This window comes from Pipistrellus hanaki, assembly GCF_964339955.1.
Source record: "Pipistrellus hanaki genome assembly, chromosome: 9".
Taxonomy (NCBI): domain Eukaryota; kingdom Metazoa; phylum Chordata; class Mammalia; order Chiroptera; family Vespertilionidae; genus Pipistrellus; species Pipistrellus hanaki.
In genome coordinates, this window is record NC_140511.1 from 79429824 (window position 1) to 79490771 (window position 60948).

The 60948-nt window shown below is 58.3% G+C and overlaps 7 protein-coding genes and 1 long non-coding RNA gene across 15 annotated transcripts in view; 3 read left to right on the forward strand and 5 right to left on the reverse strand.

The window, feature by feature from the left end:
• LOC311627387 overlaps window positions 1–3262 on the reverse strand; it is a 20087-nt gene extending 16825 nt beyond the window's left edge. The window contains exon 1 of the long non-coding RNA XR_014795902.1: window positions 1794–3262. This is a non-coding gene — a long non-coding RNA (uncharacterized lncRNA). The remainder of the gene's footprint in view (window positions 1–1793) is intronic.
• A 7356-nt stretch (window positions 3263–10618) lies between these two features.
• On the reverse strand, window positions 10619–14491 carry CFL1 (cofilin 1). The gene is made up of 4 exons (XM_084893848.1): window positions 14087–14491; window positions 11737–12044; window positions 11419–11495; window positions 10619–11291 (listed from the first exon to the last, which is right to left on the reverse strand). Exons 1-4 carry the CDS (start codon window positions 14087–14089, stop codon window positions 11179–11181), a joined length of 501 nt encoding a protein of 166 aa, XP_084749974.1. The 5' UTR covers window positions 14090–14491; the 3' UTR covers window positions 10619–11178.
• A 1688-nt stretch (window positions 14492–16179) lies between these two features.
• On the forward strand, window positions 16180–22419 carry MUS81 (MUS81 structure-specific endonuclease subunit). 4 transcript variants are annotated; one of them, XR_014795901.1, is made up of 16 exons: window positions 16208–16613; window positions 16704–16833; window positions 17074–17156; window positions 17934–18032; window positions 18123–18191; window positions 18330–18415; window positions 19183–19329; window positions 19515–19610; window positions 19710–19831; window positions 19937–20034; window positions 20546–20662; window positions 20747–20850; window positions 20985–21113; window positions 21189–21292; window positions 21754–21837; window positions 22029–22419. XR_014795901.1 is itself a non-coding variant. In XM_084893829.1 (16 exons), the coding sequence occupies exons 1-16, from the start codon at window positions 16479–16481 to the stop codon at window positions 22093–22095; spliced, it is 1662 nt and encodes a 553-aa protein (XP_084749955.1). In that variant the 5' UTR covers window positions 16212–16478; the 3' UTR covers window positions 22096–22419. The 4 variants fall into 4 exon arrangements, 3 of the variants coding, with proteins under 3 accessions (XP_084749956.1, XP_084749954.1, XP_084749955.1); XM_084893829.1 differs by having other exon boundaries at window positions 16212–16613; window positions 20747–20842; XM_084893828.1 differs by having other exon boundaries at window positions 16211–16613; window positions 19710–20034; window positions 20747–20842.
• EFEMP2 (EGF containing fibulin extracellular matrix protein 2) lies at window positions 22314–28406 on the reverse strand. Its single transcript, XM_084893842.1, has 11 exons — window positions 28288–28406; window positions 27970–28081; window positions 27716–27764; window positions 26929–27135; window positions 26247–26369; window positions 25866–25982; window positions 25610–25729; window positions 24348–24467; window positions 24134–24260; window positions 23733–23928; window positions 22314–23061 (listed from the first exon to the last, which is right to left on the reverse strand). The coding sequence occupies exons 2-11, from the start codon at window positions 28078–28080 to the stop codon at window positions 22900–22902; spliced, it is 1332 nt and encodes a 443-aa protein (XP_084749968.1). The 5' UTR covers window position 28081; window positions 28288–28406; the 3' UTR covers window positions 22314–22899.
• Window positions 28407–32801: 4395 nt separating this feature from the next.
• Window positions 32802–36295, forward strand: CTSW (cathepsin W). 2 transcript variants are annotated; one of them, XM_084893865.1, is made up of 10 exons: window positions 32808–33008; window positions 33324–33408; window positions 34204–34317; window positions 34686–34837; window positions 34949–35045; window positions 35154–35234; window positions 35327–35449; window positions 35647–35711; window positions 35792–35992; window positions 36064–36295. In XM_084893865.1, the coding sequence occupies exons 1-10, from the start codon at window positions 32922–32924 to the stop codon at window positions 36175–36177; spliced, it is 1119 nt and encodes a 372-aa protein (XP_084749991.1). In that variant the 5' UTR covers window positions 32808–32921; the 3' UTR covers window positions 36178–36295. The 2 variants fall into 2 exon arrangements, with proteins under 2 accessions (XP_084749990.1, XP_084749991.1); XM_084893864.1 differs by having other exon boundaries at window positions 32802–33008; window positions 34949–35234.
• Window positions 36296–36477: 182 nt separating this feature from the next.
• FIBP (FGF1 intracellular binding protein) lies at window positions 36478–40823 on the reverse strand. 2 transcript variants are annotated; one of them, XM_084893867.1, is made up of 10 exons: window positions 40522–40823; window positions 40174–40372; window positions 39863–39989; window positions 38653–38753; window positions 38011–38144; window positions 37562–37670; window positions 37410–37473; window positions 37072–37158; window positions 36890–36987; window positions 36478–36598 (listed from the first exon to the last, which is right to left on the reverse strand). In XM_084893867.1, exons 1-10 carry the CDS (start codon window positions 40604–40606, stop codon window positions 36529–36531), a joined length of 1074 nt encoding a protein of 357 aa, XP_084749993.1. In that variant the 5' UTR covers window positions 40607–40823; the 3' UTR covers window positions 36478–36528. The 2 variants fall into 2 exon arrangements, with proteins under 2 accessions (XP_084749993.1, XP_084749992.1); XM_084893866.1 differs by having other exon boundaries at window positions 37990–38144; window positions 40522–40706.
• Window positions 40824–43881: 3058 nt separating this feature from the next.
• CCDC85B (coiled-coil domain containing 85B) lies at window positions 43882–44873 on the forward strand. 2 transcript variants are annotated; one of them, XM_084894620.1, is made up of 2 exons: window positions 43882–44079; window positions 44235–44873. In XM_084894620.1, exons 1-2 carry the CDS (start codon window positions 44022–44024, stop codon window positions 44594–44596), a joined length of 420 nt encoding a protein of 139 aa, XP_084750746.1. In that variant the 5' UTR covers window positions 43882–44021; the 3' UTR covers window positions 44597–44873. The 2 variants fall into 2 exon arrangements, with proteins under 2 accessions (XP_084750746.1, XP_084750745.1); XM_084894619.1 differs by having other exon boundaries at window positions 43882–44873.
• Window positions 44874–45488: 615 nt separating this feature from the next.
• FOSL1 (FOS like 1, AP-1 transcription factor subunit) lies at window positions 45489–56272 on the reverse strand. 2 transcript variants are annotated; one of them, XM_084894618.1, is made up of 4 exons: window positions 55919–56272; window positions 49394–49591; window positions 46911–47018; window positions 45489–46538 (listed from the first exon to the last, which is right to left on the reverse strand). In XM_084894618.1, exons 2-4 carry the CDS (start codon window positions 49532–49534, stop codon window positions 46128–46130), a joined length of 660 nt encoding a protein of 219 aa, XP_084750744.1. In that variant the 5' UTR covers window positions 49535–49591; window positions 55919–56272; the 3' UTR covers window positions 45489–46127. The 2 variants fall into 2 exon arrangements, with proteins under 2 accessions (XP_084750744.1, XP_084750743.1); XM_084894617.1 differs by lacking the exon at window positions 55919–56272 and adding an exon at window positions 55014–55206.
• Window positions 56273–60948: the final 4676 nt, after the last annotated feature.

A 60948-nucleotide genomic window follows, 5' to 3' on the forward strand; every position in this document is an offset into this window, starting at 1 on the left:
TATTTAAAAAAATAGCTTTTATTTATTCTTATTTTTTATTACTATTTTTTAATCCTCATCTGAGGATATTTTTCCATTTATTTATTTATTTTTTTAGAGAGAGGGTAAGGGAAAGACAGAGAAATATTGATGTGAGAGAAACACATTGATTGGTTACCTCCAGCGTGAGCCCAAACCAGGGCCCAGGCCCAGGAGGAACCTGCAACCTGAATCTAACATCGAACCCTTCAGTCTGTAGGCCAATACTCCAACCACTGAGCCAAACCGGCGAGGGTGATTTTTTTTTAATTATTTTTAAATTTCATTTTTTTCACCATTTATCCCCACTGTACCCTCTTCCACCTCCCCCCTCCCTCTCCCCTGTCCTCCCAAAGTCTTAAGAAGCCCAGGAAAGCAGCTATGCTTGTTTCCAGAACACAACCACCCTACATTACACCCAAAGGACAAAGCACTCCAAAAAAGAAAATTCCAGTGGACAAAACTGAATTGATATATTATCTGTTAGGTTTGACTATATAAATAAAAATATTGCATGGGGTTTACATATCTTTTGGAGACTTTGGGGAAAATTAATAAAGGGTATGTAGAAAACTTAATTAAAAATCATGAGGCTTGGGGGGCAATGGTAAGATATGTACACAGATAATAATTTAATAAAAAATAATTTAAAAAATCATGAAGCTATTATAAATTTGTATTATGATACTTGTGTTATATTATGATATGAAGTTTCTACTCCTTAGATATTTTACAGACTTTTAAAAGTACACAAAGAGCCGAAACCAGTTTGGCTCAGCGGTAGAGAGTCGGTCTGCTGACTGAAAGGTCCCAGGTTCCATTCTGGTCAAGGACACATGCCCCAGTTGTGGGCTCAATCCAGTGGGGGACTTGCAGGAGGCAGCCGATCCATTATTCTCTCTCATCGTGGATGTTTCTGTCTCTCTCACTCTTCCTTCCTTTCTGAAATCAATAAAAATATATATTTTTTAAAAAGCACATGAGAAAAGTGGGTTAAGTATTCCTTTCATCCTAACTATCCCTGATCGTTGTCCTATCCAAGAGACAGGATGTAAGAGCCTAAATTCTGACATTGATGTCTTGACAGTGGGCACTCAGGGAGTCTTCTCTCTTCCCTGGAATGAGGGTAGACAGTGGGTGGCATGTGGAAGACATTTTTAAAAAGTCCCAAACCAGCATGGCTCAGTGGTTGAGTCTTGACCTATGAACCAGGAAGTCATGATTTGATTCCCATTTTGGGGTGTGCAGGAGGCAGCCAATCAATAGTCATCTCTCATCATTGTCGTTTCTATCTTCCTTTCCCTCTCCCTTCCTCTCTGATATCAATTAAAATATATATGTATTTTTAAAAAGTCCCAAAGGACACAAACATAAAGGGAAAAGTCCATGTGATTATGTGAATAATTAAAAATCAAAGATGAACAATACAAAGAGTTGAGACAACTTCAAATCAATATGAGCAATTCAGATTTGCTGTGGAGGTGAGGGAAACCTGTGGAAATGGCGGTCATGGTGAAGCGATTAAAATAGTGGAGCCCAGCAATTATTCAAAACTGGGTTTATAAGAGCAACAACTTGGAAATTACAGGATAGTGGGGAATAATTAGAGGGAAGACCCATGAGGATGGGCTTGGTCCAGATATACAGGCCCTGTGAGAGGCCTGTTCCATTAGATTATTAAATAGGCTACACGGGAGAGGAGGGTACAGAAACAGTGAATGAAATGACTTTAAAACCCAAACACGTAATCACTATTATGAGATTTGGCTTCTTACTTTTTTTCATTTGTTTATTTTCTTATCTCTTTCTTTTCTTGCTTTTGTCTCTGTGGAGTCCCTCATCCATCTTTTAGGATCCTCGTTCAGATGTTTTCTCTGCTTGCTCTGACAAACTTCATTATTTATCCTGTATCTTTCTCCACAGCCTTCATTATTTATCCTTTATAGTGCTGCAATTTTCCATTTTTCTCACTGCATTCTTCCTATGCAAACCAAATCCCACAGCCCACCCCAAATCCATTTCTCAAGTATTTCTCTACAAGCTCCTGGGTTACAGCTCTTCTCCGAGAAACGATCACCCAATGTTTCTTTACGCATTAACACATTATCAAATATTTTCTCTCTCCTCAAAATGTTCCCATCTCCTTCAGCACTCTTCCTGTTTCCTTTGGTCTTGGTCTCTGCCTTCACCCCAGTAGCTCTTCACTCCCACTGTCTCAGGCTTTGATGCTTCCTTTCCTCTCAGATTTACTCTTCCGGGGTCAGTGATGTTCTGCTGGGCTCTGATTCCTCCTCCTTGACTTGCAATGCTTTCTCTGCTTCTCTTTCCCTCTTTGGCTTCAACCCTTCATCTGTCTCGTTCGCCTGGAGCTTCATCTCTAGCCTCTTTCTTTCCCATGGAAGCGGATGCGTCTGTGCCACCGTTACTCCACCAAGACATCCTCCTCGACTTCCGCCCCTTCCGCAGTCTCCCAGTTCATCATTCCTTCCCGCCCTTTCCAAAGGAGTTTCTATCTCAGCGTCCGGAGCTCTCTCCCTGCCTCATTTGCAATTTTATCTTCACTTACGCTCTCCATTCTCGAAACCTTCAAGTCCTCTCTGCTAGATCACGGCTTCTCTCTGGATCGCTGCCTCTCTTCACTCAACTTCACCTTCCCTCCGCTTATGCTCAGCTCCTCATTCTGCCTGGGTCTGTATCCTCTGGACCACACGTCCTCTCTGCTGATCCCCGCCCTAGGAGCCCGGGGCGCCTCTTTCAGCCCCATCTGCCTCCTCGTCCCTGCACTCCCAACTTCGGCCTTCGTCCTGCGCCTGGCTTCCTCCGGCTTCCCCCACACTTCCCTGGAGATCCTTTTCGCCAGGCCGACCGAGGACCCTAACACGCTGACGAGCCGGTGCAGGAGCCGCACGTTCCTCTCCTGGCTCAGGCCCGGCCTGGTTTTCCAGACCGTTTCCTCAAACTTCCGCTTTTTCTTGTTTCTACCCAGCAGCTCCATTTTCCTCCCAATCACGACGAGCGCGCCAAAGGGGATCCACATTTTCTCTCGCACCGGGGACGCTCTGCGCTCCAGCTCCGGGTAGAAGCACTCGCGGACCCGGACCGGGCCTTGGACGCGGGCCTTGCCGCGCGCCCCTTGGCCTCCCAGGGTGGCTGGACCCGCCGCTCCCTCGGGTCCCAGAGCGGCAGTCCAAACGGAAGCCCCTTCTCCACAAACATCAGTCCTCGGCCTCGTCCGCAGCCCACAGCCCCCTCCCCAGCTCCCCATTGCCTCCCCCACCCCCACCCCACCCCCCCGCCTCCCCGCCTCCCCGCCCGCCCGCCGCCCGCCGCCCGCCCACCGACTGGGTGGGGGGCGCGATGGGCTAGTGCGCACGCGCAGACCACGCGAGACCCTCGCAAGGCGCGTCCCGAACGGCGGGCTGGGGGCGGGGCTTCCGGCTGGGGGCGGGGCGGCGGGCTGGGGGCGCGGCTGCCGTGGCGCGAGGCCTCAGCGTCCCGCGCCCCGCGCCCCGGCGCCCCCGCCGGCGCTGGTTCCGGGCCCTCTCAGTTCCGCGATCCCCCTGAAAAGCTGAGGCCTAGACACAGGAAACGACAGGCGTTGCAGCCAATGGCGTCGCGCACGATAAACCTGCTACCCAATCAAAGACAAGGCTGCGGGGCGGGGGCGGGAGGAATGGGTGGGAACCACGCCGGACTCCAGGTGACGCCTCCTGGGCGGCGAGGGAAGGGCGTCTCCATCAGCTGGTGGGGTCTCTCTTCGCTTGGCCCGTTCCTAGGGGCGAGCAGCGCGGGCCCAGGCTGCGGGAGCGCGCGGGCAGCGGCCAGCCGCGGGGTCGTTGTGTGGGGCAGCGGAGGAGAGTGATGGAGGAGCACCAAGAGGCGGGGAGGTGTAGCTCGGCGGGTGAGCGTCGACCCAGGGACCATGGAGGCGCTGGTTTGATTCCGTCATTGCGGGCTCAATCCCCAGTAGGGATATGTGCAGGAGGCAACCGATGCTTCTATCTCTCTATCCCTTTCCATTCCTCGTTCAAAAAAAAAAAAATCAATAAAAAGAGGCTGGGAAGGAGAGCAAGGCAAAGAAAGAATGCAAACCTTACTCCATGATACCCAGTCAGGGTCAGGGAGGTGTGTGCGCGCGCATGCATGAGCAAGAGGTTGGGGCGCCCCTGGCCCCTGCAAGGGGACTGGTGAGGATGCCAAAGGAAGCAGGGTTTACTTTGTCCTTACAGATGGAAAGGGACCTGTCATCGTCCCTCACACTCCTTATTTCCCCCGGAGGGACTCATGCTGGTTTGGTGAAGAGGAGAGAGGGATGTTAGGGATGGAAAAGGAGCTAGAGTACCCGTCCCTCCCTCCCATGGTGGGGGGGAATCCTGTTCAGCGCTCACAGCTTCACTTTTGTATCCCCGTTTATATAATCATAAGATCATTGCATCTTTCTTTCCGCTTCACTTCATTCAACAAAAAGCTGTTGAGCATCTACACTTGTTGAGGTGCACACTTCTGAAGGTTGGAGGCACGTACATAGTGAGCTGTGGCTGAGGGGTAAGGATGGAGAGCTGTGGTGTACGAGAAACCGCTCCACCAACCTAGCCATACTGGCGAGGGCAGCACAGTGTTTTATAAAAAAAAAAAAGTGTTAAAATAGCCGAAACCGGTTTGGCTCAATGGATAGAACGTCCGCTTGGGGACTGAAAGGTCCCTGGTTTGATTCCTGTCAAGGGCATGTACCTTGGTTGCGGGCATATCCCCAGTAGGGGGTGTGCAAGAGGCAGCTGATCAATGACTCTCTCGTCGATGTTTCTAACTTTCTGACTCCCTTCCTCTCTGTACAAAATCAATAAAATATATTTTTTTAAAAAGTGTTAAAATAACTGGTTGTTTATATGTTAGAAATGAATCAAAACCTAAATTACATAGAAAATGAATTGAAAACGAATCATAGGCGTAAATATAAAAGCTAAAATTATTAATTTCTAGAAGAAAAAATAGAATATCTACATGACCTTGCAGTAAGCAAAAGTTTCTTCAAGAGTACACAAAAATCCTAAATCATAAAAGGAAAATCTGACATATTGAGCCTGTAAATTATAAGTCATTAAAAGAGTAAAAAGGGCCGAAGCCGGTTTGGCTCAGTGGTAGAGCATCAGTCTGGGGACTGAAAGGTCCCAGGTTCGATTCCAGGTAAGGGCATGTACATTGGTTGCGGGCACATTCCCGGTAGAGGGTGTGCAAGAGGCAGCTGGTCAATGTTTCTCTCTCATCGACGTTTCTAGCTCTCTATCTCTCTCCCTTCCTCTCTGTAAAAAATCAATAAAATATATATATTTTTTTTAAAAGAGTAAAAAGGCAACCCATTGAGTAGGAAATAATGGCAACAAATATACCTGACAAAGGGCTTGTCTTTAGTGCATATAAAGAGTTCCTACAAATCAATAAGAATAGCATTTTATTTATTTATTTATTTATTTATTAAAAAATTTATATTTTATTGATTTTACACAGAGAGGAATTGAGAGGGACAGAGAGTTAGAAACGTCGATGAGAGAGAAACACCGACCAGCTGCCTCTTGCATACCCCCCACTGGGGATGTGCTCGCAACCAAGGTACATGCCCTTGACCGGAATCAAACCCGGGACCTTTCAGTCCGCAGGCCGACGCTCTATCCACTGAGCCAAACAAGTTCCGGCAAGAATAGCATTTTAAAAAGGTTGGGGGAGTAGCAAAAGGTTCGAATAGGCACTTTACCAATAGAAGATATCCAGCCGAAACCGGTTTGGCTCAGTGGTAGAGAGTCGGCCTGCGGACTGAAAGGTCCCAGGTTCGATTCTGGTCAAGGGCATGTACATTGGTTGTGGGCACATCCCCGGTAGGGGGTGTGCAGGAGGCAGCTGGTCGATGTTTCTCTCTCATCGTTTCTAGCTCTCTATTTCTCTCCCTTCCTCTCTGTAAAAAATCAATAAAATATATTTAAAAAAAAAGATATCCAAATGGCGTTCAAGGTCATTCCTCTCCAGGGATGACTTGTGCTATTATCTTACCACCCAAGTTTGGCTAAAATAAAAGGGACTAACAGTTCTCTGTGTATTGGCAAGGATGTGGTGCAACTAGAACTTCCATACAATGCTGACAGAAGTATAAATTAGTACAGTTATGTTGGAAAATTATCTATGAAAGCCATTTTACACATGGCTTCCTTATGGCCAAGCCATTCTCATACCCAAAGAAATTAGTACTTAGGTCCCTCAAAAGACATACAAGAATGTTCATGGTAGCTTTATTCATAATAACCACAAACTTGAGCAAATGTAGAATGGAAATATTCATATAATGGAATACTACATAGCAATGAAAAAGAGCCACTGCACTCAACATGTGTATGTCTCACAAAGAACATGAACACAAAGAAGGATATACCGGACAATTGCATGTTTACGAAGTTCAAGATCTATGGTGACAGAAGTCAGAATAGTGGTCCCCAGAGTGCCAAAGCCCGAGACAGTTGTGATGCTGGAAGTGCTTACAGCGCCTGGAGGCCCACCCCGCCCTGCAGCAAAACCACTTCTTTGACTTTGGGAATACAGCCAGGATACGAGCTGGGCTAGAGCACAAGGGTCACCCCTGGGGTGGGAGACAGGCCTCTAGGCAGGCTCAAGCCGCTCATCAGCTCTGCCAGTGGCATGTGCCTGGGGTGGGAGGTCAAATACCCACCCCAACATCATACCCTCCCCGCTTGTGGGAGGAAAGCCACTGTGGGGCCTGGTTGTCTGTGTGGTGCCATGCTCTCAGTCACAGTGGCTTTCATCTTACTCCCTTAGGTGGATCACTTCTTTGACCAAGAGGACCTTCCTGCTGGAGTACCACACCCACATCCAGGATGCCTGCCTGTGAGAAGACTGAGTCATGCACCCCCACAAGTGTACACGGGGCCCAAGGGGCCCTGGATTCCCTGCCCCCTCTTCCTGGTGGTTTTGTTCCCCAGGAGAGAAGAGAGCAGGAATGCCCTGTGTCTCTGTCCATGGCCACACACCATGGGTGAGGCTTGACATGCAGACCCATGGGTTCTGATGGAGGCCTGGCAGACAATTCTGTCCCTTCTCGGCTTCACTAAGTTGTCTGGAAACACAGGAAGTCAACCAGCTAAAAAGGTGAGACATGCCCAGCAGGCGTGGCTCAGTGGTTGAGTGTTGACCTATGAACCGGGAGGTCACAGTTCAATTCCCCCTCAGGGCACATGCCCTGGTTGTGGGATTGACCCCAAGTAGGGGGCATGCAAGAGAAAGCCGATGAATGATTCCCTCATTGATGTTTCTATCCCTTCCTCTCTGAAATCAACAAAAATCTATTTAAATTAACGTGAGGATTCCCTCTCGCCCCCCTGCTGCCCTTTCTCTGCAGGTTCCTCTGTGGCAGCCGCTGTGTATCTGCTGGAGGGGGGTGGGGGATTGCAGAGTGCTTCCTGGGATTTGGGAAACAGGAGAGGGAGTTTCCCCAAGGGTGGGCAAGGACAGGGAAGCTTTAAGCATCCATGTAAGGCCCTGCCCTAAGTCCTCCCCATGCCTCTTAGGAGCTGCCTCCCATTGGCAGAGTTCTTTGGAAGACTGAGTCCTGCTCCTGCATCTGAAGGCCACACAAAGATCCCGTGCAGGGAAGAATCCTGGGAATGGGAGAAGTCCAGGATCATTTTGGAATCTTCACGACTTCTTGACTTCTCCTCCTGACTAGTTTAATAAAGAGGTGAGTGGAGACAGGGATCCAGCCTGTGTGTGTGTGTGTGTGTGTGTGTGTGTGTGTGTGTGTTGAGGAAGGCCTGGCAGACTGCACTGTGCTGCCAACCTCCTGCCCCAGATCTACTCTTTCTGCTCTTCTCCGAGTCACGGGAGTGGGCCAGTCTTTCTACAATGAGTTGGACCACGTGTCTTCCCAGCTCAAGACCCTTCAGTGACCCTGTCCCTTCCAGGAACTGCCCAAGACATAAAGCAAACTGGCCACTGCCATCCAAGGGTTCCCACTGAGCTTCTGGCTACCCAAGCACATACCAGATTTGCACACCAGCAAATCCTTTGGCTGTCATCGCATTCCTACTCAACACCCACGATCCAGATCAGGTCCCACCTTGTGTGAAGCCTTCCCTGAGCATCAGGGTTTCACCTAATAGTTATCACGTGATGATGGGCATTTATATGAGTAGCCCCCAACCCTCAGCAAGCTCCCTCCTCAGCCACCTTCCTGATTCACAAGAGGCCTCAGGCAAGAACCTAAGCTGTCAGACATGGTAGACACTGGGAGACTCACAGGCAGCCATAGTGAGATGTCCCAGAGCAGACCTCAGGGCTAGAGGCCAGTGGGACTAGAGCAGCCAAGGAGGGAAGGTCAGTGAGCTAGTGATCCTGTGTGCCTGCTGGCCCCAGGACTTGCTGTCAATTATGAGAATGCCAAGGCACGCACCAGGAACCAGGGAAGGGGACTGAAAGCCACATTCCTCTCCCCACTCCTTTCCAGACTCATGAACTTCGAGTCCCTCTGTGTCTCCTCTTGCCACAAAGTTGGGGGGGGGGGGGGGGAGGCTGGAGCTCAAGCAGCCAAGGTGAGCGCTCTAGCCTCGCTGAGCCTTCTTGTTACCTCAGCTCCCAACCCCCTAGGCTCTCTTCCAGGTGTCTGAGAGCAGCCTTGAGCAGTTCCAGATGCGGTTCAGGGCCGTGTTTTCCAATCTTTAGCCAGGACCCTGCCCTTAACAAAGCCCTCAGTAAATGGCAACTGTTACTGTTGAGGACAGGGATGGGGGAAAGCTATCTGAGGTACATGAAGAGCAACACCCTGTCTCAGGGCGCCTGGTGGTGGCACAGGCCAGGGCCATCCAGGACCTTGCTCCTCTGCAGGGTCACCCTGTTCTCTGGAACACTCTTGTCACCCTCAAGGGAAGCCTTAGAGCAGCCAGATCCTGATCTGAGACATTTAATGACAAATCTCCCAGACCTCCAGTCCCAGCAAGATGCCTCCTTCCCCACCCACAGCAGCCACTGGCCAATGCCCACAACCCCCAGGGCAGACAAGCCCACGCCCCACCCATGCCAGCTGCTAGGTCCTGCCAATAGAGGAGCATGGGTACCATACTTGTCCACAAACAAGCAGAGCAGCCTGTTCAGAGGCTGGTTTTGTAACAAAGAGGCCTGCTTTCCCTTCCCAGTTTCAGGGCCCACCAGGCACACCCTGTACCAGGGGAGACCAGATCCTGGGGAACACAGGGAGCACCCCACAGCACGCATCCTCAGCCATTTCCCAGAGCACCAGTGGATTCCATGGGAAGGTGCAAGACCCAGGACTTAGAATCCAGGGCCAGTCAAGGAATGGACCACGTATGACAAATCCTCCATACCCATTTCTAAGTAGTAAAATGGAACTACCCCTTCCTGCCTCCCTCAGATACAAGGAAGTTCCAAGGAATCAGGCCCAACTCTAGGCTCTCAGACTGGAATGGAGGGTATAAATCCCACATTACCACTCTTAGGACTTCTCAGATACCTTTCCCTGCTGGGCAGGGTAAAGCCTAAAGTACAGGCTGGAGAGCCGGAGCACTGCTGGCAAAAGGACCCAATCGCAAGCCAACACCTCCCTTGATTAAACACGGAAGGAGCCCAAGACACCCGGGTCAGAAGTTCTGGCTCCACCTGGTTAGCCCCACCCTGGCCTCCAGCAGGCCAAAGGCTCAGGCTCAACTTGGCTTCTGACTCAGCAGCCACTGGACCCAGCCCTCGTAAGTCAGCCATCCAGGGAAGGTAGCGAAAACAGCAAAAATAACCCTGGAGGAGAAAGTCACTCACGGGGTAACCTGACTTGCCATCTCACAGCCCCCGTCCGGGAAGGACTGAGCACAGGATTGAGGAGCCTCACTGCCCAGCCACCCACCAGGGTCAAGGCTACAGAAGAAAGCAGTTCAGACATAAAGCACCTTCTGCTGGAGGCCCCCTGCAGATATATCCTGGCTCAGGTGCCTCCTAAATAGCCAGTCTGGTACCAGCGGGGACACCACCTGTGGTGAGTGGAAACTGTCAGGAGACTTGGCCAGGTATGGAGGCCAGGTGAGGGTGTGGGGCTGGTTGGAGGTAAGGTTTATTTTTATTTTTGTATATTTTGTTTTTTTTACAGAGAAGGGAGAGGGATAGTTAGAAACATCCATCAGCTGCCCTGCACACCCCCTACTGGTACATGCCCTTGACCAAAATCCAACCTGGGACCCTTCAGTTTGCAGGCTGATGCTCTATCCACTGAGCCAAACCAGTCAGGGTGATGTTTATTTTAAAAAAAATTGTTAATCCTCACCAAGGATGGTCCCCATTGATGTCCAGAGCGGAAGGAAGGGGGAAGGTCAGGCAAACATTGATGCAAGAGACACAGAGATTGTTGCCTCCCACAGGCACCCCAACCAGGGCAAGGAACCAAGCCTGCAACCAAGTACCTGCCCGTGTCCAGAACCAATCCCGGAACCCTTCAGTCTGAGCCAAACCCGCCAGCGCAGAGGTACAGAGAGAAGATTCTGCTCACTCTCCTTGCCAATGGCCCCCACAAGATCCCTGGACCCCAATCCGGAAACAAACATGCTTTAATCAAGTGAGGCTTTTTATTGTTGTTTTTCTTCCTTTTTTTTTTTTTTTTTTTAATTAAGGGTCCCTTATGGTCCTGCTTCCATGAGTGGCCAAGACCACGTGGAAAGGGGGAGGGAACCAGGCAGCATGGGGAAGGGTTGTTCACAACATTCCATTTATACACAGAACTACACAGACGAGCACAGAGTCACTATTGCGGTTAGAAGTTGGCAGCATGGGGAAGGGGGGGAGGAACAGGTTGCAAGTAGGGGTGTCGTTAAAAAAAATACAGGCCCTCTCCAAAACTGGGGTGCCTGGGGTGGGGAGGACTTGGTCTGTTTCAACCCAAGAGGAATCAGAAGATGAAAAGCTGTTTGGGAAGGCCAGAACCGTCAGGGGTGGAGGGAGAAGGAAGGTCCAGGGGGTGGGGGGCTGTTTGGCAACTGGGTGAAGGGACTGCCCTCCCCCTGCTGGGATCCCTCCAGCCCCTCCGGTCTGGCAGAAGGGGGGCAGCCTGCAACCCCCCCCAGGCAGGTGTGGGGCTGCCAGATGCTCCAGGCAGGGGCTGGAGGGGGCTCACAAAGGCTTGCCCTCCAGGGAGATGACAGCACTGCCCCCCAGCTTCTCCGCCAGAGTGCAGCGGTCCTTCACCTCCTCGTAGCAGTTTGCTTGTAGCTCATGCTTGATCCCTGTGGGGGAGACGGAAGGGACAAGGTTACCTTCCAAACAGGCGGGAAAGAGGGGCCAGAGCCGCCTCTGCTATGCCCAGGCACCCGCCCTGCAACCAGGATGAGCGGAAGCCCATGTGGCCCTTACCCGTAAGCTTCTTCTTGATGGCATCCTTGGAGCTGGCGTAGATCATTTTGCTCTTGAGAGGCGCAGACTCAGGGGCCCTGGAGGGAAATAAAAACTTGCAGCAAAGCCCCCTCCGAGCCTAGGAAGAGTCCTCAAGCTCTAGGTGACTTCGGGAAACACTTGGGCTTGTCCCTAGCATTCAAGCTTTTACCAAGTTCCTCAGCCACAATTGTTCTCCCTCCCCCAAGACTCACACCTCTGGTTAACCAGGAGCCACAGATTCCAATCCTGAGAAAGAAGGCAGAGCTAGGACAGGGGAGCTAGCACTGAGGAGCTCACCAGAAGATAAACACCAGGTCCTCCTTCTTGCTCTCCTTGGTCTCGTAGGTGGCGTCATACAGAGCGTAGCGGCAGTCTTTGTCCGGCAGCATCTTGACGAAGGTGGCGTAGGGGTCATCCACCGTCTGGCCCACATCCCCAACCAGGATCTCCTTGCCCTCCTCCAGGATGATGTTCTTCTTGTCTTCGCTCAGGCAGAAGAGCACCGCCTTCTTGCGCTTCTTCACCTCCTCTGGTGTGGAGGACTTACGGACCTTCATGTCGTTGAACACTTTGATGACTCCGTCAGAGACAGCCACGCCAGAGGCCTGGGGTGGGGGAGACAAGCCACACACACCTCATAAGGAGTATTTCTGGGACTCCCCCTGAAGTCCCTCCTTTGCTTCCTTAGGACTTCCGCCTGGATGCCAGGATAGTCCTCAGCACCAAGAAGTCATTAATCCCCTTCCCAAAACAAGTGACCCTGTTTTCCCACGCAAGCCAGATGGGTCACAACTCCAGGATGGCCGCCATGGAAGACTTCTGATCACCTGATTCAGCACCATCCTCCCCGGACACCTTCCGGGCTAACCCTTAAAGACCCGTGGGAGGCAGAGCCCTGGCTGAGACATTAGCACAGAATTAAGACTCCACAGCTGACTCGTTTCCATTCACAGTACACAATCTCCACTATTTTTTTTAAAAGTATATTTTATTGATTTTTAACAGAGAGGAAGGGAGAGAGATAGAGAGCTAGAAACGTCGATGAGAGAGAAACATTGGACAGCTGCCTCTTGCACACCCCCTACTGGGGATGTGCCCGCAACCAATGTAAATGCCCTTAACCGGAATTGAACCCGGGACCTTTCAATCCTCAGACAGACCCTCTACCACTGAGCCAAACCGGCTTCGGCTCAAGCTCAGCTTTTGGATAAAAGTGCTGATTCAGATGGACGGAGGGGACACAGACACTGAACAATGCTAGATGGGACACCAAATGTGCTCAACAGTTCTGCAGAGTTCACCAGAACTGCTCAATACAGTTATTGCGCAAGTCACCCTCTTCTCTGCTGGGGTCTTCCTCAACCAGAGCAAAAATTACAACCCCTAATTCCGGCCCTACCGGCAACTCCCTGTCCTCTGGGAAGACATACAGGCTCAAAGGTCGGTGATCAAAGTAAACAGGCCAAGCTAAGCGCCCCCAAACGTCCAAGCCCTCCAAACTCCTAAGAGGGGTCGCGGTGGGGGGCACCCGGAAAGGGCTGTCCGCGGAGACAACGGCCTCGCCCCCTCCCGGAACTGCAGAGGAAGTGGACCACGTGACCGGCCGCTTCCGGAGTGGGCGGAGAAAAGACATCAGCCAGGCTCGGCCTCCTTCGAGAAACCCCAAACCCAAAGGCAGCAGCACTTACAGGGTCTCCGCCCCAAAGACTCGCCCTTGCCGACCGGCATTTCAGCCCCGTAGGCAAGTTACAAGACCTTCTGTTCTCGCAGCCTGGGGCCGAGCACCGGGGGCGGGAGGTTTCCGGGCGGCGCCCGCCTGGGTCACTTCCCTAAACCAGGCTCCACCCTCCGGGCCCATCCGGGAAAGCCGACGGCCCCGCTCGTCCAGGGTTCTGGGCCGAGCGGCCAGCCCGAGCCTGTGCGCACGCGCCAACCGCCAGCGCCGCTCCAGCCTCTGCGGGTGGATCCGGCGGCGAACCCGGCTCGCTGTGGGCTCGCTCGCCCGGAGCAGGGCCGCGGCTGTGCGGGGTGCGCTCAGGGGAGCTCGGGCCAGCAGCCCCCTCATCGCAGGCGCCCGCGCCCGGCCCCCGCGGCCCCGGCCCCTCCTGGGCGTAGGCATCCCCACCACCTGCTCTCCGCAGACCCGCCGGCCTCGGGAGGGTGACGCGGAGACAGGAACAGCCCTAGGGTGGGGCGCGCGCGCCAAGACCGCTCGCGCGCTTTTCCTCCGCCGCCCCCGGGGGGGGCTTTGGGCGCCGCGTGCTCCCGTCGAGCGCGCGTCCCCGTGAGCCGACTCCCTCGGGCCCCGCCGCGGCGCGCGACACAGGCTGCTCCACGAGGGGCGGGCACGCGCGCCCGGACCCCTCCCCCACGGCCGGTGCCCGCGCGGGCGCACAGCGGGGTGGGGGAGGGGAAGGGAGCCCAGGGGGCGCGCGAGCGGCGCCGAAGCCGGCCCTCCCCTGCGCCCACGGGCGCGCACGCGCACCCCAACGCCGCCCGCCCCTCAGCGAGACCCTCATCCCGCTGGAGGAGTTGGGGGAGGGGGTGCCGATGTCCGCGCCCCTCACCCTACCCCCCGCTACCCCCCGCGCGCGCAGATGACCGATTCGCAGCCGCCTCCCCTTAAGCATCGTAGCCTGGCGCTCACCATGTTTCCGGAAGCTAAAGGAGATAGCAAGTAGAGCCTGGAAGGACGAGAGCCGCTGCAGCTGCTGCCGGGATCGGACTGAACGCGGCCTCTCCCGGCCCCTTCCGTTTAGTATGAACCGCACAATGAGGGGCGGGGCTGGCTTCCGGTGCTCCCTCTGCGGGCCGACGGGAAATGAAGTCCGAGGGTCCCGCGCCGTCCTCTGGCTCGCTGGGTAGCAGTCTTTTTCGTCTGCAAACCGCGTTGCATCCTGGGAAATGTAGTCCGACGGAGGCGGGGCTATGGCACGGAGCGCACGCCTATTGGTCGAGTTTACCAGGAAACACTATGAACGGAGAAAGATGTCGGCGCTTCTTAATAGACCCGAAAAAGAGCCCAGACTTTCCGGCTTTTGCGAAACGGTTTTTCTTAAGAACTATGTTGGCACTTTTAGGGTCCCTTGGTCCGAAAACTTTGAGTTAGCATTTTCTTTTCTGAATTGAAATAACTATTCATTGGCCTAGAATCCAGCCCTCGAGCAAGGAGTATCGCAAGTATAAGGCGCCTTCAATCTAATAAACATTCATCGGGCACTCTCCATATGGTGCAAAGACAGTCTTGTCTCCTGAGAAGACACCATATACAACTTAAACAAAATAAGAGGGAAAAATAAGGGAAAGGCTACAAGGAAAATGTCATAAATAGCTTTGTTCTTTTAAATGTGTGGCAAGTTCACGAGGCAATAAAGGGAGAAGGGCGGGGGTTTGTGCATTAAATTCAAGGATTATGCGCCTTTTGCTAGACAGCCAAAAGTGGAAATAAATATTAATAAATCTTGTTTTCGAGTTAATAACCAGGAATTTTATTAAACCTACAAAACTTGAGACAAGCTCTGCAGGAACATAAGCTTCACAAAAAAGGAAAGATTTTGTTGGCCTCGAACCATGTCCCCGACCTCAGTGTGCAGGCAGAGAAAACAGGGTCGCGAACAGGCGAACCAGGACTACAAAACTCACAAGTGGAAGCCGGGTTTTCATTATCTGGGGATCAGTGCCCCGAGTGGGGTTTATCGCAGAGCATGCCGGGGGTTGTAGTCAGGAACTTTGAGCCGCACCGCCCACTACCCGCTGGTGAAGGCCACAGCTCGACCCCAGACTCTCGCTAGCGACCCAGCCTGAAGAAGCTGGCTCCGCCTTTTTTAAGCCTTGGGAGTTTCCAAGAGCAACGGGGAGGGGAAGGGCGATATCGCAGTTACCCAGGAGACGCTCCCGCCCGCCCCAGCCGCGGGATGCCCTAGATGTCCTTATTAGGACAAGAGCCTGGAGGGGGCGGGACCAGCCCTAACGCTGCCTGGAGGCTCCTTATAAGGCAGCGTCGGGAGGGAGGCGGGAATTCTGAGTGGGCTGGAGGAGTAGGGTCGCGGCTGGGCGGAGTCTGGAGGGGAGGCCGACCGGAGCCAGTATCTCGTGACTTCCGGTGCTGCTGCTGGGGGCTGCTCCACCTCCCCGGCGCGGACCCTGGTGCTCCCACTCGTGAATTTGCTAAACAGTTAACACAAGAACATGGGGCCTCTTTGTGTAGATGCCATCTTAAACCCCACTGAGGGTCCAATGAATCGCTAAGACGTCAAAGTGTTTCCTTCCACCCACGTCTTGCTTCGTACCTGCTCCTCCAAATCCAACCACCTGCTGATCCCGGATGCCCAGCACCCCTGCCAGGATGCCCAGCACCCCTCACTTGTTCCCCTTCTGCTTGCCCTCGCCCTGTCCCCCTCCCACCGTCCTCTGGCCTCCCCTGCGCGTCCTCGACGTCGCACCCCTCCCCCATGGCCCTGGGGCGTTTCCTCGGCCCCGGCTCGGGACCACCCTTCCCTCAGAGGGCCCTTCAGCTCCTCCTGCCTTGCTTGTGCGTCCTTGTGCCCTGTACACCTTCCTAGACATCCCTATTGGAAAGGTGCCTGCACCTGTTTGCCCCCCACCCCCACCTGCCCTGCCTTCCCGAGCCCCGTTTCCTTCTCCGGCCTCCTCGCTGCGGAGAGGCCCAAACTGACAGCCTCGGGTTACCCGGCTAAGCGCTGCCCAGCCAGCCCTCCGGGCCACAGGGGGGCGCTGTCTCCCCCCCCCCCCGCCTGCACACAGGCCGCTCTAGGACCGGTAGTGGGACAAGGGCCGGGTTCAGGCTCCGGCCCCGGGTGGGGCGCGTCCAAAAGGCTGAATGGGCTGGGGGGGTGGGGGGCGGCTGGAGAAGCTTCGGGAGTGCGGGCCGCTGGAGGCTCTTCTCTCGTTAGTGACCCTCGTCGGACAGCGAGGCCCCGCCCTCGCCCATCTCAGCCAGGCGTTCGAATCCCGCCTCTGCAAGTGGCGGCGCCCCAGCCCCACCGGCTTGAGGCGCCAAAGGACCCGTCTGGGGGCTCATGGCGGCGCCGGTCCGCTTGGGCCGGAAGCGCCCGCTGCCGGTTTGCCCCAACCCGCTCTTCGTCCGCTGGCTGACCGAGTGGCGGGACGAGGCGGCCAGCAGGGGGCGCCGCACACAATTCGTATTTCAAAAGGTGGGTTTCGGCCGGGCCTGATGGGGCAGGAGCTGGCCGAGCCTGACGCTCAGGCCCGCCCCGACCCGGTACCGTCCCCGTGCCCGCCAGGCGCTGCGCTCGCTCCGGCGTTACCCGCTCCCCCTGCGCAGCGGCAAAGAAGCGAAGATCCTGCGGCATTTCGGGGACGGGCTGTGCCGGATGCTGGACCAGCGGCTGCAGCAGCACCGGTCTTCGGGCGGTGAGCGCGGGACGCAGCGGGCGGCGGGCCCTGAGCCTCCCCCGGCGCAGCCTTGCAGCCACCTGGCATCCCTAACCCCCACTCCTGTCCAGGTCACTGCTGGTCGTTGGACAGTGGCCGGCTCTCTCGGAACCGCATCGCTCTCAGCTACCATCCGAGCTGGCGGTGTCCCAAACCCTCCCACCTGCTGGGTTTCTGGATTCTGTGGGGCCTGGGGGTGACTCCCTTCTGCTCCCGCAGGTGATCATGCCCCAGATTCACCTGGAGCTGAGAATCCAGCCCCGGAATGGCCACCTGCCGAAGTCCCGGAGGCCTCCGTGCCAGTGAGGATGGGGAAGGGGAGAGGGCAGCACTAGGACGGACGTAAGAGGGGCAGATCTCCGCACCAGTGGTGCCCAGCCTCGGGCACATGAGTATCTTCCTGGTGCTTAGTTTTCTCAGCTGCCGATGAGTGTGTGGATTGATAGTGGAGTCAGTTGGGAGAGTTCCATGATCAGGCTGTTGAGGAGGCCACGCCCAGTGAATTGTGGGGGTTGGTGTTCCTGAGGTTTCTTTTTTTTCCCTTTTTTTAAATATATTTAATCGATTTTGTATAGAGAGGAAGGGAGAGAGATAGAGAGCCAGAAACATCGATGAGAGAGAGTCATCGATCAGCTGCCTCTTGCACACCCCCTACTGGGGATATGCCCACAACCAAGGTACATGCCCTTGACCGGAATCGAACCCGGATCCCTTCAGTTCCCAAGCCGACGCTCTATCCACTGAGCCACACCGGTTTCGGCCCTGAGTTTTCTTGTGCGACCACCTCTGTCCTGCAGTGGGTGGTGGGACCGAGGCTGGACCAGGTCCACTACCATCTCCCCACAGCCCTCCCCTGCCTCCCCCGGCTTTGCAGGGTCCTCCCCTCCTCTGGCCTATTTGACAGATGTGGGACCCGAGGGGCAGCTGAGGGACCTGGCGAGCACTGGGACCCGAGGGGCAGCTGAGGGACCTGGCCAGGGCCGTGCTGAGAGGACCCCGGAACCTCGGCCCAGCCAGGCGTTCCGTCTACAGGGCATGGCTCTCTGGCTTTGTGTTCAGAGCCCCTCTGTGCCTTTCAGGGTCCGTCCCAGCCCAAAGCGGGGCGCTCGGGCAGCTACTGGCCAGCCCGGCACTCGGGAGCACGAGCAGTGCTGCTGCTGCTCCATCGAGAGCACCTGGTGAGGCCCTGCACCGGAGGGAACCGAGGAGCTGTGGGAGGCCTGGGAGACACTGAGCCTCCTCTGGTTACTTTTCTGCCTTGGTTACAGAATCCCAGCGGCCACAGCTTCCTAACCAAGGAGGAGCTGCTGCAGAGGTGTGCCCGGGAGTTTCCTGGGGTGAGCACTGAGGGGGGGGGGATGGGCCCAGTGGCTCTGGATCTGACCCTGGGCTGGCAGAGGCTGCCCTTCCTGGGAGAAGTGGCCTCGGACCCCCGGCAGCACCAGGGCCCTCTAAGGTCTCCCTTCTGTGGACAGGTGGCCCCTGGGAGCCCTGGACCCTGGCCAGCCCTCCGCTCCCTCCTCCACAGGAACCTGGTCTGCAGGACACACCAGCCCGCCAGGTGGGTCAGCGCCAGGCGGCGCGGCCCGCGCGGTGGGAGGGGATCGTGTGTGGTGTTCGGAGTGGGGCCTGCAGTCGCCTAGCAGTCCCCGGGTCTCTTAATGTTGGAGTTGGGGGCGGCCTTGCCTCCAGAAGCCCCGCTGGGGGGAGGGGTACCAGCAGGGTCTGAGAGACCAGCAGGGGGGGGGCGTGCCAGGGTTACTGGACCTGCAGGAAGGCTCTGCTGAGAACACAGCATCTGACAGGTCTTAGGATCCAGAGGGTAGAGATGCAGGAAGGGCAATCCAGGGAGGAGGGGACAATATAGACAAAGTTGGGAGGAGGGAAGTCTGTCTGAGACGCACTTATTGTAGACGTGACTTGGGAAATGGCCCTGGGCCTGGACCGGTGTGGCTTAGTGGATAGAACGTCAGCCTGAGGACTGAAGGGTCCCAGGTTCGATTCCGGTCAAAGGCACATACATTGGTTGCGGGCATTTCCTCAGTAGGGAGTGAGGCAGCTGATCGGTTTCTCTCTCATTATGTTTCTAGCTCTATCCCTCTCACTTCCTCTCTGTAAAAAGTCAATAAAATATATTTAAGAAAAAGAAAACCGCCCTGGGCTGGTCCAGAGGAAGCTGGTCTGAGAACAGAGCCTGGGGTGTGGGGTGGCAGCCACTGGCCTCGTTTGTGCGGCTGCCAAGGGGTGGGGAGGGCAGCTAGCGGGCCGCGGCCGGAGAGCCTGCCAGGTGTGAGTGAAGGAGGTCTGTGTTTTCTCCTCCGCCCACAGGTACTCACTGACCCCGCAGGGCCTGGAGCTGGCCCGGAAGCTGGCGGCGGCAGAGGGCCTGGGCTCACTGAGTGTGCGCGCTGGGCCGGAGCAGCCCCCTGGGGAGGAGCCGGAGGCGCCAGGACCGGCCTCGGCCTCGGCTGAGCTGTGAGGAAGGGGGCGGTGTGTGTGGGTGGGGGGGAGAAAAGGGAAGCAGGAGGAGTCTCCGAAATGAGGCCCACACCCCACCCTGTCTCCATCACCTACAGCTGAGCTGTGGCTGCACCACGTGCCCGGGGTTGGAGGGAAACTGCCTGGCACTGAGCTCTGCCTCACCCCCCTCCTCCCTGCAGTGGCGCCAGGGAAGGCAGTGCCCAGCAGCCGCCGCTGGAGCTGAGGCCTGGGGAGTACAGGGTGCTGCTGTGTGTGGATGTTGGCGAGGCCAAGGGGTGAGCGAGGTGGGGGAGGGAGGGAGGGAGGGAGGGAGGGAGGGGGAGCTGGGGATTACTGGCCTGCCCTGACCCAAGCCTCCCACCTTCCCCTTCCAGGGTGGGGCACCGGCCGGAGCTGCTGCACCAGCTGCAGCGGCTGCGCGTGGCCCACGTGGTGCGCAAGCTGCATGTCGGGGACTTCGTGTGGGTGGCACAGGAGACCCGGCCCAGGGACCCGTGTAAGGGGTGGGCAGCGGGCGGCTGTCAGGCGGCGGGGCGGCTGTCAGGCAGGGCCTGCTGGGCGGGGGGCCTGAGCCAACGGGACCTTCTTGGCCTCTCGGCAGCAAGACCCGGGGAACTCGTCCTGGACCACATCGTGGAGCGCAAGCGGCTGGACGACCTGTGCGGCAGCATCATCGACGGCCGCTTCCGGGAGCAGAAGGTTCTTACCAGCCTCAGAGCCCACTCCTTCCTGCCTGCCCCGGGGTTTCCTCAGCCACGGGGAAACCCAGGTTCCACAACTCCGGCCGTACCCCCTAGAGCCGCCCCGGGCCCTCCAGGGGCACAGCAGGGGCACGGGGTGTCTGGCTGGGCGGAGGAGCACATTAAAGGCCCCTGGAGCGTCCAGTCCCTTCAGTCTGGCATCACAAGGCCCAAAGTTCCAGAAGCCCAGGAGCCAGAACCGCTGTTTCTCGGTACTGGCTCCTGGGCTGATCCCACAGGGGACCACGGGGGGGGGCGAAGGGGCTTGAAGAACGGGCACCATTAACGATGGCGGACAGGCTTTCCGTGCCAGAGTAGCAGCAGGAACAAAGGTGTGAGGTCACTCAGACAAGTGGACTAGGGAGGACAAGAAGATGATTGGGGATGCTGAGTGACATGATGGGGGCCCAGCATAGGGCATCCAGGCCTTACACCCCCTCCCTCCCCCCTCCCCCCCTCGGCTTCCCCAGTTCCGGCTGAAGCGCTGCGGCCTGGGGCGCCGGGTGTACCTGGTGGAGGAGCACGGCTCGGCGCACGGCCTCAGCCTTCCCGAGAGCACGCTGCTGCAGGCCGTCACCAACACGCAGGTGAGCGGGCGGCAGGGCCGGGGGTTGGGGGGGGCCCTGTGGGCTGTGGCCCGGCCCGGAGCCGCCTCCGTGTCCTCTCCCCAGGTCATCGACGGCTTCTTCGTGAAGCGCACAGCAGACATCAGGGAGTCGGCTGCCTACCTGGCCCTCCTGACGCGGGGCCTGGAGCGGCTGTACCAGGTGAGCGGGTGTGTGTGCCCTAGGACGGCTGGGCGAGTGAGATCCCCTTTCTCCGGCGGCCCCTGGGGCCCAGGACCCCGCAAGGACTGGCCGGGGGGTTTCCCCAGAGCTCTGGCCTGGCCTCAGTCCCCTCTCCCCTCAGGGCCACACCCTATGCAGTCGCCCCTGGGGAACCTCAGGGGACCCCGAGTCAGGATCTGGGCCCACCGCGAATCCTCTCTGCTCACTCCTCACCTTCAGTGACTTCAACGCGGGAGCCATCAAAAACAAGGTACTGCCCCGCCCACATCGTCCCTGACGTGGTGCGGCTCGGCTGGCCCCTCACACAGCCCCCTGACCCCGCCAGGCCCAGTCTGTGAGGGAGGTTTTCGCCCGGCAGCTGATGCAGGTGCGAGGCGTGAGCGGGGAGAAGGCGGCAGCCCTGGTGGACCGGTACAGCACCCCCGCCAGGTGGGCCTCCCAGGGCCCCTGGGCCCCCGCCCTGCCCCCCAGCATGGGTTCGCTCAGCCGATGCTTTGTGGGGGGGTTGGTTGTGAGGGCTGCACAGGCCCCGAATGGACAGTTTCGGCTGAGCCTGGGGGAGGCCGGGTAGTGAGGAAGACCGTGCCGGCCAGGACCAGACAGTATCTCAGGGGTCGGGGGAGCCCCCAAGAGGGAGGTCTCATTGCACCTGGTGCGGCAGAGAAGGCATCCTGGGGGGGCCGGGGGTGGGACAGGGGCTGGGCCAAGAACTTGGGGCAGGAGGGGAGGGTGAGTGGGAGGGAGCGGAGCCCCGAACGCCAGGCGCAGGAAGTATGGAGGGTCCTGATGCCTAAACCAGTGCAGCCCTTCTACCTGTCTCCCATGGCTTGGGCCCAGGCTGCTCAGTGGGCCAGCAGTCAGTCACTGTCAAACGCTCCCCCCATCTCTAGCCTGCTGGCCGCCTACGATGCCTGTGCCACCCCCAAGGAGCAGGAGATGCTGCTGAGCACCGTCAAGTGTGGGCAGCTGCAGAGGTGAGGGGCAGCCCCGAGGGGATGGGGGAGGAGGGGCAGCCCCGGAGGGGATGGGGGAGGAGGGGCAGCCCCGGAGGGGATGGGGGAGGAGGGGCAGCCCCGGAGGGGATGGGGGAGGAGGGGCAGACCCGGAGGGGATGGCTGGGGCGGGAGTCGCTGTGGTCCAGGACCTGACCTCTCTCTCCATGCAGGAATCTGGGACCCGCTCTGAGCAGGACCTTGTCCCAGCTCTACTGCAGCTACAGCCCCCTGACCTGAGCGGGGCCACGGGACGGACCCTGCACCCATATCGAGGCTGGCCAGCCTTTAACCAGCATCTCCGGGCTTCCACAGAGCCCGAGTGTGTGCAGCTGTGTGCTGTGCGGAGGGCAGGCCCAGGCCCCTGTCAGATACGCGGGAGGTCCTATCGAGCGGCTGAGGATGGAGCTTATGGGAGAGCACGGAGCCTGGCAGGGAGTGGAGTCGGTGAGACGCGGCAGCTTTGAATCTAGTTTATGTCATCAGACGATCCCCGATCAAACAAAACTCCCTCCGATAAAAGTTTCTGTTGCTTGGAAAAGAAACGTTTAAAAAGCACTAACAGTCAAAGCGCCTCATTTTATGGAATGGAAAGCTGAGTCCCAGGGAGCTACGAGGGTTTGTCCAATGGACAGTTTGAGGCCCAGGTAGGACTGAATCAGGGTCCCTGCACACCAGCCGCGGCCTGGAGCCTGCACCTCGGTCCTCCCTTTTCAGGGTGACTCTGATACCCGTGGTATAGAGACCAATCCCAGTCTTGGGGACACAGTTCCCAACTCCTGCCAAAGGGGTCCCCTCAGCCTGAGCCAACCCCCACTTTAGGCGGACTTGACCCGCCCCCCACAAGCCTGGCCCCTTCCCCAGCCTGGGGTTCACTGCAGCACTGCCCGCCCCCCTCAGCCACCAGGACTCCTTCTTTCTCCCTTTATTGCCTTTCTCTCTCTGCCCTTCACAACAGCATCTTCCCTTTTAGCAGAACGCGGTCCTCCCTGAGCCTCAGGCTCCTCGGCCACAGGGACTCCCCCTCCGAGAGCTGTCCCCGCCTCAGAAGGCGTAGGCCCCCACGAAGACGGTGAGCCTCAGCACCGAGCTGGCCCGGTAGCTCATGAGGGAGTTCATGGTTACCATCTCGAGGTCCAGCACATACTCCCGGGGGCCCGTCACGGGCCGGGCGAGGACCAGCATGGCGCTGACGTTGTTGATTTGCTGCAGGCACAGTGGGTGGGGGGCATGGAGGTTGTATCAGCCTTCGTGCCAGGACCCTCGGCCAGCATCCCCGCCCTGCCCCGGGTTCTGCACCCACAACCAGCTGTCTGAGGCAGCGGGAGCCCCGGCCAGGCTGTGGTCCCAGGCTGTCCTCCGGCGCCATGACACCCTGACGTGTCATCCCCTGCACCCTGGCTCCTGCCCTCAGAACTCTGTCACATGCTCTTCCCGTTTCAGAAAGAACAAGGGCTGAAAGCAGACAAACCTGTGCGCCCTCACTACTCACACCTGGAACCCCCTCCTAACCGCTCCCCCAGCAGAGCTGATTCTCTGACCCGAGGCCACTGCCCCCCGCCCCCATCTCTCAGGCCCAGCTCCCTGCTGTCCTTCCTGGGCTCTGCCTGGAACCCGGAGGTCCTCTCCTGTCCGTCACTTGTTCTGAGGGCGGAGAAACGCAAGCCCAGTGTGTCCTTGAAGTACATTTAACAATCTATGGTTTGTCCCAAGGGAGTTTCCACACCCCTACCTTTCTACAGAAGGCCCGCCTCCCGGGGTGGGGCCTTGAGAAGGGGCGGGGCCTGGTGCCATAACCCAATCTCCCATTTAAGGTTTCCCGGAATTTGATTTTGGATGCTGCCTGTCACTGGAGGGAGGGGAGGGGGAAGGCTTACCCTGATGTAGAAGTCCCCCTGCGAGTTCCCAGCGCGGATCTGGAAGGCGTTGTAGGCGCCGGGGTAGACGGAGGTCGCCTGGATCTGGAACACGTCGGCGGGCACGCTCCGCTCCGAGGTGATGCTCATGTAGCGGTGCACGATGGAGGACGGCTGCTCGCGGCACAGCGGGTTGGAGGCCGGGCAGAGGCAGCGACTGGAGCCCAGGGGAGGGGGACACGAATGAGGTCCTAGCCCATTCCCCAAATTTGGCCCACCCCCAAAATGAGTGCGCATGGTGGGCATGAAGGACTACAACTCCCATCAGCCCCCGGGGCACCGGCCAGCCCTGATAGAGGCCAGCCAGCTGCAGAGCCCGATGGGGGCTGTACTGGGTGGAGGAGTGGCCTGAGGTGACTCACTTGTCGGACACCTGCACGTAGGGCTCCACGCAGCGGTTGGTGTCCACGCAGCGGTAGCCCCCATAGAAGTTGACACAGGTTTGGGCCTCAGAGCACTGGTGTGCACCGGACTCACACTCGTCAACGTCTGTGCCAGGGGAGAGGGGCTGGAACCTGGACATCAGGCCACTAACCCCTGACACCACCCAGCCCACTCCGCCCGGGCAGCCCGTACCTTGGCAGAGGCGCGTGGCCAGCAGCTGGTAGCCCTGCGGGCAGTGGCAGGAGAAGCGGCCCGGCTCGTTGACGCAGCGGTGCTGGCAGAGGTAGCTGGAGTAGCTGCACTCGTCGATATCTGCGGAGAGGGGTGAGCTCTGGGTCAAGGGCAGTTCTCTCACTCCGTCCCACAAACGTTCAGCGAGAGCCCAGCCCACGTTAGGTCCCGTGTGGGAAGACGGAGGGGGTGAGACAGCCATGCAAGCACCGCAGGGGCACGGAGAATTCAAAGGAAGGTCTGCCGGACTGCCCAGCTCACGGACCAAAAGAAGAAACGAAATGAAAGCACTAGGCTTCGTTTTATTCCTACTGAGTTTTGGAAACCTCGATTTCCCTGTCAACAAAATGAGTAAGTTAGACCAGCTGAGCCTTGAGGCCCAGGCGGCTCTGGTTCTCAGTAACTTGCCCAATTCCTGCAATCCACGACCAGCCCAGGCACCTGCCACTGCGCCTGCACAGCAGGAGCCGGGCTTTCCACGCGGGATTCCCCCTCGCTGCCTTGCCCGAGCCAGTACCCATGGGGCCCCGGGCAGCAAAGCATTCTATAAACGGTATGTGGCCAGCTGACATGGAAGGAGAAGTCTGGGTGCAGACCTGGCCCTAGTTGTATGATCTTGTATGACCACTTAACCCCTCTTTGTGGAAGGACTTCATGCTTACTCTCTTCTCGTAGGCCTCTCAACAAGCCTTGGGGGAGATAGTGTCTTCATTTTGCAGAGAAAGGAAACAAATTATACGCACACCTCATAGGATTGCTAGCAGGATTAAATAAAGTCAAGTGTATGAGGGAAGTGCCTGCCCAGGGAAAGTTCTGGATAAATGGCATTCACTTTGCAGTGCTGCTGCTGGGGACTGGACGAAGCCTGAGTTGGTCATTTCCCCACTTAGTTCTGAGACCACCCATCTTACAGCTGCATGACTGGGTGGAGAGAGAAGAGTGACTTGTCATAATCCTGGGTTCAAATGAAGTCCGCCTGCTTACCACCTACACCCTTGCTCAGTCTGCCCACTGGCCTGACTGCGCCCTCTGTGCCTTCCCTACCAGCTGGGGGCCGCGGCGGGCAGGTCTGAGGAGCCCTGCAATGCAACCAGCTGGGGGTGTGTGTAGTGGGTACGTGGGTGCGGCATGAGCGGGACAGGGAGGCACCAGACGGAGGACCGGGTGGCAGGAGGCAGGATGGCGCAGGGGGCAGGGGAGGGACACGAGGGCGGAGCTCTCACCGCTGCAGGAGAAGCCATCCCGGTGCAGCTCGTAGCCCTGGTGGCAGCGGCACAGGAAGGTCCCGTAGGAGTTGAAACAGCGCTGCTCACACGGAGCCCCCATGTCACACTCATTCACGTCTGGGGGTGCCAGGAAGAAGGGGGTGAAAACCAAGGAGCGGCCCAGAGCCCCCATTTCACCCGCTCCCCTGGGCCGGTCAGGAAGGGGCCCCCACACCACCCGCCCGGGCCCGGAGCCTGGCCGGCCCAGCCTCACCCACACAGGAGCGGTTGTTGGGCCCCAGCTGGAAGCCGGGCTCGCACTGGCAGCGGAAGGAGCCCGGCAGGTTCACGCAGCGGTGCTGGCAGTAGCGGTAGCGGCACTCGTCTATGTCTGGGGCGGAGGGCGGGGGGCGGAGGGCGGGGGGCAGAGGTCAGGTGGCGCTCCAGCTGGCAGGGAGGATAAGCCTCGCCACCCACAGTCTTGTGTGTGCGGGCTGGGCTGGGCCAGATCAGGCAGGACTCACACATACACCTGCGCTGTGTCTGGTGACAGAGGTGGCAGGGGCCTGGGGTGAAGCCTGGAGGTGGGCTGGGCTGGGGAGAGAGCCGGGCCAGGGGCACAGAGCAGAGACTAGCAAGGCCGCCCCAGACTCACCCACACATTCAACCCCAATCTTGCGGTAGCCGTCGGGGCAGGTGCACTGGTAGGAGCCGGGCAGGTTGTGGCAGTCCTGGCTGGGGCGGCAGTCGTGCAGGGCCTGGGCGCACTCGTCCACGTCTGCGGGAGACACCACTCAGCCCCTGCACCCGCCTCAGGACAGACGCCTCAATGTTGGAGGACACACAGGCCAGGAGCCGCTCACACGGCACATGGGTGATGCACCCCGAAACAGGAGCACGTGGACTAGACCCTCCCAACAGCACAGAACACAGCCCCCCAGCCTGGGAGCCAGCGGGAAGGGCACAGGGCCTGGGGGAGCCCACGCCAGGGAACGGGCCCTGTGCCTGCTCCTCCGAGCACTGATTCCGCCTTCCTCCGGGCCATGGTGCCGGGGGGCCGGATCGGAAAGGGGTGAGGGGACAGCGGCTGCGGGGCAGAGCTCTGGCCGGTGTCTGCAGCAGTGCGGGGGAGGTCCCGCAGGCTGGCCAGGGCAGTGGGACCGGAGCTGGGGCGTCTGGGGCGGACCGCACATGAAGTGAGGGTCTGGGGGAGGCCCAGGTGTGGTTCCAGTGACGGAGGAGGCTTCTGAGCAGGGAGGAACAGGTCTGAGTCTGTACGACGAGTGGCAGACACCTGGTAGGAGGCCTGGCAGCCTCCGCGCCAGGGCGACTCTTACCCACACAGCTCTCCTGCTCGTCGGGCTCGTAGCCCGGGGGGCAGGGGTTGGGGTGCTGGGTGGGGGGCACTGGCGGCGGCGGCCCCTCGCCGTGCAGGTCGTTGATGACGGCGGCGGAGCGGGGCAGGCACAAGTAGCCCCCGTAGTGGTTGATGCACTTCATCTCCCCCTTGCAGGCCTCGGGGATGGTCAGGCACTCGTTGACGTCTGCGGAGAGGGGCCTGCTGGGCACGGCGTCTCCCGGGCTGCCCGTGGGGGGGGGGGGGGCAACAGCCCCGCGTGGCCTTCTCTGAGCTGTGACCCCAGCTGGGCTTCCCTCTCTGCTCAACACGCTAAGCTGCCTGCCCAGGACCCTCCCGGGCCGGCCAGGGCTGCTGCTGGGGTGGCTGTGCCCAGTCACCTCCACTCTCTTGTCCCTGAGAGTCTCTATCCCTCCCGGAAGCTCTGGCCCTGGCTCAGCCCGAGAGAGATGAGCAGGCCTGCTGGCCCCCGCAGACACTGCCCACCCCCGCAGACACTGCCCTGCCCTCGGGTGTGGTGTGCCCCTGAGGAGGAGTGCTCCCAGGAGGTGCCCCCAGGGCAGTGCCTGTGGCTCTCCGGGAGAGGTGGGGGCAGGGTGCCCCGGTTTCCCCGAGGAGGAGGGGCCTGGATGGCTTCCCCGCCCCTGGCTGAGCTGGCCCCGCAGGGCAGAGCCCGCACAGGACTGGCCACTGGCCTCCTGGGCAGCTCCTGGAGCTGCGGCTGCGAACCCCTTCCCGGCTCCTGGGGGTCCCCCAGGCACACTCACCCCGGCAGTGCTGGCTGTCCGGGTCCCACTCATAGCCGTCTGTGCATTCCTACAAGGGACCAGCGGTGGCCAGTGTTCACGCTCCGCTGCCCAGGCCAAGGTCAGGGTCCTGAGCCTCCCTCCCGGGGCTGCTCCACACAATGGCTCCGGCTGCTCCCCCAAAGGGAGGGGAGGACCTTCCCCACAGCAGCCCCCGGGCCCTGACCCGAGGCCCTGCCCCTCCCATCCCAGGCCAGCGGCCCCGCGGTCCCCACCGTGTAGCTGTCGGGCTCCTCCGAGTCCTGGGGAGACGCTGCCCCCAGGAGCAGCAGCAGCAGCGCCCAGAGCAGCAGCGAGCCGGGGAGGCAGGAGGCGAAGGGCAGCATCCTGGGCGGAGGGGGCCGGGGTCAGCGCCTCCCGCTCGGCCGGCCCTGAGGACCCGGCTCCCGGGAGGAGGGACTCCTCCCGCCGCGGCCCCTCCGCCGGCCGCCCCGCCCCCGCCGGCCCCCGGGCCGCGGGCGGAGGAGCGGGCCTGGCGCTCCGGGGCCGCGGGCCCGGACTGGGCTCCGGCCTCCCCCGCCCGCGCCACTCACTTGGCCCGCGACGCCCCCGCGGCCCGGCTGCGGCGGCTGCGGCGGCTCCGGCGGCTGCGGGCGGACGGACGGGCCGACGCGCAGCTCCCTGGACGCGCGGCCCCAGGAAGCGCCCCCCGCCCGCCCGCCCGCCGCCGCCGGCGCGGCCCACCCCGCGCTCCGCCCGCCGCCCGCCCGGATTCCTGAGCCCGCGCCAGGGGGAGGGGACCGACCCCCGCTCCCGCCCTGGGCGGCGCGCCCCCGCCCGGTCCCCGCGGCGCCGCCCGAGCCGCCCCGGGCTCGGGGCCAGGCGTGCTCCCCGGGGAGGCCCGGGCCCTGATCCCGCCCCCGGCCCCCGGCCCCGGCCCCAGTGTTTGGGATTGAAGTCCCGGGGCCTCAGTGTGTGCACCCCGAATGGCACCCTGCGCACCCACCTCCCCAACCCGCCCCCGAATGGCACCCTGCGCACCCACCTCCCCAACCCGCCCCCGAATGGCACCCTGGGCACCCACCTCCCTAACCCGCCCCGGAATCCCACCCTGGGCACCCACCTCCCTAGCCCGCCCCGGAATCCCACCCGGGGCACCCCACCCCCCTAACCCGCCCCGGAATCCCACCCGGGGCACCCACCCAAGCCTTCAGGCCGGGTCCCCAGACTCCGCGCCTCCCAGGGGGCCATCCTGGGCACCTAACCTAACCCACACTGGGACCACCGGGGCCTCCATCTGGACGCTCCCAGGTTTCACTCTGCGCCCGGGAAACACCAGACTTCCTCCGGGCCCCGAACTCGGGCCGGAGCTGTTCCCCCGGGGCTCCCCGCCAGCCGGGGCTGTCGGGCGGGGGCGCAGCTCCTCTGGCCCGGAATGAATGGAAGCCCCCGGGAAGCGGGCAGGACTGACGGGCGAGCCCGACGCCAGGGTCCGGCTTTCCGCCCCCTCCGCCCCCCCAGCGGAGGGAGCGCCCCGGGGGCGGGGCCTGGGCGGGGCCGGCTCCCAGGAAGGGGCGGGGCCTCCGGCCCACGTCCCAGGGCGGAGCCAGACGGGAAAGGCCGCGTGTCCCGGAGCCCCCGCCTCGCGGCGCACCACGTGCGGGACCGCGGCGCCCTCCCTTCCCTTCCGCCTCCCCGGTCCTCACGATCTCCACGCACACAGCCCGGCCCCGAGGGCATGCCCGGGAGGGGCGGTGCCCGGAGGGTCCCGAGGTGAGCCCTGGCTTCAGGGCGAACTGGAGTGTCTCCCCACCCCACATCCTTCCCAGCTGCTTGGGTGTGGAGGCTAAAAATAATAGCCGTTCAAAACCAAAAGACAGGCACTAACAAGTGCTGATGAGCACATGGGGAAATTGGAGCCCTCAGACAGTGTGGGCGGGAATGTCAGTTGCGGCGCCCCTTTGGTAAAATTATGGCAGATCCTCAAAATGTTACATGACCCAGCAATTTCACTCCTAGGAAATATACCCCGGGGGACGGAAACGTGTCCACACAAAAAAACCCGTACACCTTGAATAGCAACATTGTTCATAAGAACTAAAACGTAGAAACAGTTTAATTTCTGTCGACTTACAAATGGATAAGCAAAATGTATATGAATGGATTAAAAAAAAATGGTAGAATATTACTCAGCCATAAAAAGGAATAAAAAAACTAATATGTGCTACTGCATGGACGAACCCTGAAAGTATTATACTAGGAGAAAGAAGCCAGACACAGAAGGCCTCATGTTCTGTAGGTAAGGTGACCAGACGGCCGGATTTTTAACAATTTGTCCCGCGTCCTGCAGTGTTTTAAAAAAGTCCCAATTTTTGGAAAGAATCAGGACTTTTTTAAAACGACGCGGGACAAATTGTTAAGAATCTGGACTGTCCTGCCAAAAGCGGACGTCTGGTCACCTTATCTCTAGATGTGACAGCCAGAATAGGCAGTCGGAGAGACAAACTAGATCAGTGTTTGCCAGGGGAGCACGTAGCAGGGAGCGACTGCTAACAGTTATGGGGTTTCTTTCAGGATGATGAGAATGCTCTGAAATGACATAGTGGTGTTGACCACAATTATATAGAGACACTAAAAGCCACTGAATTGTATAATTTACAAGGGTAAATGTTATGGTATGTGAATTACATATTTCAATAGGACCATTATTTAAAAAATAGTAAAAGTTACAGCTGGATTATCAAGATCTAACCATTCCAAGTGTCAGCATGTACCCTCCTGCCAAGCCAGGGAAGGGGTGCTGAGAGGCGAAGGTTTGTCCAGGCACAGCCAGAGCCAAGGACGGGATTTGAACACAAGTCCTTCTGACTCCTCGACTCTGAGCTCAAATAGGACATAAAAACAACAACAAACCCAGAGAGAGAACAAACACGGCTCTGGCCTGTGCCCCACAGCACAGCATTCGGGACCCACCGTCAGAACAGCCAGCGGGTGGGAGGTGCCCAGTGTCAGTCCAGTCAAAGGAGCTGTCACTGCCACTAGAGATGAGGAACGGAGGTCCGGAGGGGAATGGCTGGCTGCACAGTTGACCTCTCGAACTTGGACCCACGCCTCCAGCTGCACTATCAGGCCTGAGTGCACTTGCCGCTCACAGCTGTCTCCTGACCTCTGTGACCTCAGCAACTTCCCTGCCTTCAGCCCTTCTGCGCTGGGGCACAAGCCTCCTCTGGGTTGATGTCAGGAGTTCCTGCCCGGTGGTGAGTCCTTGAGACCCGGGGCCCCTGGGCCGGCCCCCCCTGGGTGCCAGCCAGGAGCTGCAGGATGAGTGCAAGTGAGTGAGCAGGGACGTTCATTCATCCATCCATTCATTCAACAAATGTGCCCTGTGCGGCCACCATTGACCAGGCTCTGTGTCAGGTGCCAGGGGCACAGCACCAATCAAAAACGACTAAAATCTCCTGGCATCGTGGGACTCACAATCAATGGAGGGAAGAAGCGGGTCAATGAGGAAGGTCACCCAGCTCCACTCCCCCAGTCTCTCCTCCCCCAAGTTTCCACAACCCCCGCCACCACAGAGACAGATTTTATGACACCCCCTTTTATGCCCACACTGGGACCCCTAGCTCTGAGGCTGACACATGGGGCCTTAGTCATAGGTCACACACAATCCAAGACTAGCGTGGGGCGTATGACTGGGGTCTACAGCCACGCGGCCAGGGGCCCCTCTGCGGAGGGGCTGTCTCCTGGATTTGGATAAAGACAGCATGGCTTTTCCCCATAGGGCAGTGCCGTGGCTGGCTGCCGGGGTGGGAGTGAGGGTGGTGCAGCAAAGGGGGCAGCCTCCTCACGAATGAAAAACTGAGGAATGCCAAGGCCAGACCCAGCCCCCTCCCCCATCATTATAAATCCCCAGAAAACCGGCTCTCCCCCCTCTCTGGTTTGGGCACTGGTTTCCATTCTGGGGGCCTGGTTTCCTGCCTGGAGGCTCAGAGGGCGAGCCCCCATCTAACACCCCTTCGAACGGAGGCCGCAGTGACAGGTGTCAACACCCTCCCCCGCACCCGACTTCACCGGCCTTGGCCTCGCCGTCTGAGGTGCCAGCCTCTCTCTGCTCCCACATCCCCACGCAGACTGACAGGAATGAGGACTAGAGGAGGCAGGAGCTGCTACTTGCTGTCCCTGCATGCTCCTGCCACTGGCATTTCCTGTTTAAAACCCATGGGAACAACATGACAACAAATTGTTCGGTCAGCAACACCCGCCAAGCCTGCTCCGTGGCCAGCCGCATCCCGGGCACCGTGGACTCAGGGCCTCGGACCCCTCTGAGCGATTGGAGGAAGACGCAGGCGGGCTCAGGCACGGCAGGGGCTCAGGGGCTGTGGTTACATCAGAGGGTGAGAGCAGGGAGGGCTTCCTGGAGGCGACCCTGGAGCTAAGCTTTGTAGGATGAGCAAGAGTGTTTTCCCAGGGGCCACTGACCACCCTCTCCCCACACACCCAGTTGTCAGGGTCTGTGGCTCCCATAGTCCCTTGGGCTTACCAACTTCACAGTGCTGATGGCTTTGTCACTGCCCGTTTAGGACCTGTCTCCTTAAGGACAGATCCGTCTAAGGATTGCCCCAAACAGGGTGGACTGAGCGCCTCTGTTGAATAAGGAAAAAGGGTGCCCTCGCTGGTTTGGCTCAGGGTCCTGGGTTTGATTCCGATGAAGGGCACTTGCCTGGGTTGCAGGCTCAACCCCCAGGAAGGAGCATGGGGAGGCAGCCGATCAATGATTCTCTCATTGTTGATGTTTCTCTCTCTCTGTCCCTTCCACTCTAAAATCAATAAAAATATATTTAAAAAAATTAAAAAAGACCGAAACTAGTTTGGCTCAGTGGGTAGTGTGTTGGCCTGTGGACTGAAGGGTCCCAGGTTTGATTCCGGTCAAGGGTATGTACCTTGGTTGTGGGCACATCCCCAGTGGGGAGTGTGCAGGAGGCAGCTGATCAATGTTTCTCTCTATCCCTCTCCCTTCCTCTTTGAAAAAATCAATTAAAAAAAATTTTTTTTAAGAAAAAAAAGGGGGCGAGTAGACAGGCCTTGCACAGATAAAAGCCTGCATGCCTCTTGAGGGTCCGCCTCTCCCTCCCAGGCTAGTTTCCCCTTCGTGGTTTCTCCAGCTCCGCCCTCAGCCCCTCCAGTTTGTGCTCGGCTTCCTGTCCCCAGCACTCTGGTCTGCAGCAGCATGGCACTCACTGCCCATCTCTCCTGCCTCCTGGTGCTGTCGGTGGCAGGCCTAGCCCAAGGCATCAAGGACTCCCTCCGAGTCCAGGTAAGTGCCCGCAGCCCGCTCCCCAAACCTTCCTTCTGCAAGCCCAGGCGGGGGGCTTCCCCTCAAAACAACTGGCTTGTTCCCATTTCTCCGAGGGAGCAACCGAGGCCGGAGAGGTGACATATGCCCAAGCTCACCCAGGGGGATAGAACAGACTACTGTGTTTCCCCGAAAATAAGACATCCCCTGAAAATAAGACCTAGCGCAACTTTGGGAGGAAAAATTAATACAAGACACTGTCTTATTTTCAGGGAAACAGGGTAACTGGTTGACCCCCATCCAACCCCCTCCCCCACCACCCCTGGTTCCTTCCAGAACCCAGGTCCGAGGCCGCTGGAGCTGAAAGAGGTCTTCGCGTTGTTCCAGATCCAGTATAACCGAAGCTACTCGAACCCAGCAGGTACCATGGGACCCTTCGTCTCTGCCCAACCCCGCTCCTCCCGTTTAATCACTGATGAAGCCAGGCTCAGGGTGGGCACCGGGCTTGGCTAGAGCCGCTCAGCGGGACAGCAGCTGGGCTTGAGTAAGGACAATCATTCCTGTGCATTGAACACGGACCTTCTTGGCCGAGTCTGCAGGGAGGTGTGGCTGTTGGGGTCTGCCCAGAGGGTCCTTCGGCTCCACAGTGAGCGGGAAACCACATCTAGTCAGTCCATTCAGCAAACACCTAGATACCCATTTTGTCCTCAAGTTGGGACTCTCCGAGTTGCTGCCCTGCTCCTGCGCTCTTTGGCCTCCTCTCCCTGCGGGGGGCAGTCTGTGGGTGCTTTCCAGCCTGCCACGGGCCTCTGCCCCATCCCCCCCCCCCCCCCCCCGCCATGTTCCCGCCCCACCTGTGGTCAGAAGTGTGAAGGTGGTGGGTGACCTGGTGGCAGGAAGCCCCTCCCCATCCACCCACCTTTCCCTGAATCACTCTGCCTTCAGACCCTTTACCTAGCTACCCCCCCTCCCCGCAGTGGGCAGAGATGCCCCTGCCCCTTCCCGTCGCCGGGAAAACCCACCCTAGTGGGCTGGGAGCCACTTCCTTGGCCCAGGTTATGTGCAGCGGGGCTGGCAGGGCCCACAGGAAAGGAGCCAGTGCTCATCTGGTGAGGGTGGGCGGGAGACACCAGCAGGTGGCCACTTCCTGGCCGCCCCCCCCCCCCGCCCCCGCGCTTGGGAGCCAGCCTAGGAAGACCGTCTGTCTTCCGTCCAGAGTATGCTCGCCGCCTGGATATCTTTGCCCAAAACCTGGCCCGGGCTCAGCGGCTGCAGGAGGAGGACCTGGGCACAGCGGAGTTTGGGGTGACTGCATTCAGTGACCTTACAGGTACTGGGGCGCCCCTGGCTCCTAGCTGGTGGGTGGGGAAGCAGAGCTAGCCCAGGGACACTGGCAGATGGGCAGGCTGGACCTTTGGCATTCATTCCCCAGAGAGGGAGCTGGGGACCAGAGGCCTGGGGCTTGTCCCGTGCCCGAGGGCAGGGCTGGGTTCCGAGGCCTGAGAGCAGGTGCCGGGGATGCACTGCAGCAAGGAGCTGGGTCTCTCTGAGCCTCGGCATCCTCGCCTTTGTGTCTCCCAGGGCATTATGGGGACTCACCTGGCCAAGGGTGTGGATGGCTGGAGCGGGAGCAGCAGAATATGGGATGGGGGGGGGGGGGTCAATATTGTGATCTTGGTGGTCCCATCTGTCCCCCAGAGGAGGAGTTTGACCAGCTGTATGGGAACCAGAGGGCAGCTGGAAGGGTCCCCAATATGGACAGAAAGGTAGGATCTGATGAGCGGGAGGAGTCGGTGCCCGCCACCTGTGACTGGCGCAAGGCCGGTGTCATCTCATCTGTCAAGAACCAGGTATCTGCCTCTGCCTCACCCCGCCTGGCGCAGCCCAGCCCCAGTGGAGGGAGGGCCCCCCCCCCCCCCAAGGCCCAGTTCCCTTACCAGCCCCGCTCCTCTCCCCACCAGAAAAGCTGCTCATGCTGCTGGGCCATGGCGGCCGCGGGCAACATCGAAGCCCAGTGGGGCATTAAAACCAGACGGCCCGTGGAAGTTTCTGTGCAGGGTACGGCCGGAAGGGGGCACGTGTGCGGTGTGTGTGTGTGTGTGTGTGTGTGTGGGGGGGGCCTTGGGGCCTCGGGCTTCGTCACCCACGCTGCCCCTTCTCCACCAGAACTCCTCGACTGTGGCCGCTGCGGGGATGGCTGCAGGGGCGGCTTCGTCTGGGACGCGTTCATAACAGTCCTCAACAACAGTGAGTGCGGCTCCCCGGGGCTGCGGGGGGGGCTGCGGGGGGGGCTGCGGGCGGGTGTCCGGGCCGAGTCTCCTGGTCTCCCTTCCTTCCAGGTGGCCTGGCCAGCGAAAAGGAATACCCGTTCCAGGGGGCGGTCAGACCCACGTGCCAGGCTAAGAAGCACAAAAGGGTGGCCTGGATCAAGGACTTCATCATGCTGTCGGACAACGAGCAGAGTGCGGGCAGGGTGGAGGCCCAGGCGGGCGTGGGCGGGGGGAGGAGGGATGACAGGGATAGACAAACCGGGACAGAGGCGGACAGAGGGGGCTACAGAAGAGATGGAGGAATGGGGGTGGGAGGGAGAGACGGGGACAACCATGAGCTGAGAGCAGGGGAACCCGGGCAGCATGGCCTGATGGCACCCCCCCCCCAGGAATTGCCCGGTACCTGGCCACTGAGGGCCCCATCACTGTGACCATCAACAAGAAGCTACTGCAGGTGGGCTGGGGAAGAGAACGGGGGGAAGAATACATGGGGACGTGGCCCCAGGCTCAGCCCCTCTGCCCCTGCCCCTGCAGAGTTACACCCACGGTGTGATCAGGGCCACAGAAACCACCTGTAGCCCTCACTACGTGGACCACGTTGTCCTGCTGGTGGGTTTTGGTAAGACCAAGTCACCGGAGGGGAGGCAGGCCAAAGACGCCTCATCCCGCCCTCACCGTCACTCCACCCCATACTGGATCCTCAAGAACTCCTGGGGGCCCGCGTGGGGTGAGGAGGTGAGTGTGATGCTGGGACAGGACGGCAGGCCCCTCCCGCCTCCTGGCCCTCACACCCTCTGATGTCCCAGGGTTATTTCCGGCTGCACCGAGGGAGCAACGCCTGTGGCATCACCAAGTACCCGATTACCGCCCGGGTGGATCTTCCATCTAAGAAGCCACATCCGGTCTCCTGCCCTCCCTGAATCCGCCCAATGCCGCTCTCGCCTGCCACGCCTGCTGCCTCCTTGCTGGCCACCCCCAAAATCTCCCCCTGTCCTCCCAACCCCCTTGCTATTGGCTGAATAAACAGAGACAAGATCCTGTGTTCCCAGTGGACTCAGCTGAGTGGGGGAGGGGGAGGGAGAGCACAGACACCATTCCTGGACACATCCTCGTCCCCGCAGGGCGGGTGCACACAGGTCCTCACACACCGGGACCCTTAGATACATACGCGTACACACCCTCCACACGTGGACCCTATGTTACCCATGCACAGGCTCCTCCAAAGTCATGGCAACTTTATTGTCAGTGTGAGTAGAGTGGTGGGGGGGGCCTTAGTCATGATAGAGGCGCAGGAGGCAGCCCCGGAGGGTGCCCATGTAGCGGTCCCAGAGGCCCTGGTGCCTGCAATGATAACGGTAACAGCATGGCTGAGGTTTACCACCACCCACCCCGTCACGCCCTCGAAGTGCTCCGTGTACCTCCGCTCTGTAATCCTCACAGTATCCTTATGACCCTCACCATTTCACCCCAGCTTACGTGTGAGGAAACTGAGGCACGGGGAGGTCAGGGGACCCGCCCAAGGTTAAGTCACAGCTTCTCAGAGGTGAAGCCAGGACTCTGGTCCACACAGACATTCACCCCAGGGCAGCAGACCAGGGAACCCCGCGTCTGCAGGAGGCCGGGGTAACTCACCGGAAGCCATCCAGGGAGTGGACCGATGCTGAATACTGGTTCAAGAACAGCCGCACATCGTTCAGCGGCCAGTGGTCAGAGCGGCAGGGCTCCACAAACTGTGGAGCCAAGGGGACATCTAGCACCGGGGCAGCTCGGACAGGCCAGTCGGGGCCGAGCGGACAGCGGGCAGGACCGCTCACCTTCTCCACCAGGTCCACAAAGAGGTCTCTGACGTCCTTGTTGTGGGTCAGCTTGGCAGCCACATTCACCAGCCCCCGCGAGAGGTTCTGTGGGGCAGGGAGCCTGGGAGTCCTGCCTTCTGCCTCCAGAGGGTGGGGGAGGGGCAGGCCCTCTCCAAATCCATCCACCTCCCTCAGTCAACTCCCCAATGCTTAGGAGCTGCTCCCCCAGCACAGGTGGGCAGAGGCAACAGCAGCGCCACCTGCCGGTCAACCGAGGGCATGAACAGTCACCCGGTGGGACCGTGCACTGGAGGCTGAAGATGCCCAAGGGACACAGGCTGGTGTGGGCCACAGACCTTGAAGTTGGCTTCCATCTCGGAGAAGACACCGATCTTTCCCCGGAGGGTGGTGCACACCAGGCTGCAGGAGGACAAGGTCAAGCCTAGCTGCCTGGGCCCCACTGCAGACCCCACCCCATGGGCTTCCCCCCATGGGCTTCCCCCGTCACCTCTTATGCAGATCCAGAAGGTCCTTGTCAGCCACCAGCACTTTAAGCTCCTTCAGGTCCTGGAGAAACTCTTTGTCTAAGTCCACATCCATGTCATCCACCTGGGAGTCTGAGTGAGGCCCAGGAGGGGAGTTGGGGGGGAGGGGCACAACAAAATGCCCTCCCTTGGTAACCCAAGCCTTCTCACCCCCATCGCACCCCCATAAGACAGGAAACAGAGTGCCCGGGAGGCGGAAAGCTTTGCCCCAGAGCGCAGAGAAGTAGCGGGCCCTTTGTCTGCAGACAAGGTGCGTATGGGGACACTGGCCTGTGAGCAGAGATGGCTGGGGAGGGGCCCCGAAGAAGAGAGGATGCTGGGAACGAGGGGCCTGCAGGAGACAGTGCTGGAGGGGCAGCAGGCCTGAGAGGGTGGGGAGGTGTCCGGGCACCTGGGTCAGTAGGGGCCTCACCGACGGCTCCAAGGGTCCAGTTTTGGATCATGAGCTCAGCACAGAAGGCAAAGTCGCCAAAGCTCAGATACTGCAGCTTCTTCTTCCCCGTCTCAAAGCGGTTGTTGGCAAAAAAGACGATGGCGGCATAGTCTCTGCAGAGAGGGCGAGGCAGACCGGTCAGCGCTGGACACTCCTTCTTAGCAAGCAGCTCCGCCTGCAGTGTCTTCTGGGTGTCTGAGCTCCGGCCTCTCTCTGGCCCCGCTCCTGGGTGACATGCTTCCAGCCACCTCTCTCTGGGCCTCCTCATTCCCCATCTGTGAAAAGGTTTTAACCCAGGTCCCCTAAGGGGTACAGCGGGCACCTCAGGGTGGCATTGCCACTTACTGAGCACTTCCTGAGCCCGGAGCGGTGCCACAGCTTCACAGGTGGCACCGCCACAGTCCAATTGACTGGCAAACGGCGGGCTGGGATTTGAACCCAGGCCAGTCTGATCCAATTCACAGACCAGGAATGAGATAACCATCCCCCCACACAGCCAGGAGGTCAGGTGGGTTGGGGGTGGAGGAGGCGGACCAGACTCGGCCCTGGGAAGGACTGTGCAGAGTGGGGGAGGTGGCGGCTGCTCGCCTGGCTCTTGCCTGGCTCTCGCCTGCCTCTCACCTGGCCAGCCGGTCGGAGAGAAGGAAGTGCTGCTGGATGTTATCGACCAGGGAGCCCCGCATCTCCTCCACCACCTTGAAGACGCGCTTGAAGTTGTCGAACTGCAGGGAGGTCAGGGGAGCGAGGACTGGTCAGAGGTCGCTCACCCAATCAATTGGTTATTGAACACGGTCCCTCACCTATCTATCTATTCAGGCAACAGATGCTGATCTGTTATTCCTTCAATAAGTTATCAACTCAACAAATGTCCATTAGCTTTTGCCATCTTGACTCAAATAAGCCTTTACTCACTCCTGACTCTGACTTCACTCCTACTTTTAGGCACCACGCTCTCCAGTTCTTCCCCAGCTTGTGCTGGAACAGACTCTCCTGGCTGAGGCCCAGAAGGTAAAAAAAAAAATGAGCAAATGCTAAGCTGTCTACAGGGAGTTCACAGGAAACGCAGAGGAAAGACACCTAACGTTCCAGAAGAGTTACTTCTCGGCACCCCCAGAGAGAGTGTGAAGAGATGGCATCAGACTCTGCCTTGGACTGCGAGCAGACATGGCCAAGAACTGTACCCTCCAGCAGGAGCAGCACAAGCAAAAGAAAGCTGGCCGCGGGGGGCCGCCAAGCCCAGAGACTGCAGGGACCGTATGAAGGGCAAGGAGCGTATGAAGGGCAAGGCCAGAGAGTGCGGTACTACCCAGAAGGGAGCAGGAGCCAATGCAAGTTTATGGGTAGAAAAAAGCTACGGGCAGGCCCTAACAGGTTTGGCTCAGTGGCTAAGAGCGTCGGCCTGCGGACTGAAAGGTCCCGGGTTCGATTCCGGTCAGGGGCATGTACCTTGGTTGCGGGCACATCCCCAGTAGAAGGTGTGCAGGAGGCAGCTGATCAATGTTTTTCTCCCATTGATGTTTCTGACTCTCTATCCCCTCCCTTCCTCTCTGTAAAAAGATAAATAAATTATATATATATATATATATATATATATATATATATATATATATATATGAAAGCTACAGTCTGACCTGGGATTCTGAAAGGCCACTCTGGCTGAAGAGCAGCGGACTGATTTGAGGTGAGGAAAACAGGGGAGGAAACTAGGTCTGAAGTTGCTGCCACCATCAGAAGTGGAGGAGGAGGCTGGAGCTGGGACAGCGGCGAAGGGGAGGAGGAAGGGGTGGACTATGGCTGGAATGAGCATGGGTGAGGAGGCTGCAGTGCCCACCTGTCTCCGGCAGCTTTTAAGGGAGATGCCAGTCTTGGCGCTGATGTCATCCAGGTCCTTCTTGGTGCCTTTGGACAGCTTCTTGCCCAGGACCTCGCGCACAAAGGCCTCGTCGAAGGCATAGTACCTGCGTGGAGGCAGCGGACACTATGGCTTCCCATTGAGGAAGGTACTGGGGGGGGGGGGGGGCGGCGGGGCTGGCAGAGCCTGGGCTCGGCACCTTCCTCAGGGCCCGGGGGAGTCCCGTCCCTCCCTGGGCCTCAGGTTCCGTCTGCAGAATGGGTACATGGCAGCGTGGCTGGCACCCGCACCTCTCAATGAGCAGCGCCTGCCGGGAGGGCGGGATCTGGAAGATGAGCTGGTGCAGCAGCTTGGGCGGGGCGTGCAGCAGGCGCTCCAGCATGTGGAAGGTTCGATAGTGGTCCATGGTGTCACTCTGCAGCACGGCGGCCGTGGCGCCCGTCTGCTCCAGGATTCCCGAGTGCACCCGCAGGGCCACCGCGTCGTTCACTGGGGGCGGGCAGAGCGTCAGGCCCGCCCCCGCCCAGCCCCTTCGGGGGCTCCGACCCCCGCACCCCGCACCCCGCCGCCCGCTTCCGACGGCCCCGTCCAGCTCCGCCCCTCTCCCACCGGACCGCTCCCGGCCGCCCCCCACACACCCGAGTAGCCATCCAGCCAGAGGCGGTACACGTCCTCGTCGATGAGGGTCGTGTTCCCCACGAAGATGTCCAGCTCGTTGGTCATGGCGGCGCTCGGACGCGGCAGCAGCCGCAGCGCCCCGGCTGGAGCGAGAACCGCCCGGGCGGGCGCGCCGCCGAGGGGCCACTTCCGGGAGCGCCCGGAGCCACTTCGGGGACGGACCACTTCCGGGACAGAGCGGGTGGGGCGGGAGCTGCGGGGGAAGAGGCGGAAGCGGTGGGGCACCCCGGTCCCCGCCGCTACCCCTGCCCCTACCCCGGCCCGGCCAGCCTCCCGACCCTGGAACCCTTCCCGTCAGCCCTCCGTCCCTCCGCCCCGCTTCCTCTGCTCCTGTAAAATCCTCACTGGCCTGCATCCCACATGTGGGAGTGGAGAGCTCAATCCTCATTTTTTCTTCTTCTGTGAATAAACGTGTGTAGCCGACCTCCAAAGCCTTTGGTGGGAGACCTTCAGGTCTTCCTGCGGCTAAGCATCGCTCCCGGGAGGGCACACTGCTCCCGTGTTTGTGCTTGTTTGTTTAATGGGTTGATTTTAGAGAAGGAAACATCGATGCGTTGTTCCACTTACTTATGCACTCATTGGTTGCGTTTTTAAAAAAATATATATATTTTATTGATTTTTTACAGAGAGGAAGGGAGAAAGATAGAGAGCCAGAAACGTCGATGAGAGAGAAACATCGACCAGCCGCCTCCTGCAACACCCCCTACCGGGGATGTGCCCGCAGCCAACATACATGACCTTGACCGGAATCGAACCCAGGACCTTTCAGTCCGCAGACCAACGCTCTACCACTGAGCCAAACCGGTTTCAGCTGGTTGCGTCTTGTATGTGCTCTGATCAGAGATCCAAAGGCAGCTGTACCCACCTGAGCTACTCCCCTCCCACCCCCTACCCCCACCCCACCCCACCCCAGCCCCTGCCTGGCCACTAATGGCCTCTCTTGCTCTGCAGCTCAGAGCTCTGCCCGAAGTCCACATCAGGAGGGCAGCCTACCTATGAGTCTTTCCAAACTCTCTCCCCACAGCCGCCGCCCCAGCTAGATAGACCTCCGATCTCCCCAGTCAGTTTATCTCCTGTGTTGCTATTTGTGACAGCCCCAACATCCACTATCTCAGAAACCTGGCTTTCTCCCAGACTCCTCTCCACATTCAGTTTGCGGATTTGCCTCCTAAATATTTCTATTATCTTTTTGTTCTCTCCATCCTCACTGGCACTGCCCCAGTCCAGTCCTTCTGCAAAGTTCTCCTTGCCCGTTGACACAGTGTTCTTACTAATCTCCCTGCCCACATTCCCTCTCGCACAGAGCAGCCTGAACAATCGTTTTTAAATAGATGTTTTAAAATGTTACTCCCCTGATTAAAGTCCTGGGAAAATGTGCCAGCCTAGTAGTGAAAGCCCTTAAGAATCTGGCTTCCACCCTAACCAGTTTGGTTCAGTGGATGGAGTGTCAGCCTGCAGACTGAAGGGTCCCAGGTTTGATTCCCGTCAAGGACATGTACCTTGGTTGCATGTACATCTCCAGTGGGGGGTGTGCAGGAGGCAGCTGAATCTACCGTGTTTCCCCGAAAATAAGACATCCTCCGAAAATAAGACCTACCTACAGGTTTCCTTCTGAGTGAAATATAAGGCATCCCCCTCAAAATAAGGCCCCCCCTAGGCTCTGTCTCAGAATGCTATTGCTAAACATGAGAGGTTTGGTCCACTGATTCTGAAAGAAATGGAGTCACAAGAAATTCACCAGGAAATTCAGGAATTGGATTGTTATGTTGATGTTCCAGAAGATGATGACATGATTGTCATTGAATAAATGAGTAAATTCTTGATACTGTAGGATTCACAGTTTGTCTGGTTTGTGTTGACAACTACCGTACTACCGTACCGTATACAGGTAATAAATTTCCTTTATTTTCATTTAACAATAAATGTGTACCGTATTCTTCTTCATGGAAAAAATAAGACATCCCCTGAAAATAAGACCTAGCGCATCTTTGGGAGCAAAAATTAATATAAGACACTGTCTTATTTTCGGGGAAACAGGGTACGTTTCTCTTTCATTGATGTTATTAACTCTCTATCCCTCTCCCTCTCCATTCCTCTCTGTAAAAAAATCAATAAAAAATATATTTTTTTAAAATCTGGCTTCCGACCACGTTTGTTTCCTCCTGCCTCCCTTTCTTCCCACTTTCTCCACGCCCGGATGGCTCCCCAAGCTGCTCTCTCTGTTCCTAAAGCAGCCAGGCCCTTGCAGGCCCCAGCATCGTTCACCATGTTATTTCCTGTCTCGTTGATTGACAAAGCCCTGTGCATTTTTCGGGGACCTTCATCTTTCGGGAAACCTTTCCCTCAGACGGTATCCCTCCTCCATTTGCTTCTTGTTTAACACAACTTGTCTCCCCTGCCAGATTAAGACTTTCTTTAAAGCCGAAACCGGTTTGGCTCAGTGGATAGAGCATCGGCCTGTGGGCTGAAAGATCCCGGGTTCGATCCCGGTCAAGGGCATGTACCTTGGTTGCGGGCACATCCCCAGTAGGGGTGGTGCAAGAGGCAGCTGGTCGTGGCCAGTTTGGCTCAGTGGATAGAGCGACAGCCTGCGAACTCAGGGGTCCCGGGTTCGATTCTGGTCAAGGACATGTACCTTGGTTGCCAGCACATCCCTGGTGGGGGGTGTGCAAGAGGCAGCTGATTGATGTTTCTCTCTCATCAATGTTTCTGGCTGTCGCTCTCCCTTCCTCTCTAAAAAAATCAATAAAATATATATAAAAAAAGAGGCAGCTGGTCGATGTTTCTCCTCATGGATGTTTCTAACTCTCTATCCCTCTTCCTTTCTGTAAAAAATCAATAAAATACATTTTAAAAAATACTTCTTTAAAGACAGGATAAGACTCCTGATCAAGTTTATTCTGCGTGGGTTTTACACACAATGAAGGCTTACTGAACAAAAGAATCGCTTGTATGTGTACCCCACCCCCTCTCCCCCGCACCCCACCCCTGGGAAGGATGGAAAGGAGGTCGTCCCGGCTCTGTGGGGGGGGAGAGTTCCGGGGCAGTCTTGGTTCTCAGGAGCCCAGAGGCCTAGGCTCGAACCAGAGGCAGTTTGGAACTGGGAGGCACGAAGCGCCTGGTTGCGGGTTGACAGGAGCGGGTGCGGGGACCCAGGGTCCCGGACGGTCAGGGACTCCGCGGTCGGGAGTGGGCGGGCCGCGAAGGGGGCGCTCCGCGCTCAGGCCCCGCCCCTCCCCGGGGAGACGCCTCCGGATTGGCTGTCCTTCCTCAACGTCAGGCGGCCCCGCCCCGGCGCGCGCCCTGCCGCGTGCCCGCCCCCGTGCGGCGGCCGCAGCCTCCGCCTGGCGGCCACAGCCCGTGCCGGCGAAGCCGGTCCCAGCCGCAGCCGCGCCGGGCTCGACGTGGGGCACCTGGGCCGCGGCGGCGGGCGGGCGATGCTCCAGAGACCCGAGCAGCCATGGAGGCCGAGGCGGGCGGCCTGGAGGAGCTGACCGACGAGGAGATGGCGGCTCTGGGCAAGGAGGAGCTGGTGCGGCGCCTGCGGCGGGAGGAGGCGGCGCGCCTGGCGGCTCTGGTGCAGCGCGGCCGCCTCATGCAGGAGGTGAACCGACAGCTGCAGGGGCACCTGGGCGAGATCCGCGAGCTCAAGCAGCTCAACCGGCGCCTGCAGGCCGAGAACCGCGAGCTGCGCGACCTCTGCTGCTTCCTGGACTCGGAGCGCCAGCGCGGGCGGCGCGCCGCGCGCCAGTGGCAGCTCTTCGGGACGCAGGCATCCCGGGCGGTGCGCGAGGACCTGGGCGGCTGCTGGCAGAAGCTGGCCGAGCTGGAGGGCCGCCAGGAAGAGCTGCTGCGGGAGAACCTGGCGCTGAAGGAGCTCTGCCTGGCGCTGGGCGAGGAGTGGGGCCCCCGCGGCGGCCCTGGCGGCGCGGGGGGCTCGGGCGCTGGCCCGGCACCGGAGCTCGCCTTGCCCCCCTGCGGACCCCGGGACCTGGGCGATGGCAGCTCCAGCACCGGCAGCGTGGGCAGCCCTGATCAGCTGCCCCTGGCTTGCTCCCCAGACGACTGAGGGCAGAGCTTCCTTCGCGCCGACGCCCGCCCGGATGGCTCCCCAAGAGCCTGGATTGCGATGCACCTCGGGACCGGGAAGCCGCCCGGCTGCACGCGACGGGCCGCTGCTGGCATGGACTCACATCCTGGCCCTGAGGGGCGCCCTTCGCTCTTGCTGGCTGGGCAGCAGGCGGACTGGAGGCTGGAGCGGAGGGACTTGCAGGGGGCTGGGCGGGGGCTAATAAACTGGGACGGAAGCCGAGGCCATGGCAGCGTCTGATTGGGACTCGCCGGGGTTAGGCCAAGGACGGGGACGGGGAGACAGGGGATGGCTCCTATCCGGAGGGTCTGCAGAGCTGTGGTGTCTGACAGCCCCTCATTACCTCCGGTCAGGAGCGGTGTGAGACCGTGGGAAGCCGCTGGCTACAACCCCCCACCCCCTACACCTCCGCCGGCAGGCTCCGGGGCCGGCCGTGATCCGGCCGCTGAAGTGGCTCTAGTTCCCTTCCCGGCTCCTTCCTGCCCAAGACAATAGGGCAGGAAGCAGGTGTGGGGGGCCTAGAACCCACTCCGCCGCCGCCTCTGGCTGGAAGGGCAGAACAGCGCCCCCCTGTGGTACACCCAGGAGCAAGGTGGGCCTCCACCCCAGGAGGATGGGAATCCTCTTGGCTTGCTGCCCACAGCACTCTTTCCCCCAGTCCTGGAGATGAGGCAGAGAGATGCAGCTTCGTTTGTCAGATAAGACACAGTGGAGGTCCAGAAATACCAAATAATCTGTCCACGGCCATGCAGGGAGTCTGTGGAGCCGAGACCCGAGCCAAAGGTTCTGAGGATCCAAATGTTTTCCCTTCAGCCTCTGAGTCCAACGAAACCAGGCCAGAGCTTCAAGCCTTTTATTCCGTTTTGGCAGGTTTGTATAAAAATACTCTCTTTAGGAAAATAAATAGCAGCTGCCCTTGCAGTGGAGGCTTAGAGTCCCTGGAGCTAAAGTCTCCTCAGAGCCAGGGCGGCAGCTCAGCTCGTCACAGAAGGCTCTAGCACGCTCCTGGACTGTGCCCTTTCTGGAGGGGACGGCAGGACGCCCTGGTCTGGTCACCTGGCGCTGCTGGCAGTGGGGTGGCTGGGTTAGTGTTCTAGGCTGGCGTACCGCCTTCTGTCTGGGGGTGAGGCTGGGTGGGTCCCCGGAGAGGGTAATGAAGACTTAGGGAAGGCCTGGAGGGGGGCAGGGCTCCAGAAAACCTCCAGATGTCTATCCAGTCCTTCGGGGCTGCCAGGAGTTCTCTTGCACAAATGGGAAATAGTGTGTCTCTGATTTAATGCAAACTGTGCTAGAGAGGCGAGCTCCAGAGAAACTGAGCAGCTTTGGTGCCCCCAAGCTGGCTCTGCCAGGAAGCAGGATAGGCTCCGTCTCATCTGGGGGGACGGAGAACCCGCTGGGGTTGAGCATGGGGGATAGCCCAGGCCCGCTGGACCGATGGATGGGGAGGTATTGGCCAGGGAGGGTACCCAGAGTGCCTCATAGGGCCAAGAGGGTGGGGGAGCCTAGGGGATCAGAGGAGGGGTCCCCGCTGCTGCTGCTGCTCCTGCGGTGGGCTGAGGCACAGGGCTCAGGGGTACTGGGATAGGTAAAGACCAGACTGGGTGTGAAAGGAGTCAGAGAGGGTGTGGTCATGAGCGTGGGGGTGTGCAATGCCTCGGGTTCAAGGACAGGCCCTGGGGAAAGGGAGATACAAGGCACGGGGCGGGAGGGGGCTGGTGGGCTGCTGGAGCCGCCTGGGCCACCAGGGTCGCTCCCCTTGGCTCCTTCCGGGATTTTGCAGATGGGGCGGTGGGCTTCGAGCACCAGCTCCAGCCGCTCCTTCTGCTTCTGCAGCTCCTCAATCTCTCGCTGCAGTCCTGACTTCTCGTCCTCCAGCTTGTCGGTCTCCTGTAGGGGGAAGGTCAGGGAGAGGAGTCAGGAAGAGGAGGGCCGAACACCGCGGCTTCGCCTTCCGTGGTGATGGTGGATAGGCAATTGGAGAGGTAGGGTGAGGCGTCCTCCGCGAGTCTGGACTACAATTCCCAGGAGCCCTTGGGAGAAAAATGTGCCCCGGACTCCAATCAGGTCCCGGGGGGCATCTTAGGAGACCATCTGCCTGAGCTGCAGCTCGGCTGTGCGGTGCTCAGTGCTTCCTCCCGGTCCTTCTCTCCGAAGGCCTGGCTCTCCGGCGCCCCCTGCGGCCCTGCGGGCTCACAGCAGGCGAGGCCTCCGCAGGTTTGGTGGGCCGTGGCCTGGCGCCCTGCGCACCGCGATGCTCACCGCCTGCAGGAAATCGGTCAGTTCCTTCCTCCGGTTCCTGCACTTGGCCGCGGCCAGCTTGTTCCGCTCGCGCCTCACCCGACGGCGCTCCTCCTCCTCCGGGCTGATCTGGGGAACAGAGGAAGCAGTGAGGGGGGTCCCTGGCCACTGGCTGCCTGGCAATCGCCTCGTGCGGCGGCCCAGGGGCGGGATCCTGGGGGAGGGCATGGCGGCGCGGGGCGCCCTTCTCCTGCACTGTAAGGACCACCGTGTCCAGCCCCGTTTGCAATAGTTAACATTTCCCCCTTGCACCCCGCTTTGGCCTCCTACCATTTCCTTCTCAGAATGCCCGGCCACAAACCTTCATCCTCTTCACGTCCCAGGATTCAACTAAGATGCCTCTGTCTCGCCCTGGCCGGTTTGGCTCTGCAGATAGAGCGTCACCCGCGGTTTGATTTCCGTCAAGGGCATGTACCTGCCTTGATTGACGGGTCCCGGGTTTGATTTCCGTCAAGGGCATGTACCTGCCTTGATTGACGGGTCCCGGGTTTGATTTCCGTCAAGGGCATGTACCTGCCTTGATTGACCGGTCCCGGGTTTGATTTCCGTCAAGGGCATGTACCTGCCTTGCAGGCTCCATTCCCGGCCCTGGTGTGGGAATGTGCAGGAGGCAGCCAATGGATGTGTTTCTCACAGAGATGTTTCTCTCCGTCTCTCCACCTCCCTTCCACTCTCTAAAAGCCAATGGAGAGATATCCTCGGTTGAGGATTAGCACACAAAGTAAAAGATGCTCTGCCTCCAGAAGCTGCCTCTCATTTCCCGGCCAGAAGTGGCCTTTGCTCCTTAGAGCTGGTGGGAACTGGCCACTCTTTTCCAAGGACCCCTATTCTCTTCAATCTCCTGATAACAAGTCTCCTTTCTCCATAGGCTGTAAGCACTAGGAGGGGCCAATGAATACTACTAAGCAGTTATTTTTCTTTATAAATATATTTTTATTTTTTTCAGAGTGAAAGGAAGAGGGAGGGAGAGATAGAAACATCAATGATGATTGAGAATCACTGTTTGGCTGCCTCCTGGACTCCCCCCACTGAGGATCAAGACCGAAATCTGAGCATATGCCCTTGACCAGAATCGAACCCAGGACCCTTCAGTCCGAAAGCCGGCGCTCTATCCACTGAGCCAAAGCAGTTAGGGCTTGCTGAGCAATTATTTATTGGGGATCTACTGTGTGCCAGCAAAGGTCTTTTCTTAGATTCTTAACACAACTTTCCAAGTAAGGAACGGAAGCCCCTGCAGGGAAGATGAGTAACTTGTTTGTGCCCCTAGAGCAGAGATGAAAACCCACTCTAGTCTACGGTGAATGAGAGCCAGCTGATGAACAGCATCTCCTCCAAAAGGAACCCTCATAATCACAGCCCCAACCTCAGAGTACCCAGCGCCAAATCAGCCTCAGGACAGGGCTGACGGGAGCAAGCCCAGAAGCCTGCCTCTGGGGCCCACACCAGTGTTCTAGGTGCTCTTAAAGGGCCAGCCATCCTGTTTCTGGGAAAGCCTCCCCTAGCCCAGAGCACATCTTTCCCAGCATCCCACGCTCCCTCCCCATCCTCTACCCAGCCTGGCAGAGCGGTCTGTCTACTGTGCGAACCTCACCCACTGCAGTCCCTTCTACTAACATGCTCCGGGGAAAGGAAAGAGGCGCCATTCCCTTAAAGACCCTCTATCTCTGTATTATTTTTCTATCTCTTTATCTTGCTAAGGACTTTATGAGTGTGTGAGTAGGAACCCTGATTGGGGAAGCAAAAATTCCCAGCTCACTCTTCTTCAAACCTTCTCTGAGATCTGGGGGAGACAGTGTGGCGTGGTGGTTAGGGTCTAAGTTTAGAATCGGGCACACCTGTCTCATTACTCACTACGTGTGTGATCTAGGGCGAGTGACTCTGTCTTTCTGTGCCTTCGTTTCCTTGGCTGTCGGACGGGGAAAACCAGAGTGCGTTCCCAGAGGGCTTTAGGGAGTTTTAAATGCGACAGGGACACTGATTCAGAGAGTGCCTGAAGGGAACTGGCTCCTGTTCCCTCTCCGCTCCATGGACGCACACAGCGTAAGCCCACCCTCTGCACACAGGTCAGCAGGTGGACGCCCTTTACGGTCCATGTACCCTTCCGCATACACCTCACAAGTTCTCCCTCCACCTCCATTCCTGCCCCTGCCATCCCTCTACCCGGAATGTCCTTTCTTTCAGCTCTATCTATGCAAATCCTACCCGTTTTCCTAGACGAATATGCCTCCACCTCCAGGAAGCCTTCCCCGATCCAAAAGTGACCTCTTTGCTCTCTGGGTCTTCCCAGAGGCTCCTCTTAACCGTTACTATGGACTAGAAGTCCTCCTTGGCCCTGTAGGTGGTGCTCCCTTCTCCCCCTCCCAAGCCTGTGGTCTCCTTTGGGGCCAGGGCTCTCCTCCGCCTCAGCACCCGTGGGCATCGGACGGTGCAGAGCCTCTGCTTACCTGCTCCGGGGGCCGGCGGCGCGCCCCTGGCGGCGGCCCCAGGGCCCGGATGACGCCGGGCCGGGGCTGTGGGTAGCTGTACTGAGGGTAGGCCAGAGGTCTGGGGTAGCTGCTGGGTCCCAGGAAGTGAGGCTGCACCATCCACTGCAGCTCCTGGCTGCCACTCACCGCGTTGATGCTGGGCACCAGGTGGAGCTTCTGAGGGACAAGACAGGGAAGGCCGGGGGTCAGGGCTGTGTGAAAAGAGGGCGCCCAGTGGACAAAAGCCACGCTGCTACCCACACCGCTAAGGAGACTGCTCCTGAGCTGTGTGACCCCTGGCACGTCGCACAACCTCTCTGAACTTCCGTTTCCCCGTCAGCGCTAATACTTACAAAGTGTGAACTCCAGGCACTGTCCCAACCACTTTACAAATACTGACTCACACAATTTGCACAACCGTAGCTTCTTTTTCAGACAGGAAAACAGTTGTCCTCAGACACACAGCCTGGAAGTGGGAGGTGGGATTTGGGCCCCGGCAGCTAGACGCTCCTACTCCTGCGTCCCATTTGCACCAAGAGGATAATCACAGCCCCTCACTGAGGGCAGCTGTGAGCTCAGGTGAGAGGATGTGTGTGGCCGAGCCCGGCGAAGGCTGTGGAGGTCAAGAGCCACTGCTCTCGGTTCAGGCTGTCCAGTTATCACTATTATTACAATTATAATTTTTATTTAATTTAAATATATTTTATTGATTTTTTACAGAGAGGAAAGGAGAGGGATAGAGAGCTAGAAACATCAATGAGAGAGAAACATTGACCAGCTGCCTCCTGCACCCCCCTACTGGGGATATGCCCACAACCAATGTACATGCCCTTGACCGGAATCGAACCTGGGACCCTTCAGTCCGCAGACCGATACTCTATCCACTGAGCCAAACCGGTTTCAGCTACAACTATAATTTTTAGGTAGAGGAAGGGCCTTGGAGCTTGGGGGTGAGGAAGCTGATGGTAATGGTCTGGGAGCTGGGGAGGGAGGGGGGAAGGAAAGGTGTGGAAAGCTCCCAGGAGGGAGAGCACCCAGGCTGTCCAGTTCTAATCTTAGCTTGGCCGCTTACTGGCTGTGACTCTGGACAAGGTGAGGATTATGTCATTTCATTGATGCTAAGAAGTACCCTTTAGTAGCTTTGAATTCAGTTTAATTGGTGACTTTAAAATAAAAGTGGTGGCCCTGACTGGTCTGGCTCAGTGGATAGAGCGTCAGCCTGTGGACTCAAGGGTCCTGGGTTTGATTCGGTCAAGGGCGTGTACCTCGGTTGCAGGCACATCCCCAGTGGGGGGCGTGCAGGAGGCAGCTGATTGATGTTTCTCTCTCATCTATGTTCCTAACTATCACTCACCCTTCCTCTCTGTAAAAAAATCAATAAAATATATTATTTTTTAAAAAAAGTGGTGCCCTCGCCAAAACCGGTTTGGCTCAGTGGAGAGAGCGTTGGCCTGTGGACTGTAAGGTCCCGGGTTCGATTCCGGTCAAGGGCATGTACCTTGATTGCGGGCACATCCCCAGTGGGCGATGTGCAAGAGGCAGCTGATCGATGATTCTATCTCATCGACGTTTCTAACTCTCTATCCCTCTCTCTTCCTCTCTGTAAAAAATCAATAAAATATATTAAAAAAAAAAAAAAAGTGGTGCCCTAGATGGTTTGCTTAATGGTTAGGGCATCAGCCTGCAGATCAAAGGGTCTCCATTAGATTCCGGACAAAGGCATGTACCTGGGTTTCGGGTTCCCCAGCCCAAGTAGGGGCACCCCTGTGTGGGAGCTAACCAATCAATGTGTCTCTCTCACATCAATGTTTCTCTCTCCCTCCTCCTCCCTTCTACTCTCTGTAGAAATCAATGGAAAAAATATCCTTGGGTGCAAATTTTTTTTTTTTAAATTGGGAGGTGGAGGCAGGTTAGAAGAGGTCAATGGGGAGGGGTGAGGGAGAAATATGTAATACTGTCAACAGATTTAAGAAATAAAAAAGACTTAAGCCGAAACCAGTTTGGCTCAGTGGATAGAGGGTCAGCCTGTGGACTGAAAGGTCCCAGGTTCGATCCTGGTCAAGGGTATGTACCTTGGTTACGGGCACATCCCTAGTAGGGGGTGTGCAAGAGGCAGCTGATCGATGATTCTCTCTCATCAATGTTTCTAGCTCTCTATCCTCTCTCTTCCTCTCTGTAAAAACCCAATAAAATATATTTTAAAAAACAAATCCTCCCCAAGATGATCTCTGAATCTTTTTTAAAAAATAAATAAATAAAATAAAAAAGATTTAAGAAATAAAAAGGAATTAGCGGCTGGGTTTTTAAACCATTGGGTCTTAGATTCTGTGAAATGCGGTAAAGGAGGTGAAACTGCCAGCACACTGCCTCGCTGTGCCGCCTGCGCTGCAGGAATTGCCTGCCACCTTCTCTCACAGCCGGAATGTGGGAGACGGGGTCAGTGTGGGGATGGGGAGACGGGGTCAGTGTGGGGATGTGGGGATGGGGAGATGGGGTCAGTGTGGGGATGTGGGGATGGGGGAGACGGGGTCAGTGTGGGGATGGGGGAGACGGGGTCAGTGTGGGGATGGGGGAGACGGGGTCAGTGTGGGGATGGGGGAGACGGGGTCAGTGTGGGGATGGGGGAGACGGGGTCAGTGTGGGGATGGGGGAGACGGGGTCAGTGTGGGGATGGGGGAGACGGGGTCAGTGTGGGGATGGGGGAGACGGGGTCAGTGTGGGGATGGGGGAGACGGGGTCAGTGTGGGGATGGGGGAGACGGGGTCAGTGTGGGGATGGGGGAGACGGGGTCAGTGTGGGGATGGGGGAGACGGGGTCAGTGTGGGGATGGGGGAGACGGGGTCAGTGTGGGGATGGGGGAGACGGGGTCAGTGTGGGGATGGGGGAGACGGGGTCAGTGTGGGGATGGGGGAGACGGGGTCAGTGTGGGGATGGGGAGACGGGATCAGTGTGGGGATGGGGAGACGGGATCAGTGTGGGGATGGGGGAGACGGGATCAGTGTGGGGATGGGGAGACGGGATCAGTGTGGGGATGGGGAGACGGGATCAGTGTGGGGATGGGGGAGACGGGGTCAGTGTGGGGATGTGGGGATGGGGGAGACGGGGTCAGTGTGGGGATGTGGGGATGGGGGAGACGGGGTCAGTGTGGGGATGTGGGGATGGGGAGATGGGGTCAGTGTGGGGATGTGGGGATGGGGGAGACGGGATCAGTGTGTGGATGGGGGAGATGGGGTCAGTGTGGGGATGTGGGGATGGGGAGACGGGTCAGTGTGGGGATGTGGGGATGGGGAGACGGAGTCAGTGTGGGGATGGGGGAGACGGGGTCAGTGTGGGGATGGGGAGACAGGGTCAGTGTGGGGATGGGGGAGACGGGGTCAGTGTGGGGATGGGGAGACGGGGTCAGTGTGGGGATGGGGGAGACGGGATCAGTGTGGGGATGGGGAGACGGGATCAGTGTGGGGATGGGGGAGACCGGGTCAGTGTGGGGATGTGGGGATGGGGAGACGGGGTCAGTGTGTGGATGGGGGAGATGGGGTCAGTGTGGGGATGTGGGGATGGGGAGACGGGGTCAGTGTGTGGATGGGGGAGATGGGGTCAGTGTGGGGATGTGGGGATGGGGAGACGGGGTCAGTGTGTGGATGGGGGAGACGGGGTCAGTGTGGGGATGGGGGAGATGGGGTCAGTGTGGGGATGTGGGGATGGGGAGACGGGTCAGTGTGGGGATGTGGGGATGGGGAGACGGAGTCAGTGTGGGGATGGGGGAGATGGGGTCAGTGTGGGGATGTGGGGATGGGGAGACGGGTCAGTGTGGGGATGGGGGAGATGGGGTCAGTGTGGGGATGTGGGGATGGGGAGACGGGTCAGTGTGGGGATGTGGGGATGGGGAGACGGAGTCAGTGTGGGGATGTGGGGATGGGGAGACGGAGTCAGTGTGGGGATGTGGGGATGGGGAGACGGGGTCAGTGTGGGGATGTGGGGACGGAGGAGACGGGGTCAGTGTGGGGATGTGGGGACGGGGGAGACGGGTCAGTGCGGGGAAAACCGGGTCCACGCTCGGGCTGGGCTCTGGGTGCGGGCGCGGGGCGGGAAGACAGGCTCCAGCCGGGCAGTCCCGGCAGCGGCGCGGCGACCGGGTTCGGACCGGCGGCGGCCTCCCCGCTCCCCTCTGGGGGTGCGGGCCCCGGACGCGCGGGGCCAGGAAGGGAGGGGCCCGGTGAGTCAGCCGGTGACTCGGCGCCGTGACTCGGCGGAACGGACGCCGCTGCTTCCCGCCCCGGACACGTGCTCGCGGCCCCGACAGGAAGCGGCACCTGCCGCCCCGAGGGCCCCGGAGCCGCGGCCGTGCGGGCCGCCAGGGGCGCGGGAGCGGCGGCGGGGACCCCGCGCTCCTCCCGGCACCGCCGGTCTCACCGGCCCGGCCTCAAAGGAGGGGCCCCGGCCTGCGCCCCCCCCCCCCCCCGGGCCCCGGCTCCACGGCGCCCAGAGGGGAAGGGGCTTGGAGGCGGGTGAGCGCGGGCAGACGGACAGACGGACGGACAGACGGACGGACAGACACGCAGACGGACAGACACGCAGACGGACAGACAGGCGGACAGACACGCAGGCGGACAGACAGGCGGACAGACACGCAGACGGCGCCGGGGACCCGGTCCGCAGGGAGATGCGGATGGGCCCGTCCTCCCTCCGCGGTGGAGCCGCCCCGGGATGCGGCCCCAGGTGCACCGGACCGTCCGGGGCGGGACTAACGCAGCGCCCGGCCCCCTGCGGACTCCGACGGGCCAGAGCCACGAGCGGCGGACCGGAGGAGGTGACACGGTGAGGACAGAGGACAGAGGGAGGGACAGAAGGACACAGGCAGCGAGGGAAAGGGGGTGCGAGAGGGAGAGGGAGAGGAAAGGAGAGGGAGAGGGAGAAGGAGAGGGAGAGAGAAGGAGAGGGAGAGGGAGAGGGAGAAGGAGAGGGAGAGGGAGAAGGAGAGGGAGAGAGAAGGAGAAGGAGAGGGGGAGAGAGAAGGAGAGAGAGAAGGAGAAGGAGGGAGAGGGAGAGGGAGAAGGAGAGGGAGAGGGAGAAGGAGAGGGAGAGAGAGAAGGAGAAGGAGAGGGAGAGAGAGAAGGAGAAGGAGAGGGAGAGGGAGAGAGAAGGAGAGGGAGAAGGAGAGGGAGAGGGAGAGGGAGGGAGAGGGAGAGGGAGAAGGAGAGGGAGAGGGAGAAGGAGAGGGAGAGAGAAGGGGAGGGAGAGAGAGAGAGAGAAGGAGAGGGAGAGAGAGAAGAAGGAGAGGGAGAGGGAGAGAGAAGGAGAGGGAGAGGGAGGAGAGAGGGAGAGGGAGAGGGAGAGAGAAGGAGAGGGTGAGAAAGAAGGAGAGGGAGAGGGAGAAGAGAGGGAGAGGGAGAGGGAGAGAAAAGGAGAGGGAGTTGGAGAAGGAGAGAGGGAGGGAGGGAGAGGGAGGAGAGGGAAAGGGAGGGGAGAGAGAGGACGCTATCGGGATGGAGCTGTGCCTCCCGCGCGCGTCTCCCGGGTTTGGGGGAACCCGCCCCGGACGGGGGGAGCGGGCAGGACCCGCCGATGCGGCCCCGGCCCCGGCCCCCCGGCTCCCGCTCACCTGCTGGCCGGGCGCGGGGGGCTGCGCGGGGCCCCCGTACGCGCCGCCGGGCCCGGAGCTCGGCCCGGGCTCCCCGAAGTCCCGGAACATGCCGGGCTGCCTCCGCGGGGTCGGCGTCCGCGCGGGTCTGAGTCACCCCGCCTCGCGGATCGCTCCTTTTTATGAATGAAAGTTCGGGGCCGAGCCAGCGCCGGGGGTGGGGCGCTGCGCGCGGGCCCCGGGCTCCGCCTCCCGGCCGCCCCTCGGCCCGTCCGCCCGGCTGTCCGCCCGACTGTCCGCCCGACTGTCCGCCCGACTGTCCGCCCGGCTGTCCGCCCGGTCGTCCGCCCGACCGCCGCCCCGGCCCGCGCCGCCTTTTGTGGGTTCGGGGAGCGGACAGGACCCGGCGGCCCGGCCCGGCCCGCCCCTCTGACGCAGCTGCCCGTACATGGAGCACCTCCGCCCGGTGCGCGGGATTCCCTCCGCGGCCGGCACCTGCGCCCGCCCCACCTCCCGCCTCCCGCCTCCCGCCTCCTCGCCGCCCCGCCTGCCCTCCTCCCAGGCCCTCTCCGCCCCCCGCCGCCCCGGCCCTCCCCGCCCCCCGCCAGGCCGCCCCGGTTTCTGAATTTGTAAATCGGGACGAAATGCGCACAGAGCTGCGCTGCCGCGCGTGGGAGCTGGAACGAAGCCCGGAGGTGTGGAAACTAGAGCGGAGGATAGATGACGCCGATTCTCACTATCGCTGATGACTGTTACCTGGCGCCTGTTTCATGCCGGGAACCCTGCTGCCACCGACCCAGGCTCCCATCCCGGCCGGCACGGCGCCCTCCCGCGCGCCGTTTTAAGGATCAAGTTTAACAAAGAGTGACTGACTGACTGACGGACGAACCGCAGTTACAAAAATGGTGGCTATTTTAAATGCTTACCTGGAACGAGTGAATGCTTTGAACTACCCACTAATCCGATGCAAAGCGATGCTGCTGCTCCCAGGGCAATCCCAGGAGCGATCGCAGGTTTAATTCAGAGCCCTTGTGAGCAGGGAGACCCTGCAGCGGGGCCCTGGGGTCTCCAGCCCGAAAAACACCATCTTCTTTACACACTGTCCGTGCTCTCCCGAGGGCTGTGTGGCCGCAGCTTGTTCGGAGTTGTGTCAAAGCCCTCTGCGACCGCCGGCGCTGTGGCTCGGCTGACGGGAATTTTGTCCCCATTCGCCAAAGGATGGCAGTTTCCATTCCCAGTCAGGGGACATACCAGGTTTTGGGTTTGATCCCCAGTTGGGGGCAGAATGCAGAAAGCAACCAGTTGATGTTTCTCTTTCTCTTTCCCTTCTTCTCTTCTAAAAACATTTAAAAGAGAGAAAGAGAGAGAGAGAGAGCGCTCAGCTGTGTGGCTCAGTGATTGAGCATTAACCTATGAACCAGGAGGTCACAGGGCACATGCGGGGTGTTTGTGGGCTCAGTCCCCAGTGGATCCCCAGGGTGGGGGCATGCAAGAGGCAGCCAATCGCTGAAACCGGTGTGGCTCAGTGGATAGAGTGTTGGCCTGCGGACTGAAAGGTCCCAGGTTCAATTCCAGCCAAGGGCATGTACATTGGTTGCAGGCACATCCCCAGTAGGGGGTATGCAGGAGGCAGCTGATTGATGATTCTCTCTCATCGATGTTTCTAACTCTCTATCCCTCTCTGTAAAATAATCAATAAAATATATATTTTTTAAAAAGAGGCAGCCAATCAATGATTCTCTCTCATCATTGATGTTTCTCTCCCTCTCCCTCTTTCTGAAATCAATAACAAAGAGAGATAAAATTAAAAAGAGAGAGAAGTATATGTTTATCATTAAAAAAACAAAACACACATAAGGAAAGGTCTGGGTCGCTAAGGGGCCAGGGTTAAATGTCAACAATCAAAGACCAACAGCCCTGGGAGGTGGGCACCATCATCACCCCATTTTACAGACAGGGAAACTGAGGCTGAGAGTTGTTAAAATGAAACCCCTAATATCGCTGAGCAGGCGGCTGAAGCAGGCTGACATATTAGAGCTGTGGCTGCTCCGAGCCCAGCTCAGGCAAGACTTTGAAAGCTCTCAGAGACACTTTTTCGCGCACGGAGAGTGTCAGGGCTGCGAGGACCACCCCAAGCTTCTCTGCTTCCTCCCATTCCACTCAGGAAACACTTCCAGAGGAGAGTAAGGCGCCGCCAATGCCACTCAGCTACAGAGAGAGCTGGGCCCTCCCGCTTCCCGCCCGCCCTGCTCCGGGCGATCAGCTCCAGCTTCGTCCTCAGGGAGGGGGCGGATTCCAGGGGCGGGGGACCTAGATGGTCCTCCTCGGGGACAGAGGGCAGGGCAGGGTCTGTGGGTACACGCAGGACTTACAACCCGGGGCTTCCTGTCGTGGAGCCGCCACTTTCTGTCTCTGTGGCCCTCGGTGTTGGCCTTCCCTCGGAGCCCCAGTCCCTGTGGGAAGAACGGAGCCTCTGCTGACCTCACGGGGCTGCTGTGGGATCAGTGAGATCACAATGGAAAGTGCTCGGTGAGCTGTGAATTGCTGCGCGCTCAGGGGCGGTGACCAGCCTGGTGCTCCCCTGCCTTGTGCTACTCAGTGCTTATGTTTCTGTAAAAAAAGATGCCAACAGCAGTTTACAATGACTGACATAGGGGTGTGTGTGTGTGTGTGTGTGAGAGAGAGAGAGAGAGAGAGAGAGAATGAGAGAGAGAGAGATTTCTGAGGCAGTGTGACCCATGGGAAAGAGCATGCAGACTGGAGTGAGACAGCTCTGGGCTCTGAGTTTGAATTCTGCTACTCACCAGCTCTGACCTTGAGGAGGCACAGTCTTGAAACACCTGTGTCGCTCATCTGTGAAATGGAGACATGATCATAATTACATCTCAGGATGGCTGGAGAACAGAAATAACATAATGCCATGTGCTTAGCACAGCATATAGTAAGAAGCTGACAAATAGCAAAAATAAATACCCATGTTGATAGATAGCCCAGGGTTGGGACCCCTTGGCGCTCCGATCTCATGCCAAGGAACTCACACAGCACACACGCATGCACACAGCATACACACACATGCACACACTAACTCATAGCTGGACTCCTTGGCTGAGTCCACGCTGGGCAGGTCAGGGTGACACAGGGAGCCAGGTAGTGGCACGCACCGGGCCTGAATCAGGTCAGCCTTGCCTCCATCCATCTGCCTGCCCACCCCCCAAGCACCTGGGCCAGTGACTGAGCAGGGCGCAGGTCTCCTGTGTGTGTGTGTGTGTGTGTGTGTGTGTGATTACATGGCTCTGAAAGTCCCTTCCTGCTCTAACCGTCGGTGGAGCCACAGGAGGTCCGTTCAGAGGCAGCACATTCCAAGCTCCTCAGTCACTAACTCCCGCCTCGTGGCTGCAGCCACGTTCCTGGCCTGACCTCACCGGCTCCCGCCTAGGGAGGCCAGGGGAGAGTCCCGGGGGCCATGTGCAGGCTCTGTGGGGAGCCTGGGTACAGGAGGTCTCGGACGTGCTCCTGTCTGCTGGCAACCCCGGGAGCTGGGCTCAGTCACGTTCCCCCAGAATCCCCATGTCTCAGAGCCGCAGAGGAGGAGGGAGGCACTGAGGAGGGAGCTCTGCATCCGGCAGGTTGTCAGTGCTCCCAGGGCCTTGGCGGTTTCAGTTTCCCTTCACTTTTAAAATGGAAGTTTATTTATTTATTTTTAAACCTGAGGTGAAAGCCACATAACATACAATTAACCGTTTTTAAAGTGTACGCGTCCGTGGGTGTTTGTGCATTTGTAATGTTGTGCAACCACACTTCTATTTAGTCTCAAAACTTTTTTTCAGCCTTGCCTAAGCAAGGCCTTCAAAAATTAGGTTGCCTCCCCCCCCTCCTCCCCACACCCTGAACTTTTATTTATCATCCCAGAAAAACACCCCATTCCCATTAAATATTCACTCCCAATCCCCCTTCTCCCCCCAAGCCCTGTGTAACCGCTAATCTTCTCTGTCTCTACGGCTTTGCCTATTCTGGACATTTCATACAAGCGGAGTCCTACAAGATGTGACCTTTTGCATCTGTTTTTTTCATTTAGTATGGGCTTTTCCAGATCCATCCACACTGTAGCCGGTATCAGCAGCCTTTTTATGGCTCAATGGTATTCCACTGTGCGGATAACCAGTTTATTTATTCATAAGTTGATGGCGTTGGGATGTTTCTGCTTTTTGGCTTTTCTGCATGATGCTCTGTGAGGACTTAGGTTTCCATTCACCGGGGGCCATATGGAAGCTCTGGTTAACCTGTGAGGAAGTGGCAGGCTGTATTACAGAGTGATTGCACCATTTACACATTCCTACCAGCGTGCATGAGGTTCTAATGTCTCCACATTCTTGCTAACACTTATTATTTCCCGTTTTAAAAATGAAAGACTCCCTAAGGGTGTGAAGTGATACTGTTTCCCCGAAAATAAGACAGTGTCTTATATTAATTTTTGCTCCCAAAGATGCTCTAGGTCTTATTTTCAGGGGATGTCTTATTTTTCCATGAAGAAGAATACGGTACACATTTATTGTTAAATGAAAATAAAGGAAATTTATTACCTGTATACGGTACGGTAGTACGGTAGTTGTCAACACAAACCAGACAAATTGTGAATCCTACAGTATCAAGAATTTACTCATTTATTCAATGACAATCATGTCATCATCTTCTGGAACATCAACATAACAATCCAATTCCTGAATTTCCTGGTGAATTTCTTGTGACTCCATTTCTTTCAGAATCAGTGGACCAAATCTCTCATGTTTAGCAATAGCATTCTGAGACAGAGCCTAGGGGGGGCCTTATTTTTTGGGGGGATGCCTTATATTTCACTCAGAAGGAAACCTGTATGTAGGTAGGTCTTATTTTCGGAGGATGTCTTATTTTCGGGGAAACACGGTATTTTCTTGTGTTTGATTTGCTTTTCCTTAAACCAATCATCATCAATGAATGATCAATGAACATCTTTTCACGTGCTTGCTGGGTATGAGTCCTTTGCCCATTTTTGTTGTTTTTGTTGTTAATCCTCACCTGAGGATATTTTTTCCCATTGCAGAAGGGAGGGAGGGAGGAGGAGGTTGAGAGAGAGAGAGAGAGAGAGAGAGAGAGAGAGAGAGAGAGAGAGAGAATGAGAGAGAGAGAGAGAGAGAGAGAGAGAGAGAGAGAGGAACATGGATATGAGAGAGACACATTGACTGGTTGCCTCTCATGCTCCCCAACCCGAGCTGGGGATGGAGCTTGCAACCCAGGTACATGCCCTTGACCGGAATCGAACCTGGGACGTTTGAGTCAGCAGGCAGATGCTCTATCCACTGAGCCAAATCGGTTAGGGCGCTTTGCCAATTTTTAATTGGATTGTTTGCTTCTGTTGTTGTTGAATTTTATGAATTTTAAAATATATTCTAGGTACCAAATCCTTATTAGATATATGAACATTTACCCCTGTATTTTCTTCTAATGGTTACATAATTTTATTGAAGCTTAACATACATGAAGTGACTCACCCAACATATTCATCTTAATGACTTTTTACATTTACATAAATTTATGTAGCTACCTCCCTGATCAAGACATGACATTCCCAGCAGCTCAGGAGCTCCCTGTGACCCTCCCACACCCCTACCCCACCCAGAGGAAACCACTAGTCTGACTGGAGATTAGTTTTGCCCATTTAAATATATATATTGAGCCAGAAAGGCCAGGTGAATAAATTATTTTAAAACATGATCAGCTTGGCTCAGGGCTGAGTGTCACGAGGCACATACCTGGGTTTCAGGCTTGATCTCCAGTCGGGGGACGGGGTATGCAGAAGGCAGTCAACCAGTGTTCCTCTCTCATCATTGATATTTCTCTCCCTCTCCCTTCCTTTCTGGAATCAATTTTTAAAAAAATAGGGCCATCTTTATTTAAAAAACAAACAAACAAAAAAAACACA

Bases quoted from the DNA above. Each gene is read 5' to 3' on its own strand.
- EFEMP2 (XM_084893842.1), bottom strand. From the start codon at position 28,080: ATGCTGCCCTTCGCCTCCTGCCTCCCCGGCTCGCTGCTGCTCTGGGCG. The intron at 27,765-27,969 runs GTGGGGACCGCG...GGTCCCTTGTAG, and splicing joins AGGAGCCCGACAGCTACACG to GAATGCACAGACGGCTATGA. The intron at 24,468-25,609 runs GTGAGAGCTCCG...CCCTCTCCGCAG, and splicing joins GGATGGCTTCTCCTGCAGCG to ATATCGACGAGTGCAGCTAC.
- FOSL1 (XM_084894617.1), bottom strand. From the start codon at position 55,103: ATGTTCCGGGACTTCGGGGAGCCCGGGCCGAGCTCCGGGCCCGGCGGC. The intron at 49,592-55,013 runs GTGAGCGGGAGC...CTTGTCCCTCAG, and splicing joins CCCCCGCGCCCGGCCAGCAG to AAGCTCCACCTGGTGCCCAG. The intron at 46,539-46,910 runs GTGAGCATCGCG...TTCCCCCTACAG, and splicing joins TGACCGATTTCCTGCAGGCG to GAGACCGACAAGCTGGAGGA.
- CCDC85B (XM_084894619.1), top strand. From the start codon at position 44,022: ATGGAGGCCGAGGCGGGCGGCCTGGAGGAGCTGACCGACGAGGAGATG.
- CFL1 (XM_084893848.1), bottom strand. The intron at 11,496-11,736 runs GTGAGCTCCTCA...ATTTCCCTCCAG, and splicing joins GACCTGGTGTTTATCTTCTG to GGCCCCTGAGTCTGCGCCTC. The intron at 11,292-11,418 runs GTAAGGGCCACA...TCTCCCCCACAG, and splicing joins CATCAAGAAGAAGCTTACGG to GGATCAAGCATGAGCTACAA.
- CTSW (XM_084893864.1), top strand. From the start codon at position 32,922: ATGGCACTCACTGCCCATCTCTCCTGCCTCCTGGTGCTGTCGGTGGCA. The intron at 35,450-35,646 runs GTGCGGGCAGGG...CCCCCCCCCCAG, and splicing joins GCTGTCGGACAACGAGCAGA to GAATTGCCCGGTACCTGGCC. The intron at 35,993-36,063 runs GTGAGTGTGATG...CTGATGTCCCAG, and splicing joins GGCCCGCGTGGGGTGAGGAG to GGTTATTTCCGGCTGCACCG.
- MUS81 (XM_084893828.1), top strand. From the start codon at position 16,479: ATGGCGGCGCCGGTCCGCTTGGGCCGGAAGCGCCCGCTGCCGGTTTGC. The intron at 16,614-16,703 runs GTGGGTTTCGGC...CGTGCCCGCCAG, and splicing joins CACAATTCGTATTTCAAAAG to GCGCTGCGCTCGCTCCGGCG. The intron at 18,416-19,182 runs GTGGGTCAGCGC...CTCCGCCCACAG, and splicing joins AGGACACACCAGCCCGCCAG to GTACTCACTGACCCCGCAGG.
- FIBP (XM_084893866.1), bottom strand. From the start codon at position 40,606: ATGACCAACGAGCTGGACATCTTCGTGGGGAACACGACCCTCATCGAC. The intron at 39,990-40,173 runs GTGCGGGTGCCA...GCCTCCACGCAG, and splicing joins CAGGCGCTGCTCATTGAGAG to GTACTATGCCTTCGACGAGG. The intron at 37,671-37,989 runs GTGCCCGGACAC...GGCCTCACTCAG, and splicing joins TGAGGCCCCTACTGACCCAG to ACTCCCAGGTGGATGACATG.